Here is a 72,089-nt window from a genome sequence, read left to right as displayed (position 1 = left end):
TTTATATCCAAAAATATCTCAATTTTGGATTACCTCCCTCTAGACATTTTCTCTCTCTAGGTCAAAACAGGGTAAAATTGAATCTTTCTTTTATTTCAGAGAGGGGAATAATTACAAGATCAGAGGAGGAGGTTCTTACACCTATACACTTCAAAAGCTGGAGGGAGGAATCTTACATCCTACCCCACTTAAAAAACACGAGATGTCCTCATCTCGTATAAGTAGGTGGAGGATGATCTCTTTCATCTTCTTCTTCTTCTTCTTCAATCACTTCCAGCATTACTGCCTTGGAAATGGACGGCCGATTTGGGAACATCTCTCTTTGACTTCCCCTATTCTGAGGTGGAGGTCTTGCATTACTTTGGATTCAAACTGCAGGTTGGTTAGAGGCTCTACCTCTGGGATTTCTCTGATTTTGGCAGAAAGAAACCTGATTATTTTGGAAGGAAGGAGCTGGAGTCTGGAATGTTGATCCCTGACTTCCCCACCTTGAAAATCTTGATCCAAAGGGAGTTGGGCAATCCATACTGCAATGTCCAAATCCTTAACAGTTATAGCATTTCACTCCCTTGTTCGAGGGCGGAACTTCTGAAGTTGAATTCCAAGGGATTGAGTTCCGAGAAAAGGACATTTCTTCCATTCTCAAACTTCGCATATCCTGGGCTTGACCCTTATATCTCTTAGATGGTGGAAGGTTGGAATCACCTTCTGGAGCTAAAAACCTTTTAAAAGTGATGGTGCTGGCTTCGGCGGGACCTTGATATCAAAGGCCTTGGCGAAATCCTTTGCCATCCGCACTGCTTCGGCCATGGAAACCAGCTTGGTATTCTTCACTAGGATATTCAAAGGTTCGTTCCGTCCCCGAATGAACCTGGCCATCAGCTGATCTTCATCCAGCGGTGGCGAGTATTTGAGGAGGAGAGCAAACGCTCGGTGATATACTTCAATAGTTCTGCTCCCCTGGGTTAACTCTAAGAATTCGTTCATCTTTGTTTCCAAAAAGCCGGGAGGATAGAACCTCTTCCTTAGGTAAATTTTGAGATTATTCCATGTCTGAGTGTTTCGATCCACACGGTTTGCCTCGTAGTGGTTTCTCCATGCTACTCTGGCTGTTTCTACTATCTTCAGTCTTGCAAGAGCCATTTTTCTCTTCTCGTTATACCCGGTGACATCGAAGTACTCTTCCATTGCTTCAATCCACTTCTCCATAGTCTCGCCCAAGTTTTCCCCTTCACCCTTGAAAGGTCCAGCAGGCTGCGATCTATGAAGAGTTTTACGAACATCCAAGTCGAGCTCTTCCTCATTGACTTGGGGGTTATCATTCCTACCACGACGACCTCGATCCATGATCCTATCAATACAAAAATTCTTGTTAAGTCCTTTTATTTACAATTCAAATCTGACTTTAGATCCAACTGATTATGGGGTTCTTTAGATTGGTCAGCTCTCCACAAAATCATGGGATAAAGATCCCTTATATAGAACTCATTATTATCAGATAACAATTCATTCAAAACATATCATTCATATTCTTAACACAATAATGGTCTATCAGACCGAATTCCATCTGAACATTCCTCCATGGAAGTTTCAGTTATGCAGGTTTTTAATTTGTCATCCCTTAACTGGATCCACTAGGTTCAGTGTTAACAGTAGCAATCTATCAGCACAATCCACTAATCTTGTAGTGATTTGCTGAAGTCCTTATTGTCATTACATTTACGAACATCGTCAGAGGGACTCGTCCCATTCATCCTCATTGTGGCTTTGTTCAACCGATTGCATCTCAATCAAAATTCAGGATTCATCTCAATCAGAATCCAAATCAACTCATCAATTCTCAACTAGAATCTTAAAATCATATCAACCACATTATTCGAATTCATCATCTGGATAGCATTTTTACTTATAATTTCAAGGTCTTAGATTTACTCGTATATACTACCAGTAAAGAGCTACAGTTATACCCTATTAAGAGACTAAGGTTATGTAGAAGGGGAAGAGAAGGGTGTGAGTGTGACTGCTCTACAGGCAAAAGACGCGACTGCTACAGGTAAAAGACTAGTCACCTCTTCTTCTTTTCCTTCAAGCTCTCCATTAAAGCTTCAAGGGTGAATGTTTTCTTGCTCAAATCATCTCCTCCCTTGCTCTAATCACTCAAGTGGTGTAGTGAATGTTTGTTCCTGAGTTTTCTCTTGATTTTGAAGAGTTTCCATTCACATGAGGTATCCACCATAAGCCTCATGCTCATCAAGCTTCAACATCAACATCAACTTTCAAGCTTTCAAAGTGTTTCAAAGTGTGCTTTTTTAGCACTAATTGTGTTTTCTATACACCAATGGTGATATTAATCATCAACCAAAGTGTTGCTTAGCACTAAGGTGGTCTTAACCATCAAAGGAGGAGTTCATTTACATTAAGGAGGCTCTTCTTCATCAATATTGGAGGCCGAGCACACACCATAAGTGCCACATTACAAGTCTTCATCGTCAACCCGTTTCTTCCAAGGAGAAATGGTGTCTTCATCACATAAGCCAAGAGGCTGAAGATTTCTAGTTTTTTATCATAAAACTCATTATTATAAGTGTTTTTAAAGTTGGACACATGTACATTGAGTGTTCATCTTCAATGTTTATGTGTATTACCCTTAAGGCTCTTATTTGTAAGAGGCATAGGCATGTCATAAGCCATATGCTCTCACCTTCCAAGCCCAAGGCATGTTATTCCGCTGCATATTCAACTCTTTCATTGTCTAAGATGAGTTGTAAGGTTGAGAATAGCAACCCTAAGTGCTCTACCTTGTTGTTTGTCATGATTTTAAGCATCTTTTGGCATTACTTTTGTAAGAGGCATTGGCAACATTATGAGCCATGCCCTCTCCTTCTTGAGCCAAGGATGATGAACCTTATTGGTTTGAGAATTTACCTCAACCAATTACTCATTTTTATTAAGCTTGAACCTTCAAACCCTAATGGGTATCATTTAACCAACATGCACAAAAGTTGTTGTAATTGTGGAGTAGACACTGCCCTTGACCAATTCATAAGGCAAGTGGTAAGACCCTCCCTTTCCCTTTCCCATTTAAATGTACCTCATTGCCCATGGAGGAGATATGGTATTCAAGGAAGCATCAAGCATGTTGTAGGAACATCTATAAGCAAACCACTTAAGCAATGGTGGCAACCTGCTTTTGATCATTGTGTAAGAATGGTCAAGGTGGAAAGCATGTGGTGGAAGGATGGCATGTATGTCTAAAGCATGTCATCTACAAGAAGTCAAGCAAACACAAAGAGTGGGGTGCACCATCATTGAGGTGTACATCTTCATCGACAACAAAGAAAGACTTAGATGGCAACATTGTATTAGCCTCTAAGGCTCTAGGAACACAGTTGTGTAAATCCTAGATAACCACACCTATATTCCAAGCCTTGTATGCCTAATGTTATAAAGGCATCCTATGTCCAATATCACCTATTCCATTCTTTCATAGTTGGTATTGAGGGGGGGTATTAAGAGACTAAGGTTATGTAGAAGGGGAACAGAAGGGTGTGAGTGTGAATGGACTTAAGGTCCACTAGCTCATCTATTTAAAGATGAGGCCATGAGGGACTTTGTATTGAGCAAGGCCTAGTTGTATTCATAAACAACTTAATAAGCAAGATATTGTTCTTGTATTTTGTGAGCTCTTTTCCTCCACACACTTGATCTAGCATGAGCACCACGTTTTCTCAACATACCCTTGGTATATACGGGTAGTCACGGTCCTTGGAATTATAAGGTAGACACGGTCCTTGGAATTATAAGGTAAATACCATCATGTCTAGGCCTCAAGCAAGTCAAGGATTCCATACATTTGTGGTATTGAGTCCATCTGAAGACCCAATTATCAATGTACGAATTTGAGTATAAATATTAATTTGTATGAATTTCATCACACAATTCCATCCTTTTACTGTTGCTTCATAAATTTTTAACATTTTTAGCTTCTCGGTTGATCCACTTTAGTCAATGCGCTCTGATAGCAGCTGAAAGGTCCCTGCTCCCTCCACGCATGGGAATTGGGGGTGCTAGCAGCAGAAGTAGCACTCCTTGCGCGGGGTAGGATCCCTCACTCCTCGGGCCTTGGATATCCGGACAAGAGACTAATCCCTCGGTTCTTCAAAAACGGAACCCAAAAAAACTTCCCTCTCTGAGAAAGCACGGGCAATTCGTCCAGGATATTTGTACTCTAACATAGTCAGGGTCATTACTGACCAAATTGATCAGACCGAACCTGTGTGAGTAACTTGGTCAGATCAAGGAAGATACTTGCACTTGGATCATAGAAACCAACGCTTTTTTCCCCATCGAGAGGCACAACCGTTGATTCTTTTTCCATAGAATAATTACTATCCGGGATTTACTTCATCTATCGTACTATAACAGAATTGAGTCTCATTGTACGGATCCATCAGTCCAGCCTAACCCCATCCAGTCCCATGGGTTAGCCAACCGCCCAACCACTGTAGTGATGGGATCCAATTAGGGATTTGGTTAGGTTTTGTCCCGGGTACCAGGGAAAAGAGTTCCCAGGCCCCCTAGCCGGATATTCATGCAAATTTAATGCAGTCACACCACTTACACGCGAGTGCTGCAATGTTTGCAAATGGTTCAAGAATTGTTGTAGACATAGACATTTGGCATAAAAGAATTGGATATGTGAATGTGTAGAGAATGAAGTCTATGCAGACTAAAGGAATTGTGACAGGACTGCCAAAGTTTAAAGTTGAAGGTATGCAAAAAATATGTGAAGCATGCACTTGTGTGGCAGACTAAACCAGATTGTGGGGCTTTCTTCTCACCAAACCTTCGAACAACATGATGTATCGAGTTCTTGCTTAGTATAGTAGCCACATGTTGTCTAATCCACAATATATGCATTACCTTTCTTGTTGAGAACTTGCACTCATCCATGGACACACAAGCAATGATTACACAATATGTTAGAGTGCTTATAATAATGAGTTTTCTTTATGCTCATTATATAGTTGTTATATTACATGGAACAAATGTAAACATTCTGCCCACTCTGTTGGCCTTTTGCAACCAACTTGCACTTGTCTTTAAAGTCTTCAACATAACAACCATCAGGATTAAACCAAACCTGTAAACCCTGCTCAATCATCTGGCCAACTGAAACCAGATTCTTTGTTATGTTCAAAACTTGAAGTACATCTGCAAGGTACTTCACTTTGCCATCCTGCAGCATAGACAATGGCACATCTCCAACATGGGCCATTGGATGAGCAGTGTCATTCCCTGTTTTTATAAAACCTAGTCTTTCAAGGTTTTTCATCTCCTTGAACCACTTCCCATGACTTGTCATGTGGTTCGAAGCACCTGAATCAACGTACCATACATCATCTTTATGTTAGGAACCATTGTGACACCAACCATCTAGACAGAAATACTCAGTCTTGGAACGACCTTAAAACCTATTTGAGGAAGAGATTTTGTCTCCCTGGGTTTTTAGAAACCAAAATGAATGAATTTTTAGAGCTGAATCAGGGGAGCAAAACTATCAAAGAATATCACCAGACATTCGCTCTTCTACTCAAATATTCACCACCTCTAGATGAGGAGCAACTCATGGCCAGGTTCATTCGGGGAATGAACGAACCCTTGGACACACTGGTCAAGAATGCCAAGCTAGTATCCATGGCAGAAGCTGTCAGAATGGTGAAGGACTTTGCCAAAGCTTTCATCGTGAAAGTCTCGCAAAATCCAGCTCCCTCATCCTTCAAGAGATTTCAGACACCGGGAAGTTCTTCCAATCTTCTGCCTCCAAAGAGACACCAAGGTCCCAACCAAAATCTGAAGATGGGAAGCTTCAGGAATGAAGGAAGACATTTCCCTCGAAGTACTTTCTCAAGAAATTCGGCTCTCTCCAGAATGCAAAGGGAAGAGCTTCGAAGCGAGAACAGATGCTTCAGATGTGAGGGATTTGGGCACCACCTCAAGGATTGCCCATCTCCTTCTGTGGGTCAAGGAAGTCAGGGTCCCCGAATTCAAAGACAAACTCCTTCGTATCAGTCCAATCAAGGTCCCCCGTGCCAAAATCAGGGTAACCCCAAAAGAGTGCCAGCTCAGAGCCTGCAGCCTCCATGCAAAGCAGTCTCCGAACTCCCTCCCAGAATTGGAACAATCAAAGAGAGAGAGTTCCACCTCAGACTGCAGCAACTAGAGCTGTCACTATAGCTGATGAAGTGGAGGATGAGAAAGGACAGATCTATCAGCAATAGAGCATCAGGGGAATAACCGTCAATTCTCAGTCCTCCAGACTCCAGTAGAGTACTAGGGTAAGCAATTTAAGCTTTTGATTGATTCAGGCAGTACTCATTCTTTTATTTCCCCAGGATGTCTGCGTAAATTAGTCCTAAATAAAAAATCAAGGAAACCTATGCAGATACTCTGGGCCATATGCTGTCATAAAGAAAGTGGGCGATCTAGCCTACAAACTTCTTCTGCCTCCCCATCTCAAGGTACATAATGTATTCCATGTCAGTTTGCTTAAGAAATATGTACCCAGCCCGAGTCACATGCTTGATGATGACGAACAATTGATCTCTCCGACTCAAGGCTAGATGGTACTCCAACTTGAGGAAATCCTTGATGTTTGGGAGAAGATTCTCAGGAGCAGAGTCCTCAGAGAATTCCTAGTAAAGTGGAAGTTCTTCCCTCTAGAAGACGCCACCTGGGAGAAAGAAGAAGAGTTCGTGAAGGATTACCCCCACTTTGCGAGATGAGGACATCTCGCGTTTTTCAAGTGGGAGAGGATGTAAGATTTCTCCTCAGCCTAAATAATGAATAAGCCTTTACCTCAATACCCTGTAATCATTCCCTGTTTTTAAATACAATAAAATATTATTTTTCCTTATTTTTCAAGTACGAGAGGATGTAAGATTCCTCCTCAGCCTAAATAATGAATAAGCCTTTACCTCAATACCCTGTAATCATTTCCTATTTTTAAATACAATAAAATATTATTTTTCCTTGTTTTGCCTAGTGAGATAAAAATTTCTAGAGAGTGGTAAATCAATATTGAGATATTTTTGGATATATAAATTCTACAAATATCAAAAATATGTTTCCCTAAAACAAAAAATCAAAATAAAATGTTCAAGGTGCAATTGAAATTAATTAAAAATGATTCAAAAGACCTTAGCCTAAGGGTCAAGACTTTCTGAAAATTTTGGATTATGGTCCAATTAAGGTTCATATGGACCAATAAGATTAATCCAAGTGTTGGGATGAGATAAATCTAATGAATAAAAGAAAATACCCTAAAATGAGTAAATGCCCACATAAGATGAAGAGTTGACTGAGTACAAGATTTATTAGTTAAAAATTATGAAATATTACTAAAAAAAATGAGATATTTTAGAGTAATCATTCATTTTTGACACCTTGGTAAGGAAAGGGGGAGCCATCAAGGAGGCACCTATTTCACATGTGTGGAGGAGTTTTAAACTAAAAAATAATAAGATATTTTTATCTCTCCTCTCTCCTGGATTAAACCAAATAAAAAAGGGAGCCAAACTGGTCCAAATCTTGTCCAAATTCAGCCAAACTGAAGCTGGAAAATTCTAGAACTTAGTTGGACTCAATTAGTGGCCTCCCTCACCTATAAATAGACCTTCATTCTTTTGTATTCTCATCTGTGAACTAGACCATGCCAATATTACTCTAAAAAAATAAGCATATTTTTTATTATCCTCTACAAATTGGAGAGATTGGACCTTCTCTCTCTCTCTTCAACCTTCTTTGGAGTCTTCATCAACATACTAAACCAATTGATTGGTTGGGGGCCTCTCCTTAGACTAAAGAATCAAGCAAAATAAGAGGTAAAGTGTGACTTATGGTCTTTTTCTTAATCTCTAAATGTTTCTCACTTCTCAACCCCTCTCAAGCTTGAGAAGTATTCAATTGAATGGCTCTTTAATGCAATTGAAGCTCTCTAATGAATTTTAGTGATTAAACACATAAAGTTTCCATTTATGCCTAAATTAAAATGTTTTTAAGCATATCTCTCTCTCCCCCAAAGAATGGTCATTCCTATGACCAATTCTATATTCAAATGATGCTTCTCATGAAGCAATTCTCAAATCTAAAAGTAATTTCTATGCTTGTCAAATTAGAGGCCAAAGAAGTGGCTTTTTAATGCTTTTATGCTACTTAATTTATCAAAAACTTAGGAATCAAGTCCATAATTGGATATTGATCCAAATGATAGTTATTCTATCATATTGTATTACTAAAACTTTATGCTTTCAAAATTATTAAAATTATCAGTAATAGCAGCGGAGCTATGGTAAATTTTTTAAAAAATTAACACATAAATCATTTTCATACATTATATGAAAAGAGGACTTCCTACCATATTCTAGGATTAATCATCCTAGGTTAATTGAATAATTCTCATCATAACCATGGAAAATTTGATTTTTATGTTTATACATAAATAGTTAATTAGAAAAAAGGAAAATTTCTAGTAATTCATTTTTATGATAAAAGAGAAATTCCCATGACAATAGAAATCCATGTATTCCAATAAGAAAGAGAAAATTTGCAATACTAAAATAATGGATATTTTATTTAAAAATTAAAGAAGAATTTTAGTTAAATTTATCTTTTTGCATAGATAAATTTAAATTATGAAAGAGGAATTCAACCATTTAAATGAGAAAAATGGAATTTTAAGTTTATTCAAAAAAATAGGTATTGGTTAAAAGAAAAAATTTTATGATAATTAAGAAAAGATGGATTTGAATTAAATCTTAGTGTCAAAAGATGAATTTCCACCATAATTCTACCTAATGAATTAAGGTCAAGAAATTATGTGGCATAAGAAATATCTTTGGATATTTTAATTGAAAAAATCACTAAATTGATATTTACCCAAAATTAGACGTTTATCTGATGGGAATCCTTGTTAAAACTAAACCGAATGAATTTGGTTAGACTACGAGAGGGACGGACAGTAACCTACTTGTCGATCTCTCGATCTGAAACTTAGTGACCAATTCCAGTTCCTAAATACAAATAATAGACTACCGCTGAACTGAACTAGTTTTCCTTGACCGAATTCACCAAGAATCTAGTTGGACAATCAAACAAAATGATGGGGAGATTACCCTGATGAGAGATCAAGGATCCTCATTATGAATCTAGGAATTATGGAAAAAGGGGTTTTGTGGAACCAATCTCAAACTAGGAATTTTACTTGCATTGGAACCTCTGTTTTTCATTCAAAGGACTGTTTTACGCCAGAATGTTGGAGGAAGCATTTGGCATATGTTTTACTAAGAGGAGGTTCGTTGGAACAGCTAGCAGGGAGTCGTCAAGGGACGTCGCTCGTCGCGGCAAAGCCTACCGAGGTCTTGAATGACCAGCCTCGGTACAGTTAAAATGGTACACTTCCGGTATGATGGGCGAGGACCGACGAAGCGGTCCCTGAGTGAAGTGTTAGGACACCTAAGGAGGATCCTAAAGGATTCTAACCAAGCGATGCACGGGCTCGCGGTTGCTAGGACACCCATGCGTACGTCAAGGAAGATTCGGATGGACTAAAAGGAAAGCTTTTTGGGAATCAAATTTGATATTGGATCTCGTTGGTTGGCCAGCTGGTCTTCAACGGAGAGTCCAGAGGACACATTTTGTAACACAATGGACTCAGAAAATTGGAGAATGATGATCAGTAAAATTATGATTTCTACTGAAGGATTGTTTTAAAGTCAGTCGAATCTGTTATAAATGGCATTTTCATATTGGGTGTGTATGTGGAATGCCTACCTTAATTTTTGCAGCTAGGGGGCCTGGGAACTCTTTTCCTCAGTACTCGGGTAAAACACAACTAAATCTTTATAAAGGAATCCCACCAATACAGTGGTCGGCGGGTGGTTGGCTAACCAGTTAGGCTGGATCGGAGGATTCCTGCGAAACAACTACATGCGATTAGTTACGATAGTTAGATTAAGTCATGAGAAGACCTTGTTCTGTGGGAGGGGATCAGCAGGCTGTGCCTCGTTAAAGGAGGAAAAAAGCGGTGATTCCATGGACCAAGTGCAAGTCTCTTCTTGATCTGACCATGTGACTTCAAGTTCGGTCAGATCAATTTAAGTAGTTAAGATTTGGACTCGTTAGAATAATTCCCCGTTGAAGATTTTCCCATGGCCGTGCCTTCGGAAGCGAGGGGAGTTTTTCTAGCTGGTTTTGGAAGAACCGGTCGGGCTAGCCTCTCATCCGGACATCTGCGGGTGAGGCCCCGAGTGTGGATGCAAGCCCTGCGTGGGAGGCCAATGCCGCTTTCTCCGTTGGAACTGCAGAGGGGGGATCTCATAAGATTTCATGTGAATCCACGGCCTCAAGATAGTGAAGTGCTAGTGAAGATCCATCTCCATGGGGGGGAGAAGAAACTTCTTAGGCTTTTTTTATGTGGATTCCTCTTTCTTGGCCAGGTGGTGGCTATGGACAACGCAGAGGTTAATCTATCTATGAAGGAATCATCACTAGATGATTTGCTAGCTACTCTTGGCTTGAAATTATTATTGTCTCCCAAGAGGGATGCTTTACTAAGCATGAAAAGGGAGATGATTTCCATCCTGTCCACAACCATGTAAACCATGTTCCAAGATTTTGTAGAAGAGTGTTCATGGTTGCCAAGACATGGACCCAATCCTCAAAGTTGTTAGGCTCTATGAGAGTTTCATAATCTTGGTTCTCATCTTCACTATCCAATAACTTGTTGCAGCATTTAAAAGAAGCATTTGTTAGTAAATACATTTTGTTGAAAATGATGCATATGCTTAACATAAATCTTTAAAATTTTAAAGCCATAATAATTAATGAGAAGCACAATTCATAAGATTACAACAATGAGAAGCACTAATCATTCAAGGGAGATTTACAAACCTATATATATGAGGGAGAATTTCAAAAATGAAGGGAAGGTACATGTGATAAGGTAATTCATCCTAAATAATATGCTAAATTATTAAGTCATTTTTGGATCTAAAAGCAGATTACATCTCTCTCTATCCTACAAAACATTGATAGGCCCACCTAATTGTTATAAAGCATTCGAGACCACAAACACATAAATATCTTTGTTTCCATAGCATCTTTATTGAACCACCTTTACAGCTACATCATGACAACTAACACTTGATGAGGAAAGGGTAACACCCACTCTTTTTTGTTGTTGTAACAAAGTGAAAGGAACATTGAAGACTCAAGCAAAGGCATAGGGGACAAGGGGAGGGTCAATTTATTGAAAACCCCTTTCCTTCATGTGATTGGATCCCCATCAATAAAGGAGGTGGTTAGGGCTCAATGTGGTAGAGGTACTGGAGTAGACAATATCCAAAGAGGTGGTTAGGGCTCAATATGGTAGGTATTAGAGTAGACAATATCCAAGCATTTTCAGTTTTTATTCTTTGCTAATTGGAAGAAAGAGTTTGTTATAGATGGTCTAGTTGTTAAACCTACTCAAAAACAAAGGGAGCTTGATAGTGTAGTTCAAGGTTGAAGATGGTGCAAGAAACAAAGTGGGATGTGTGGATCAATTTATTCATCATTACTTCATGTAAAAGTTTTAATCATATAGTTTATGTATATATATATATATATATATATAAAACCAAAGGTGCATAGAGCTACACATGAGCATTACCTATTGATTAACTAGCCTCTCTTTATCATGGCATGATGTTAAACTTTAATTGTAGTAACACTCACTAGAGAACCCCATGGAAATGATGCAAAAGAACTCTAATGTTGGAGAAAGAATGAGGACAAAGATGGAGGGATGAATGTATTTAACAATGGTACTGGTACATCCCCATCCCATGGAGAAGGTAAACCTGCACCATTATGCAAAGATGCACTGCTTACGGCTCAAACCCTAGACTTTCACGCTTATTGGTGGCAATCATAGAAATCAGGTTTATTTTCATCTCTCCAGAAGCATATGCTAAGGAGACACCCTCTTGAAATGCAAGGAGAAGGCTTCCCCATAAATCATTTTTACAGAGCATTAGATTAATCCTTCTCACTATGGGGTGAAGAGGAAATTATAATTTTGAACAAGCATTTTCTTAACACTTTAATCTAATTATAACTAAGTCTTGTTTTTAAAGGAGGTTTTTTTCAAACACCCATCAATTTGAGAAGGCTTTTTTTAAATTCGCTTATATTTTTCAAACGCTTTTTTCCATCATTTTATATTTTTCAAACACATTTTTTTCCATCAATTTGAGGCTTTTTTGAAAATTGAACGGCCTTTTGAGTTTGGCGGGTAATTTGGCGGTGCGGTGCGCTATAGATGGCGGCCCACTAAACTGGCGCCATCTCTACTGATAGGTTGATAGCTACGAGTCACGAGATACAAACCGAGCTCTGTGGCGGTCGCGGATTTGCACCGAGCTCTGGCCATGGCGTCCGCATCCCAGCTTTCTTGTGAACTCTCCAGTCGTCTCTGCACGTGGGATTTTCGCTTCTAGAAAAGCCCTTGCTTCTGGATCTCGCAATCTCTCGCTTTTTGCTACGCAATGCCAGAGCTTTAGCAGTACCCGCAAAGAACCTTTCTAGGGTTTTCCCTGCCATTTTGGGGTTTTTCCTGCCATTTAGGGTTTCCTATCAGTTTTGCAGCGGGGTGGGGTGTCCGTCTCATGGATTTGCGGGCATTAGTGTTTGATCTATGAGGAAGTTAGGGTTTCTTTTGGGGAAATAGGCTCCTTGTGAAGACATCAGGTTAGCCTTAAACCATGCCAGATGTGCTACCCTCCTGCTTTGGAGATTATCATGGATCCCATGTTTCAGAGATGGCCAGAGGCATCCCATCAGCGCAGAACCTGGTCACTTGCTTGTACAAAACCACGCTTGGAGGAGAGGAGAGTACAGGCTCATCTCCATTACCTATGGGCCAGGGTCTCTCAGTGCATGTTGATGACCCCGCCTGTTAGCTCACATGTAATGTAGCCATGAAACTGTGGCTCTTCTGGAAGAAGCAGGGCTGCAAGAGTTTTGAAATGGGGGAGCTCATAGTGCAGGTCATATGGGACCTCTCCTCTGCAAAGTACGGCTCTAGTCCGGAGCCGCAAAAGGGTTATTTTATTGCCATTGTATGCAACCAAATTGTGGTCCTCTTATTGGGGGATATGCAGAAAAAAGCTCTGAAGAAGCTGAGTCCAGGCAACATTGTTGTCCAGAAGGGAGCATGTTAGTGGAAAGCAACTCTACACCACCAGGGCACAGTTCTTCGAGAGTGGCGGTACACATGACATTGTTATAGATTGCCATACAGGGACCCAAAAGGAGCCACAACTGTCGGTACGCATTGACAAACAGGTCGTACTACAGGTAAAGCAGTTGATGTGGAAGTTCTGAGGGAACCAAACTATACACATAGATGGCATCCCCATAGAGGTTTTCTGGGATGTCCATAACTGACTATTCAACTCTGGTCACGGCAGTGGACATGCTGTGTTCATGTTCCAGACATTCAAGGCCAATGAGAAGCCATGGTTGAGAGAAGTTGGGGTATTGTCAACGACCCTTCTGCAAGGCTGTGACAATTCCTTTCTAAAAAATGCAGATAGTAAGAAATATTTGTACAAAGAAGGTTAATGTGCCTCTGTGCTGCACTGGCCCTACAGTAATAGCAACAAAAACATAGAGCTACATCAAGGACCTGTAGGTTTTTCACTGCTACTGTATGCATGGAAGAATGAGTAAAGGTTTTGCTTCAAATCTTTCAAAGATCTTGCCTGGAAGAGTCTTACTCTGTGAGTTGTACATACATGGGGATGCCTCGTTTGTCCTTGCTTTTGTCTGCTTACATAGTGTCACTATTGGGGCATTCTCTATGCTTCTAGTCCTATGGACGGGCTCCATAGTGTGGACATGACACCTCATGGTAGGGGACTTACATTTACACCAAGGGTCATGTGGAGATTTGATATCTACACTAGGGGCTTGTAGGTTGGATATGAGAGGTTGGGGACTTTAGTCCTTGCCCATATTTAGATTATGGTATTCCCATTGGCTTGGGGACATGATGTCTATGTTCAGGATGTAAGCTATATGAAAGAGAGATTGTCCAATATATTCTTATGCATGGCATATTTGCATGCTTGGAACCGTATGTTTTATTGCTTGCAATATTTATGTCTAGTTTATGGATAGGGTATGTCCTCTTCTGAAATTTAATTCTGAACACACTTGTGGGTTGTAGATGGGTGGTAGGTGTGACTTTAAACTCTTTGTTTATGCTTGCTTTACTAGAGTTGTAGCGTAATTCTATGATCTTGTAGGTCGGATAACTTATAAGTGAGTTTGGGTATTCACACTTATGGTTTCTTGCTTCTCCAACCCTTGGATCAGTCAGCAATTGAGTACTACATTGAAGTCCAGTCCTTCGGAGTCCTTTTCAATTGCAATCCCTTGGATATGTACATGCTGAAAATTCTTTTATGCATTTTTATCGATCAAAAGCTGATTTTTACCTACAAATTTCAATAAATTCATTGGTAAGAGCTTCTTCGAGTTCTTTTAACCTAGTCTACATTTGTGTTTTTGACCATTAATGTCTCCTATGTCTCGGCATGGCGAACACATGCATGTGTATGGATGTCAATGGAGTGTAGCTACTTGTGGCAAGTCATTGGGGATTCGAAAGTGAGGTTCTTTATGATAAAAGTTGTGGAATCAATCCCAAACTTTGATAAATCATGTTTGCGAAGTGTTTTCATTGCATGAATGTCATTGGAAATTTGGCATGTAAGTCCCATGAAGCTTATATAATGACGAATCCATATTACAATATTTGTATGTGGAAAACAATATTCACATGGTCAGTTCCTTTAGGTCTCATTACCATGGCCAATTACTTTAGATCTCAAAAGGACGACCAATACTTTAGGCCTCTCAAGGATATGGACCTATCCAGTTTCGAATTTATAATGGAAAGATCATTGAGGAATCATCATCACCATTATCATATTTCCCTCATAACACATATATGGGTTCACAAGGTTACATGGGAGCCGGGAGCAAACCCTTATATGCTCTTCTCGAGGGGGGTCACAACCTTGGTTAAGCATGCCAGGAGCACATCCTTATGCGCTCTTCTCGAGGAGGATCACAACCTCGAAAGACGGTGTGTGGCTAAAAATAGAGGCTGATAATGAGTGCAAACGTGTGCATGGCGTGTGTGAAGGTTTTACTTTTGAGGGTGTTGCCAGGTGTACAGGGTGGACGGCATTTGATTTGGGCTGGTTGCAGGCCTGTCCGGTGAGCGGTTTGCTGGGTTGATTTAGGCTGCTCGGTCGTCTTGAAGTTTGTGCGCGTCCAAAGGATGAGTGGGCACCAGCCGGTTTGTGTTGGAAGGTATGTGGAGATTGGGGGAGCAATTGATGATGGGGCCATGTGCCATGGTCATTGGTATGAAAGGGAGTATGGTGGCCATTTTTGAAATTCTAAAATATATATATATATGGTATAATACAAACATGGCTACAAAAGGAATGGCCACGTAGCAGCCAATGGAGCCGCCAGCATGAAGTTCTCGAAGGTGGTCGCCAAAGCGAGTGGAAGAGTGGCCAGCAGCACTTCGAGAGACTGGCGAAGGTGTGAGTCGCCAGGGAGGGAAGCCGAAGAGAGAAGTCGCCAGAGGGAGCCGACGGGGAGGAGAGCCCCGTGTGTTCTGGGGGGTGAGGCGCTGCAGATACGAGACTCTCTGGGGGAGAGTACGAGGCGAAGGGGCCGCGTGTGTTTTTGGCTAGCTGCAGCCAAAAGAGGTGAATCGTGTAGAGAGGTGGGGAACTCTCTGGGGTTCGCTGGCTGCAGCCACAGGTGCATGGAGAGAAGCGTAGGCGAAGGGAGTTCGCCGTGTACTGAGCTGAGAGACTCTCTGGGGGTCCAGTAGCGGGTAGGCTTGCTGGCGCAACAGGGAGGGAGAAGCTGAGGAGCACAGCTGCAAGTAAGAACGAGGGGGGGGCCTTTGTGTGTTTTTTGTGGGGTAGCTGCAGCCATATGCGCAGAAGGGCAAGAGACGGGATGATTGGCGACTGAGAAAAAGCCGCCTCTGGAGAGTGAGAGAGGAAGGGATGGCCGCCTCTGGATGCAAAAACAGGCGGTGCTGTGGCTAGTGACTGGAGCGATTAAAAGGAGCTGCTGGAGTGGGCTGACGGGCTGCAACAGGGTAGGTGATGAAGTGTAAGAAGGCAATGGGCTGGTGGACAGCGTGAAAGGAGGATCGTCCTTGTGAAGAGTAAGGGTTTGAAGCAGGTTCTTTTTGCTTGGGCTGGATAGTGGGCCGGTTGTCAGATTGGCGACAAAGAAAGAGGTTGCTGTGGTTTTGCTTTGGGAACTGGCAGGGTGCTGGAGGTGTAGCAGAGAACAAGAGGTCATCTGGTGAGGTGCAGAGCAGAGAGCGAGAAGGGCTGCTGCAGAAAAGCAAGAGAACGAGGGAATTTGGAGCGACCTGGAGCTGGAGCAGGCAGATTGCGAGCAGGTGCTGATAAAGCTGGTGTCTGGGATATTTGGGATATCCACCTCTGTAAAGGTCAAGGTCCTTTCTGAAATACGAGTCTTGTTCATGCTCTTTGGTCTGGTGTTCTGGTGTGTTTGCATGCGTGTGTGGAAGTGTGGCATGCTATAAGGGTGTAGACAGCTCTACCGCTTCCGTGCCATCAACGGTCCCATGTGGACACCACTCAAATGGCACCACATGGCGACTTTCTAGTGGCATCACCAATCAGTACACTCTACACTGATTCTCATCTTATCATATGCATCACATTAACATGGGCAACGGTACTTGGGGCCAAAAATTAAACAATGCTTTTCAAGCAACTGTGTTAATCAATTCTTTATCAAACATTAGAAAACCAGACTTCATTTTCCATTTCTTTTGCTAGACATGAGTCTCGTATAATGAAAAGAGTCTTGGATCTTTCCCACATTCCACAATCATGATAAGTAAGCCATACTCAAAAAATATATTCTCAAGGACAATTGAAAACTTTCTTAAGAACATCTCCAAATCACAATTGGATTTTACTTCATCTAGTTCACATGATTCCACTTCCTTTGTTCCTTTTCTCTTTTTGAGTGGGTCAAGATTAGGTCTGAGATTAGAGATGAAGGTTCTATCTCAGCCAATAACTTCAAAAAGCCTCATTGCATTAGTCCTTCGAGTTATAAATGGTTCCCATTTCTAGTCTCTCCTCGAAAAAATGTTTTTTTTCAACCCTTAAAATTAAACGTAATGCTTAAGCTTAATGGGGATTTACACCTCTTAATATTAAAGGCAATGCTTAGGCTTAACTAGGGTTTACACTTGAAAATCACTTGGAATCATACAAATGCTGAGCTTCATGACTAAAATATACAGATTTGATCCCTTAAAATTAAAAGATTCTAATTGATTTCTGAATTGAAAATTACACTACAAACGGGGTTATGTGAGAACTGCTCCCATCAACGCTTATTCAATTAAATTGGCTAAGATAACTAAGACCATCAATATCTATGTGGAGGAATATGATTGTGCAAAGTTTTCTAATTTGGGCAACGTCTTTTATCCTCATCTTGATCTCTATCAAGGAGAATGATTGTACAAAAGTTCCTAATTTGGGCAACGTGTTTTATCCTCATCACAGGAGCTTGTTAGCAAGGGCTTAGGACTTTGTGCAGTCTTGATTATGGAACACAAGTCTGAATGGTCGCTACTGTGGATGTTTCAAGCTTGAATTTTTCACCTGATAGATGCCTTCTTTTAGTGCGTAGATCCAAAGCTTTTTAACACTGGAATCTCAACAAGCTTGAAACTTGGTTAATAAACAAACAAGATTTTCCTAACATTTACTTTTGATCATGCTTTCACAAAAGAAGATCTTATTAGTAGATTATGTTAATCATCACGATTTGCCTTAAGCTTTTAAATAATTATCAGAATACTTCTTTGTCAAGCATCTAATCCAGAGATCTTTTTCTTCAACTCATCAAGTTGAAGTCATAAACATGATTAAAGAAGATTATGAAGGTTACTCCTTTTATCTTTTGTTTCTAATCTTAAGGTTGTGGCTTCTTAGCCAACCCATATAACATGGTTACACTCGTAATGTTTTAAGCTTAATTACTTTTGCCATACTTTTGTAATGAAGCTACATCGATTCCTAGCATATCATAACTTGGTTATGTTGTGATCACTTAAGCTTTAACAAGCTTAACACTAAACGTGAAAGAAGAAACATATAAAGTTATGCTAAATCCTTGATTCACAAGAAGAGACTTTTGACTTCAAACCAATGCTAGAAGCTTAAAATTAATCTCTAGTTGACCATACTTAGATACACCATATGGGACTAGTTAAACATACTTAGATACACCATATGGGATGCAAAAGAACCTAGACAAGAGATCTTGAACTTCAACAAGAGTGAAGGGATCTCATTAAGACAAGATTACCTATTAAAAAAAGATTATGTGAACTTGAGAGAGAGAGAGCTCTCAAGATTACCTATAAGAAAAAGATTATGTGAACTTGAGAGAGAGAGAGCTCTCTTTTTATAGGCAAAAAAAGATTACTGTAAGAAAAAGATTACGTGAACTTGATAGAGAGAGCTCTCTTTTTATAGGCAAAAATTTAATGCTTTAGTTTTCCTCACCCTCTTAATTTCTTCACATGGGCTCACTCACTTTCTTCATACATGCCGTTTCTTGAGCCCTGAGATTCATTTAAGGCCTTTCAAATCAAGGCTTATTTTATCTAAGATTTTCCAATGCTCTTATTTTCCTTCAAGTTTTAATATTCCTAGGGGATACTAAACCAAAACTTGTTCCCACAAAGTTCCTTCTTTTTAGGGCCTTTCATTCTTGATAATTACATACGAAGCATAACTTGGGACTCTCTTATTTAAAGTAGATGCATTTTAGAGGTGATGATGACGTTTCATAGGCCATTCTCTTATCGATTGTTGAGGTCTAGCCTCAGCACTATATGGCATGGTGTCTTTGAGACCCCATATAGTGCCAGGGGAGGTCTGGCTGGTCTTATGTACCTTTCTCTCACAGTCCAAGGTGACTTGGGATAGATATTCATCGGATGCTTTTTATGACTTATAAAACGGAGGCTACTAGCATCATGTTAGGGTCCTAGGGTTATAATTTGTCAACAACTAAGCATCCTTTATGTTTTTTTACGAAGGTAGTCCTTTATACGATAACCATGCTTCATTTCACTATTTTTTCCTAAAAATATCTAATATTGCTTCAATTCTATTCGGAGACTCGGTTTCACATTTTGTCTTCTTCTCCAATATTGTTAAAATATTTAGACGATAAAATTTGATAGGATCCCAAATGACCATTTTCAAAGATTTCTTAAATGATAAGTATTCTAATCCCAAATGACCTTTTTCAAAGATTTCCACTAACTAGGCTAACTTTATGGTTTCCATCACAACTTGTACTTTAAAAATTTGTCACGTTTAAGGTTGAAACTGAGTTTTGTTTTAAAAAATTTCTATTGACTAGGCTAACTTTATGGTTTTTAACTTGTACTTTAAAAATATGTCTTGTTCAAGGTCTAAATTGAGTTTTTTTTTCACACACGAGTGCCTGAGACTAAAATAAAATTTTCATTCGAATGGATTTTCAAAATTGAAACTTTATTTCTCAAGGATAATTTTCTCTCTAGCTTTTTACTTGGTAAATGCAGTAATTTTTACATACTGGTTGTGGGCTTAGGGAAGGATCTTACATACTGGTTGTGGGCTTAGGGAAGGATCTTACAATGATGCATCAGAATTTGTTGTATCAAAAATTGGTGTCAAACCAAGAGAGATGTCCCCGTCTTTTCTCATTAATCAAGGTGATGTGGTGGAGGGAAGAGAGGGTGAGCTTATGTTCAAAAAGCCATCTCGTCCAAATCCTCTTATTAGAGTTGCAAGATGAAATCTGTAATCCATTAAGAAAGGGAAGAGGTGTCACTAACCTCTTGCCATGCCTCTGCTACCTATGGAACCCCATCTCATAGGCATGCCTCTTCACTTCTAGGTACACATCGGAATTGACTCATGGATCTTGCAACAACTATCCAAGCCATAAAGGATTGGCCAGAGCTCAAATCCATACTTGAAGTTTGCAATTTTCTTGGTTTATGCTCATATTACAGGAGGTTCATATTTCATTTTGCAATGATTTACCATGAAAATCGACTCATGGATCTTGTAACTATCCGAGCCATAAAGGACTGTCTAGAGCTCAAATCCATAAATGAAATTTGCAATTTCCTTGGTTTATGCCCATATTATAGGAGGTTCATATTTCATTTTACAATGATTTACCTCATCATTGCATGAACTTACCAAGAAACAGGCTATGTTTTAATGGTCAAAACCTAAAATTGATGCTTTCTTAAAGCTCAAGAATGCCATTACATCAAGACGAGTTTTGGTGATTCTTGATTTACAAAAGCCATTTAGTGTTGAATGTGATGCATGTGGTTAGCAGTTGCATAGGAGCTATCATAAAAAAAGAAGGGCATGCCACCGCTCAGTGTTAAATGTGATGCATGTGGCAGTTCCATAGGAGTTTTCCTAAATCGAGAAGGACATGTCATTGCATATATGAGAGAAGAAAGTTGCATGATGCCTAGCTTCGACTCCTCACACAACGTGCCATTGAGGAGCATACATATATACATGATGCGATATTATTAAACATGTTACTTGTATGGTAAAGGTTTATTACATGGAGAAAGAAGAACCCAAAAGAGGTAAGAGGAGGCTGCTAAAAGTAGATTTTTTAAAAATAATGAAGTGGTACCTGTAGAGCTTCTTGATGAGCAGTGCCAAGGTACCTGAGGATGGATCTTACTTAATTCCCAGTTAAGCAGAGGTAGAATTGGAAGGAATTTGATGTATTGAAATCTTTTTAAAAGTTTTTGGCAATTGAACATATTCAAGATGAAGTTGTTCTTGTAGGATTGATGTTAACCAACATATGAGTCAATATGCACATATGAATTTTCCCAACATATGAATCAACATGTACATATATCAATAAAATAGTCCAACATATGCATGTCCTTTTAGATATAGTTTTTAGATGTATCAGTGGATTTGTGCATATACAAATTGAACTTGTCCTTTTTAGAAATGTTCACTTATCTAATTAGAAGATGAAATTTCATGTGGATAAATGAAAACTTATGCATATGAATATAGCAAGAAAATGGAAATATCCATGTTTAGATATCTATGATGTATTTTTCAAGCTGTCTATATGTTAATATAATAGTTTGCATACAACTAACGTAAATAGACAACTGTAAGTTTTTTAATTCAAAAAGTGAGTTTTGTGTTTTTAAGGTTTCTTTTAATACAAACAACACATACACAACCAATTTTTCTTTCAATTTAGAGGAATAAACACAATAATTTTAGATTTTTTAAAAGACCATGTTCAAATGAACATGGGAGGAAAAAGCACTTCTCAAGCATGCAAAGCTAGCCAAGTAAAGTAGGAAATGGAAGGCAATTGGTTGTCATTTTGAGGCTACATCCCTTTTGACATGGATTCCTGTAATGAGGTCCACCTACTCTTGACTACTTCAACATCCATGACTAGGTGTTCTTATTCCGAGGTTGCATCCTTTTTAACATGGATGCCTTTAATGATGTCTTACATACTCTTGGCTACTTCAATATCCTTATCTTGAAAGTTGTATCCCTTTTGACATAGATGCCTTTAATGAGGTCTACCTACACTTGCTACTTCCATATCCTTGTCTTGTAGGTTATTTGCTATATTGTTGGGATGGATTCTTATCTTGTAGGTTGTCTATTAGGTTAGTAAATAAATCTTGTGACTCCCTTGGTGTTATTTATTTACCTCCTTTTGTGAGTAACAGGTTCTTGTGTCTACTCTCCTTGTTGAGAGAGTAGGTTCTTATGTCTACTTTCATTTTTGAGAGAGTAGGTTCTTATGTATACTTTTGTAAAGATTTTCTATAAGCTATGGTGTTGAATCCCAAAGGGCTTAATGAATGTTTTAAGTCATGCCATTATGCTAAGTTCTTTGGAACCCACAATGTTTGAGGTTTCTATTAGGGTTATGTTGGTTTTTGTGGAAGAGGTGGTAGGTTACCCCTATTTCTAGACTTCTAAGTTTTGTGTTATTGAGTGAAACTTGGGTTGGCAAGGTTGAAATTGAATTTCCACCCTCACAGTAGCCTTGAGCTACCATTAACTAATTTTCTACCCATCTTTTGATACTTTTTTTTAGATATTTGGAAAATGATTTCCATGGTGGATTTACCTTCTTTGTGGTGTGGTTGAAGGTTTGGGACCCTTGTTGGCATTATTTTACAAGGAAGCATTAGATTTTGTGGATTGATGAGGCTTGGGTATTTAGTAGAGGGGCTACCAATGTCATGGTCATTTCAATGTGACGTTTGGTGTTATTTGTCGACCATGTAGGGATGCTTTCAAGAGTGGCTATTGATCAGATGAGGTTTTTATGATGGAATCCTTTGTCTCTTTTGGTGAGGTTGGTTAAGAGGGGCTCTCAAAGCACAAGCTTTATTATGGAATACTACCGACATAGAGGGTCTTCATTATTATTGACATTTGTTGGAAAGGTTAGAGAGGCTATACCCTTTTAAAGAGGGTTTAATGTTAGTGTCATGGAAATACTCATATCAGTTTAGGAGTGGTTGTTGTCTATGAGATTGTAGAATCAAAGATAGAAGCATGTTTCTTAAATAAAGAAAATGGAGTGGAAGGAGTCGAGGCTTTGTTCGAGAGGGTTCTTTTATGGAAAAGGCAAGCCGAGGATCCATTAAAGAGGGTTTTTAATATGGAAAAGGAAAATCTTTAAGAAGAGGGGCTTTTGATGGAAGCTACTAGACTTTTTCATTGGAGCATCATAGAGATCACTCAATGTAGGATCTTTTTTATTGCAAAATGGTACTACCATCATAAAGATTACTCAATGTAGGATACTACTTATTACAAGATGGTACTGTCAAGAATCAACCTGCGGAAGTGTTACACACACGCACACGTAGAGAGAGAGAGATGGAGCCGAATAAGCTTGACTTTATTAGCAATGAATAGGTGATGAGATACAATAGTGGGCATGGGTATTTATACCCTTATGTTGGAAATGGCCGACCCAAAAGCATTAAATAAATAAATAGATAAGTGCCTTTCTTAGACCCTGTTCCCACATGAGGTACTACTTTTAACACCCTCTCTGTAGCTCATAGTGGGCATAGATGAACAAGCCAAGCCGATGTAGATGCAACCATGGACACTCCAGCACTGCAGTTACTGGATACACCTCGGAGAATGCACCAATCAACCTGTCTTCACAAAAAATGCCATCTTGAGCTTCAGCTGCCACATAGAATAATGAATTACAGACAACTCCACATCCATGATCCCCCATTCGTTGAACTGCGAACACACACGTTCAAGAGATCTCCTGAACATTGAACTGTCAACACATGACCTCCAAAGTCCTCTGACAATGAACTAGGAACTCATCCCGTCCATAATGTTACCACAATGAACTGCAAACAAAAGCACGTCCATAGTGTTGTCAAGCCGTTCGTCTCGCCAGATGCATGTGCTTTGAACTCCGTCACACGGTTCCAATACACCTGATGGAAGCTTTGATTAGCCCCCTCTCCCCCACACGTGCCTCTCTCTGGCTGAAACATGTGAGGGGATTTCCCTTTATCAGTATGCTAGAATCGACACCTCCCAATCCCCCTCTGCTTCAATGGCCCGAAGGAGATATGGAGTGTTACTGCTCCACAAAGAAGAAGATCTAGATCCATATGGTCTGACATATATCCAAAGCATAGACTTCATCCATGTCCTTGATGACGACCAGCTGAATAACTTGTATTCAATCCTCCGTGAACTGGAAAGTGCCCAAGTACAGCGGTCAAGGTACTTCGAGTCATATCTGGGACCCAAATTACCGATACCAAAGTCACTTTGTCCTTTTGTCCACTGGTGCGGATAATCATGCCTTCTCATAGCCAATACCAAAAGATTTTGCCACAGTATATTGTCCGGACCGTGTCGATCAATGCTGTTTGGACACTCCATTGGGTTCCACTCTGCAATGTCAACATGGCGAAGAAAGAAAAACACATGGCTATCAATCAATCGAGATGTAAAGCTCGCAATCATCAGCTCTGCGATATGAGCACCGGGGCTTTGAGCACGGGAACTAATCTCAAGGGAGGCCATCTCCAAGCTTGGCCATAGAACTCGCGGAAATATGTCGTGTGGGAACTAATGCTTGCACACAAGCTTTTAATAAGATTAAAAAATGCTTAGCCAGCTCACGAGCCACGTGTCGACCTCCTGCTGTCCACAGCCACCTGTGTGCGCCTCCACGTGGCCACCTTCTACTGCAGCTGCTTGTACGTTCTTGCTTTGCCAAGCAGGCATGGTCACCCTTTGCGTGCTCCCTTCTTGGCTACACACCAACAACCTCCAGTCGCCTTTTGCCTTGCTCTTGCTGCTGTGCAGCTTTTCTGCTATCGTGCACCCTCTGTCGGCTTGCAGAAAATGCAAAGCCAGCCCTTCTCACGGCTGCACTTCACTTTGCCTTTCTCACGGCTGCTCTCCTCCGGTGCCTTTGCTCACTGTAGCTACTTATGGTGTGCAAGCTTGCGCCACCAAGCACTTACTGGAGCAGAAACGCAGCCGGTTGCTCACGCTGCCCTTGCCGCCGCTTGCCAGAAAAAACGCAGCCCTTCGTCTTCTCCTTCGTGCGCAATGTGTAGCCAAGAATCATGAGCTCTGCTCTGATACCATGTCAAGAATCAACCTGCGGAAGCGTTACACACACGCACACGTAGAGAGAGAGAGATGGAGCCGAATAAGCTTGACTTTATTAGCAATGAATAGGTGATGAGATACAATAGTGGGCATGGGTATTTATACCCTTATGTTGGAAATGGCTGACCCAAAAGCATTAAATAAATAAATAGATAAGTGCCTTTCTTAGACCCTGTTCCCACATGAGGTACTACTTTTAACAGGTACTACCATCTTCACCTTGCAAAATGATCCTCTATATGGGTCACTTACTCAATTGACTATAATTCATTTAAAGTACATGACCCATCTAGAGGACCCATCCATACACCACCAAAAAGATTTCACGCTCAAGTGTTTCTAGAATTCGCATTTCATTGTATCACCTACTATAAATATGGTTTGTTTTAAATGTCCCAAAATTTCAATAGGTTCCCCTCTAGCATTTAGCACATCAAAAATTTCATGGGATGTCCCAAATCTTTCCAAGATTCCCAAGACATGATATTGTGACGCATCCCATATTACTATTGCTCTTTTCCATTCAACAGTCTTTACCCACATTGGAAATTCTAGCCATACACTGAGAGGTGTCTCAAGAGGAAATATTGTGCCTATAGTTTCTTGTTCATTTTTTGGGAATCGGTGCACTCTGTGTAATACTATAGGTCCACTGATCATACTTATTTAAGACTTCTTTGTATGATATACACATAAACCATATTTTGTGGGTCCTAAAAACATATATTGTACACACTACGTTGGCTCCATAGAGAAATCTTCCTTTTGGGTTTGGATTTATCATAAATGTGGTTCAATTTTGATAGGTGACCGAGAAGTTTGATAATCCTAACGACATTTTGATAGGTTAGGATTGTCAACTTATGGGTCACCTATCAAAATTGAGCCACAAAAGTGCTTCCTTACTATGTTCTTGAGGGGTTTCAACAAAAATCTTGTACCCCTCAACAAAAATCTTGTTCACAGCCTTGGGTGGTGCATTGGGTTTAGTTCTTGCATCTAATTTTAAGATGCACTACATGGGGTGTTGGACATTGTTTCAACACATGATCCTCCTTGGACCACCTATTCCCCTTGTTCTTTCCCATGTAACAAGAACAAACTTTATTTTGGACACTTGTAAAACAAGTGCCTTATAGGTGGGTTTCTTGTGTTCCAAGACAGCATGAGAGGTTGATGCCTCAACATCATGTGCAGTAGCCCTTACCGCTTTTGAAGTTAGGTATTTCAATGGTTTCTTTCCTTTTCCTTAGGTCTTTCCTTAACCCATGCAATTTGTTTCTACTTTGTCCCCTTGGGTTTAGGAGCTTGTGAGTCATGTTTCGGTTTCTATTTTAAGACATTTTCCTCCACCCATTGTTGTGAATTGTTATCTATTACAAGATTTTTGGCTTCTTTTTCTTACACCTAGAGTGATTTGTGCATAGGGTCCCTTGGATTTGACATTCAATATGCTACATAGGGTCCCTTGTATTTGAGGTGACATTTGTGAATATGCTACACATGATTAGGGACATTGAGATATGTCATAACCCAAAGTTTTACAATGAGTTGGGGTGGTAGAGTGATGGCACTTTACACAACACATTTAGTCCATAATATAAGTTGGGGTGGTAGTGTTAGCACTGTACACAACATGTTTGGTCCACAATTTGAAGGGGTTTCATGGATTATTTTTTATTGATCTCATCCCCTTCTTGGAAATTTTTTTGGTAAATGTTTTGAAGCATATTGAGTTTGGGCGGCAACAATCCATTCAGATCCCAAAATTAAATATGCTTCCAACACGTACTCAAGCACAAATAACTTCCAATTGAAGTGGTTAGTTTGCATATAGATTTTTTATGCAAAGTACCCCAAGCATGGCATTTTTTAAAAAGGGAATCCACTCAAGATGAGCTTATAGTGCAACTTGTAGTACATGTCGACCTATCAAATCCCACATTTCCAAGGTTATGAGATTATGTTTACACCACATGTAAAGTTGATCTTGTAGTGTTTTTATTGCTATGGATACTTCTATTCCAACCTCTATTGGAGGAAGTCTATTTAAATCAGGGTCAAGTTCAAGTATTAGAGATCTAACTTCCTTGTGTTCAGGTTGGGAAGTAGCACATCGGGAGCTTATCTCGATGTGCGTAGTAAAGGCAAGTTCATAACAATAGCCCCACATGCTAACTAAAATATGTCCATGGTTTCTTTGAAGTTCTACTTAACGGTGTCATGTTGTCTCACCACACACATGGTCCACTATCTTGTTCACTTATTACACATAGCATTGGATAAATGCAAGAAAGTTAATGCAACCTAGGTTGAGAACTTTTGGAATATCTTCAAGTAAGGATCTGTCAATCTATGCTTTAGAGAATATGGTAATGTGACCCACATACTACATGTGGTTTACATCAAAGAAGTAGTGTCCTTGTGCCACAAAATACTCCACATGGTCGTTTTCCTTTTTTATCTACTTGTACCATGCCATTGCATTTTTGACCTTGTAGTTTATTTTCTTCCACATTCTATGTCCCTAATCCATTTGGCACTGATGACCATGTAGCTTGCATATTAGATGTTGTAATACCTATTGTTTTATTTTTAGGGTGGGGGGAGTAGGGGGTTGTGGTAGAGAAACCTCTACCACCACTAGAGATGGATAATTTCCCTCTTTAGATCCCAAGTGGTCAATGGGATAATTATGCTCTTTAGATCAATGGGATCTAGAATTTCTATAAGAAACTTTGTTCCCTAGGACTAAATACCACTTGTTGTAGTGAAGTGGCTCATATACACCTCTAGACTCAAGCATTAACTTTTAAACAACCCATTATCAAAATCTCACAAGGTAAAATTTGGACTCAAAATGGGCCCTTTTCTGAGGAGAGCCATGTCATCATGCAAGAAAAGGAGGCCATGGTGAACCTTATGTATCTTATGTCAAAACCCCCACTTGTGACATAAGCCATTGAAAAGAAGATTCTAAATCTACCACCTTTAACAAATTTAGAGTTGATATGATCAAGTTATGTACTCCCAAGTAAAAGATAGATTTTAATGATTATGACATAACATGGATGTCACATTTAAGTGGGGAAGATAAAACTTGATCATATAAACTCCAAATTTGTTGGAGGTGGTAGATTTAAAATCTCCGGTTTTGATGTAAGATACATACGGTTCACCATGGCCCCCCTTTTTTCTAGAAAAGTGATGACATGGCTCTTCTTAGAGAGCCCTTTGAATCTAATTTTTTTTAATAATGGACGAAAAATCTTCTAATATGTTTGTTGGCATGCCATCATTATGGTCATAGTAGTTAATGAGTCTCCATGGACTCTAACCTATCAATTTGTCCTTGCCGGTGTACATGTGGTGGGTTAATATCTTTGTTAGGGATCTTATACATGGAGATTTGATAATCCCAATTTTCCATCACACTAGAGATGTGTTGTCAATGAGTCTCCATGGACTCTAACCTATCAATTAAGCGGTGTACATGTGGTGGGTTAATCTCTTTGTCAGGTCTAAGATTCCTCCTTAGCCCCTAAAAGATGTATAAGTTCTCGTCTCAGTCCCCTGTAATCATCCCCTATTTAAGAATGCAAGAAAACATTGTTTTCCTTTGTTTTTGGCCTACAGATAGATAATACAGTTTTGAGATATTTTTGGATATAAAGTTATCCCTTAAATTTAAGATGAATTCCCCTGAAATAGAAGTTTAAAAAGAGTTTTCTAATATGCATTAGAAATTAATTGAATATGTGCATTAGACACCTTAGCCTAAGGGTACCCATTTTCAAAAAATTATGGATTAAGGTCCAAAGAGTGTTCTAAAGGGCCAATGGGGTTAATCCAAGTGTTGGAATAAGAAAAATGCAAGAATAAAAGAAAATCCACCAAAAATGAGTAAATTCTCACATAAGATGAAAAGTTAACTAGTACTGGGATTTATTAGTTAAAAAATAGATTTTTGACACCTCAGAAGGGTGAGTGGAGCTCATGAAGGAGGCGCCTAGAATATCATCATTTCCCCTAATTGTTTAATAAAAAAAATGAGATATTCATCTCTTCTCTTTCCTCTTTTAGACTAGATCAGAAAAGTGGGCCTAACTGGTCCAAACCTTGTCCAAATTGGGTCAAACTGAAGCTGGAAGCCTCTAGATCCCAGTTGGACTTTCTTGGTGGCCTCCCTCTCCTATAAATAGAACCCTATTCCTTTGTATTTTCATATTATTGTATTTACATGCTAGTGTAATTTTCAATTTAGTGTAATTCCATTATCCCTCTACCTTGCCTCTCCATTGTGAAGCTTTGGAGCTTCACTGATCCTCTTCTTCTCTTGGAGATTACCCTCTTCTTCTTGGTGGCCAAGCTTCTTCTTTGAGGGCTTCACATCTCCTTAAAGAATCAAGCCAAAAACCAAGGGTAAGCCTATAATGGTGTTTTACTCTCTTCTTGAATGGTAATCTTCTTGCCAACCTCTCTACATGCTTGGGAAGCATTCTAATCCATGGTTTCTTCTTAAAACCATGCCCTTATTGATTTATGTTATTTAAATGAATTAATGTTAATCTTTTATGTTTAAATGTAATATTTTTTATTTATAATCTCTCTTTTTGTAAGAATACTAACATTTATGGTTAAACCCTTCGTGGAAGGATAGATCTTAGTTCTAATCTCATTTTCTTACCCAAAGCTCGAGGCCTAACAAGCTAGAGATGGAGATTAAACATTTTTATAATTTTTAATCTACTTAAAATGATGTTAATTCATTTAAGCTTGTTTTTATGTTAAGAAAATTCATATTTATTCATTTTAAAATGAAAGAGAGCTTATGCTAACATTCTTATAATTATTTTCATATGGAAGTTATATTTGGGTTTTTTTTAATAAAACAAGATGCATAGATGTAATTATGCTTATATTTATGCCTTGGTTTATGCATAAAGAATTTTTATATTAAAAGAGGAAGTCTCACCATATTTTTATGTAATTATGTTTATGCATAAAATTGTTAATGCAAAAAGAGAAATTTTCATTATATTCTATGCATAAACATTTTAATGCTAAAAGAAGGATTTTTGTTATATTTTTGAATATCCATTCATAGTATGTGCCTACATAAATATCTAGATGCAAAAAGAGTAATTTTCACGATATTCTATGCATAAATATTTTAAATATTAAAAGAGGAATTTTTATTATATTTTAAATGAGTATATTCATGGTATGTATATACATGGATATTTTTATTTGTCAAAAGAGGAATTTTCATCGTATCTTTAAATAGGAATATGCATAATTAATTTTGGTATCAAAAAGAGAAAGTTTCATCATATTTCTATGAAGATAATTATGGCATGCTGATGCCTAGGTTCAAATGGAGAGCAGAATATTTCTATGTGAATATTTTAATAAACTGATGTATGCATATTTAAGGATAATTTAGAAATGCCCGTGCTTTCTGGGCGAGGAAATTTTTTCCAGCCTCGAAGAACCGTCGGACTAGTCCCTTGCCCAGACGACATCCGTGGGGGCGAGGCCTCGAGTGGGAAGCTCTGCCCCTGTGCGTGAGAGGTTGCTACTTTCGCTGCTAGCACTCCTGAGTTTGACGCGCAGAGGGGGCAGGGGTCTCACAGCTGGTATCAGAGCTTTGTTGAAAGCTCAAGAATCAAAGAACAAAAATTATCATGAATTTATAATTAAATCTTAGAAAGGTGCATTCATATGTTGTATTTTCATTCAAATTAAGCTTCATTGATGAAGACTTATAATTGATAAATTGGATTTTATAGATGGACACCCCATACTTATCTAGTATCACCGACCTTACCCAAAATCAGGATATGACTGCCTTTGCTTTTGAGCATGTCCTCTCCTCCGTCGCCCAAGACTCGAACAAGTAGGGCGAGTCTTGCTAATCATTTCCAGGAGTTATTTTATGGACCCAGTGGAGAGACGACAGCATATGCGGTACTCAGCGCAATATGTCCATGCCTACTGTTATCAGAGGCTAAGTCAGAATGTCTCTTTAGCTATGGTTTTGTTGAGGGATAGGGGTAGTTTGTGGTGTTATACTTTATCACCCCCCTCGCCTTGAGATTTTAGAATCACTTGTCATATTTTCAGGATTCTCAGCCGTTTTATTCCGAGGAGTAGGATTGTAGCACCAATGGCAGTAAGGGCGTGGCATGTCCACAGCGCAGTATCGCCATTTCATGCATATGCAATTTAGGCATTGACTTTTTGGAGCCATGTTGCTCTATGTATATATTACAAACCTTATGTAAATAAAGAATGTTTTGTAAAAATTCCAGCTGTCTAAGTGATTATAAACACCAAATATTGAGTTTAAAGGTATAAGTTCTGTTTTCTCAGGACGTATGTCATGGATCTATAGTAGAACGATCACCTTTTTGAATAAATTAATTTTGAACTTCTTAAGTATTAGAATCTTGGAACGAAGACGAATACAAAATTTAAGGATGTATCGTTTTGGCATAATCATGAGACATGCGAATCGTGGTAGACAGTCAGATCCTCACACACGGATGAGGATGAGCTTGACCCTGACGTTCGCAAAGCTCTACACAGGTCTCAACCACGTCCCTTCAAGGGTGAAGGGGAACACTTAGGTGAGGCTGTAAAAAAGTGGATCGAAGCTATGGAGGAGTACTTCGATGTCATTGGTTATAATGAAAAAAGTAAGGTGGCTCTTGCCAGAGGCTGAAGATCGTAGAAACAGCCAGAGTAGTGTGGAGAAACCATTGTGAGACAAACCGCTTGGATCGGAACACCCAGACATGGGACGATCTTAAAGCATACCTCAGGAAGAGATTCTGTCCTCCAGGCTTCTTGGAAACAAAGATGAACGAGTTTTGGTGCTATCCCAAGGAAGCCGAACCACGAGGAATATCACCAGGCATTTGCCCTCCTCCTCAAATACTCGCCACCGCTGGATGAACAACTGATGGCCAGGTTCATTCGAGGAATGAACGAACCTTTGGATACCCTGGTGAAGAATGTTAAGCCAGTTTCTATGGCCGAAGCAGTGCGGATGGCGAAGGATTTCGCCAAGGCCTTTGTTGGTCAAGGTCCTGCCCACCCACTGAAGCCAGCTCTCTCGTCCTTCAAAAGATTTCAAACCCTAGGAAGTACTTCCAACTTTCCGCCTCCTAAGAAACAACGTCTTAATCAAAACTAGGAGACGGGAAGTTTCAAAATGGAAGGAAGGCCTTTTCCTTGGAGCACATTTTTTGGAACTGCGACTCTTTCCAAGATGCAGAAGGAAGAGCTTCGAAGCGAAAACAGATGTTTTGGCTATCAAGGTTTTGGGCACCAGATCAAGGATTGCCCAACTCCTTCCATGTCAATGGGCCAGGAAAACCAAGGTCCTAGAATGCCGAGACCGACTCCTTTGTATATCAATCTAATCAAGGTCCCTCTCACCAAAATCAGGGCAACCCTAGGAGAATGCCAGCTCAGCCTCCTGCAGCCTCAATGCAGAGTAGTCTCAGATCCCCCTCCCAAAATTGGGGGGGAGCCAAAGAGAGAGTTTCACCCCAGACACAGCAGCCAGAGACGCCACAATAGCTGATGTAGTGGAGGAAGAAAGAGGACAGATTTATGCTACCATTGAACATCAAGGGCAGAATCGTCAGTTCTCAATCCTTCAGACTCTAGTAGAGTACAAGGGTAAGCACTTTAAGCTTTTGATTGATTCAGGCACTACACATTCTTTTATTTCCCCAGGATGTTTGCGTAAGTTAGTCCTAGATTAGAAAATAGGGAAACCTATGCAAGTAGAATTGGCCAGTGGGAAGATTCTTTCACACACCATGAGACAGACCGTATTCAGATAAATCTAGATGGGAATGTAACATACTGCCAGTTTAGAGTCTTACCCTTAGAAATCTATGACGGAATCCTTGGAATGGATTGGCTCCATAAGAATCAGGCTGACATTCACTGTCACAATAATGGAACCATCTCTTTCCTCGACCTTCACGGGAATCAAGCTCAAGGAACTGGAATTTCTGGATCCCTAGTTCTGTAGTTAGTAAAAGCTACTAAATTGCTGAAGGGACTCTGAAAGAAGCAAGCTGTCTATATCATTTTAAAAATGAATCTAGTAGACAGAAAATGTAAGGCTAAGGAACCAGAGTGGCTAAGTGAGTATGTTGATGTATTCCCAAAAGAGCAGACTGAGATGCCTCGTGAAGTAGATCATGAGATAGAGCTAACTCCCGGAGCTCAGCCGATAGCCCAATGTGCATACAAGATGCCAGTCCCAGAAGTCATAGAACTTAAGGAGCAGTTAAGACAACTGCTAGAGCAAGGATTCGTAAGACCCAATGTTTCACCTTGGGGTGCGCTCGTTCTCTTTCAGAAAAAGAAAGATGGAACGTTAAGACTCTGTATTGATTACAAAGGATTAAATCAGTTGACAGTCAAAAATAAATATCCTATCCCTAGGATTGATGAACTTTTGGATCGGAAGTGGAACCCAAATGTTCAGAAAGATAGATCTCAAATCTGGATATTACCACATCAGAATTAAGGATCACGATATCCCCAAGACAACCATCAATACTCGCTATGGGCATTATGAATTTACGGTCATGCCGTTTGGATTAACAAATGCCCCAATGTTTAATCGCCTCATGCAGGATATTCTCAGAGAATACTTGGATGAATTTGTTCTTGTTTTCTTCGCGAATGACATCCTGGTATACTCTAAGAATGCAGCATATCATGAAGATCATGTGCATAAAGTCCTGGAGATCCTAAGGAAGCACCAACTCTTTGCAAAAAAGAGCAAGTGTACTTTCTCCCATGTCGAATACTTGGGATTTATAGTATCTCAGTATGGGATTTCTCCAGACCCGCTAAAATCCAAGCAGTCATAGATTGGCCTGAGCCCAAAACAATGAAAGAAGTCAGAGGATTCTTAGGATTAACCGGGTGGTATAGAATCTTTATACCCAGGTATGCTCAGATAGCATCCTCCTTTGACTAACCTTCTCAAGAAGAAAAGTACCCTATTTCATTGGATTGCTATGTGTCAGAGTACTTTTGATAAGTTGAAGATAGCCTTAGTAACTAACCTAGTTCTAAAATTGCTAGTTTTTTCCATACCCTTTGAAGTAGTGAGGACAGATGATGCCAGTGGTTTTGCCCTAGGAGGTGCACTTATGCTGCGAAGGTCATGAAGTAGCCTATGAATCCAGAAACTCAGAACGCATAAGAGAAATTATGTTGTCCATGACTTGGAGTTACTCTTAGTAGTTTATGCTCTAAAGCTGTGGAGACATTAGAGATTCACCTTGATGAGGACAGATCATCAAAGTCTAAAGTGGATCTTCACCCAAAAGGATCTCAACATGCGTCAAAGAAGGTGGATGCAGACCCTACAGGAATTTGATTTTGAGATTAAGTACCGCGACCAGGGAAAGAAAATGTGGTAGTAGATGCGCTCAGTAGGAAAGCTTCCTTGCTTGCAATAACATTGGTGTCAAATCCGTTGATCTCAGCAGTGAAGCAAGAGAGAAGATCATGTAGGACAAATTCTTTGCCCCTATTGCTACCCTATTGATGCAGGAAAGCAAGACTCCTCAAGAAATGAGTCGAGTTCTTGGGTACAAATTGGACAAAGGATGCATGTATTACAATAATCGGCTATGCATTCCCAATGATGAAGGAACAAGAGAAGCCCATGATAGCCTGATAGCTGGACATCCAGGGTTCATAAAGACCTACATGTCTATAAAGAAGAGCTTCTTCTGGCTAGGACTCAAAAAGGATGTACTCAATCATGTGCGTCAGTGTTTAATATGTCAAAGAGTCAAGGCAGAAAAGAAAGCTGCATCCCTTAGACATTCCATAGATGAAGTGGAAATGTGTCACTATGGATTTTGTCATTGGACTACTATCAATGCAATTAGGTTACAACTCCATTTTTGTGGTAGTTGACAGATTAACCAAGGTTTCCCATCTGATTTGAGTAAAAGAAACCTACACTGCAGTGGATGTTGCCAGAGTTTTCCTCAAGGAGATTTTCACGTTGCATGGCTTACCCAGAAGGATAGTAAGTGATAGGGTCACATCAAGGTTCTAGACTGCATTCTTCGAAGCAATGGGAACTTCCTTAGATCTCAGTACTGCTTATCATCCTGAGACAGATGGCAGGACTGAAAGAGTGAATCAAGTAATAGAAGATATTCTTTGGTCATGCTGTTGGTAGAGAACCCAAGAAGTGGTTAAGCTACTTACATCTACTTGAGTTTGATTATAATGCCTCTTATCACCGAAGTATCGGGATGAGCCCTTTTAAAGCTCTGTATGGACAAGATTGCCTCACACCATTAACTTGGTCCGACCCATTGATCAGGGTGGTCGAGATGTCCAAACAGATGCTTGATGATATGGAGCAGCAAATGCAGGCAATCCACAAAGATATTAAGGCTGCCTAGGATAGACAAAAGCAGTATGCTGATAAGAAGAGAATGGAGAGAGTGTTTAAAGAATTAGATATGGTCTTCATTCGTGTACGACCCAAGAGAAGTTCTTTATCTCTAGGGAAGTACAAAAAGCTGTCTCCTAGATACTGTGGATCATACGTCATTACAAAGAAAATAGGAGATCTAGCTTATGAACTTCTTCTACCTCCCCATCTCAAGGTACATAATGTGTTCCATGTCAGTTTACTTAAAGCGTATGTACCTAGCCAGAGTCATGTGCTATATGATGAACAGTTGACTTCTCTGACTTAAGGCCAGATGGAACTCCAACCTGAATAAATCCAAGATGTTTGGGAGAAGGCTCTCAGGAACAGAGTCCTTAGAGAATTTTTGGTCAAGTGGAAGTTCTACCCTTTAGAGGACGCCAATTGGGAAAAAGAAGATCAACTGTGCTGTGATAAAGGACTACCGCACTTTGCGAGATGAGGACATCTCACGTTTTTCAAGTGGGAGAGGATGTAAGGTTCCTCTTTAGCCCCTAAAAGATGTATAAGTTCTCCTCTTAGTCCCCTGTAATCATACCCTATTTCAGAATGCAAGAAGACATTGTTTTCCTTTGTTTTTGGCTTAGAGAGAGAAAATATTCTAGAGAGAGATAATACAGTTTTGAGATATTTTTGGATATAAAGTTATCCCTTAAATTTAAGATGAATTCCCCTAAAATAGAAGTTTAAAAAGAGTTTTCTAATATGCATTAGAAATTAATTGAATATGTGCATTAGACACCTTAGCCTAGGGATACCCATTTTTAGAAAATTATGGATTAAGGTCCAAAGAGTGTTCTAAAGGGCCAATGGGGTCAATCCAAGTGTTGGAATAAGAAAATTTCAAGAATAAAAGAAATGAGTAAATTCTCACATAAGATGAAGAGTTGACTAGTACTGGGAGACTACATCAGAAAAGTGGACCTAATTGGTCCAAACCCTGTCCAAATTGGATCAAACTGAAGCTGGAAGCCTCTAGATCCCAGTTGGACTTGGTTGGTGGCCTCCCTCTCCTATAAATAGAACCCCATTCCTTTGTATTTTCATCTTAGTGTATTTACATGCTAGTGTAATTTTCAATTTAGTGTAATTCCATTATCCCTCTACCTTGCCTCTCCTTTGTGAAGCTTTGGAGCTTCAATAATCCTCTTCTTCTCTTGGAGACTATCCTCTTCTTCTTGGTGGCCTCTCTACATGCTTGGGAAGCATTCTAATCCATGGTTTCTTCTTAAAACCATGCCCTTATTGATTTATGTTGTTTAAATGAATTAATGTTAATCTCTTATGCTGAAATGTAATGTTTTTGATTTGTAATCTCTCTTTTTGTAAGAATAATCACCTTTATGGTTAAACCCTTCTTGGAAGGATAGATCTTAGTTCTAATCTCATTTTCTTACCCAAAGCTCTAGGCCTAACAAGCTAGAGATGGAGATTAAACATTTTTATGATTTTTAATCTACTTAAAATGAGGTTAATTCATTTAAGCTTGTTTTTATGTTAGTAAAATTCATATTTATTCATTTTAAAATGAAAGAGAGCTTATGCTAACATTATTATAATTATTTTCATATGAAAGTTATATTTGGGTATTTTTTTTAATAAACAAGATGCATAGATGTAATTATGCTTATATTTATGCCTTGGTTTATGTATAAAGAATTTTTATGGAAGTTATATTTGGGTATTTTTTTTAAATAAACAAGATGCATAGATGTAATTATGCTTATATTTATGCCTTGGTTTATGTATAAAGAATTTTTATATTAAAAGAGGAAGTCTCACCATATTATTATGTAATTATGTTTATGCATTAAATTGTTAATGCAAAAAGAGGAATTTTCATCATATTCAATTCTTCATCATGTGCATACAGCTTTTCATTTCGCATACGAGCATTATGCTAAACAAGAAAACATAAAGACGTATCCTTTAAAGAAGGTAACTATGTACTTTTTAGAATTGAAAAGAGACAGAGAAACATCCGGTTGTGAAACTGGTCACACAAGGTTTTATGGACCATTCAAAGTATTTAAAAAGATTAATAACCCCACTTATTGATTAGATTTGCCAGCACATCTCTAGTGTGATGGCAAATTGGAATTATCAAATCTCCATGTATAAGATCCCTGATGTGAGACCCCTACCCCTCTGCGCGTCGAACTCAGGAGTGCTAGCAGCGGAAGTAGCAACCTCTCGCGCAGGTCAGAGCTTCCCACTTGGGGCCTCGCCCACAGATGTCCGGGAAAGGGACTAGTCCAGCGGTTCTTCCGAAAACCGAGACCGAAAAAAATTCCTCGCATAGAAAGCACGAGTGATTCCTCCAAGAAAATCATTTATCTAATGGGGTCAAGGGCCTTAACTATCCTCTCTATTCCGACCGAACTCATAGGTCACATGGCCGAATCAAGGAAGGGACTTGCACTTTGTTCATAGAGATCATCGCTTTTCTCCCCTCAAACGAGGCACAACCGTTGATTCTTTCCCATAGAACAAGAATTACCCTATGACCTACTTTAACTATCGTAAATTAAACATAATTGAACTTTATTGTAGGAATCCACCGATCCAGCCTACCCCAATCGGCCCATGGGTTAGCCAACCACCCAACCATGTATTGGTGGGATCCCTCTTTATAAAAATTTGGTTGTGTTTTGTCCCGAGTACTAGAGAAAAGAGTTCCCAGGCCCCCTAGCCAGCACTCACGCAAAATTACAAAATAGACACACCACTTACGCACCCAATATGAAATTGCATTTTCTCAAATTCAACTATTTGCAAGACAGAATTAGAATAAAACCACAGTGTTTCCATCATAATCCTCAATATTCCAGTTCCATTGTTTTTACGAACAAGTGCCATCTGGACTCTCCGTTTTTTGAAGACCAGCTAGTCAACCAACGAGATCCAATTTCATAGTTTCCAGTTCTCTTAAATAAATTTCTCACCAATCCATGAATATCTCCCTCAACATACACGGGGGTCCTAGCGATTGCTGTGCGAGCCCGTGCATCGCCTGGTCAAAGACCTCTAGGATCCTCCTTAGGTGTCCTAGCACTTCACTCAGGGACCACTTCGACGGCCCTCGCCCATCGTACCGGAAGCGCACCATTTTTAACCGTACCAAGGCTGGTCAAGACCTTGGCAAGCTTTGCCGCACAGCGAGAAGTCCTTCGATGACTCCCCGCCAGCTATTGCAACGTAAGCTCTCCTTAGATTAAACAATAAGCCAAATGCTTCCTCCAGCATTCTGACGTAAGACAATCCTTTACAAAAACAGAGTTTCTATGCAAGTAAGATTTTCCCATTGAGTTTGATTTCCTCTCACAAAAAAGCCATTTCATGAGAAAACATCTCTAGTTTTGATTTCACAAGACCCTTTTTTCAAAAACCAGACTTTCTCAATGAAAATCACGAATCTCCTATCTCGTATCTCGGTGATCCATCCATCAATTTTACAAACGAATTTCTAACTTATTTCTAGACGATTTCGGGTCTTAGGGAAAACTTCTCTAAATCAGCTCGCGGTTATCCATTCTTCGTACTGAAGAAATGGGAATGGTCACAAGTCTTAGCTTAATTTACGATTCAAGAGATGGGCTTGCATCTTACTGACCCACCTTTCTCACATGGTCATGTTCTAGCACAGAATTACTTGAATTTATTCCTAGATTTATTTCCTAAAGATATTTCTCCATTTATCTGATAAAATAACTATGATTTCTAATTGTACGGGTAAATATCCAAAATTATGAAAATTCATTCTTCTTGGGTATAATTGAACTATAAATAATTATATTCATGGAATAATGGAATTTAACAAGGATATTTCATTTTCTAAATTATCCTTAAACATGCATACATCAGTTTATTAAAATATTCACATAGAAATATTCTCTTCTCCATTTGAACCTAGGCATCAGCATGCCATAATTATCTTCATAGAAATATGATGAAACTTTCTCTTTTTGATACCAAAATTAATTATGCATATTCCTATTTAAAGATACGATGAAAATTCCTCTTTTGACAAATAAAAATATCCATGTATATACATACCATAAATATACTTATTAAAATATAACAAAAATTCCTCTTTTAATATTTAAAATGTTTATGCATAGAATATCGTGAAAATTTCCCTTTTTGCATCTAGATATTTATGCAAGCACATACTATGAATGGATATTCAAAAATATAACAAAAATCCTTCTTTTAGCATCGGAATGGTACTATTGGTCATTCCAGTTTGACCATTAGCTTCCGAATAGAAAGCAGTATCATGAAATTTAATTTAGTGCCCAAATTATCAAATAATGTTCCCCAAAGTGACTACAAAATTTAGAACCCACGTTAGATACAAGCATTTGTGGCAAGCCATGATGTACAAAAATGTGTTTAACATATTTGAGGCTTGTTGGGATGTTAAAGTCTTCTTGCATAGAATAAAATAAGCTTGTTCATGTAGGCGGTCCACTATAGTCCAAATCATATCATTTTAACTAGTTGTGGGTAGGTAAGCTTGTAATAAAATCCATAGAGATTTTCTCCCAAGACTCTGTAGATATGGGTAAAGACATTAAAAGAACTTGTAGCTCTTAATCTTTTGGCATACCATGCATTAAACTATAAACTAAGCAATATCTTTCTTTATAGAAGGCTAATAGAATTCTTTGTCAACAGCTTAAAGAGTGGAGAGGTTGATGCATCTCTTCCATGACTATACATCTAAATGGTTGCGTTACACACAATTTCTTTTCATAAAAAAGATAACCTTCATGTTGTGAATAGCTACCTTTAGGATTCTAACCATTATCACGCACACTCATCCAAACTTTGGAGAGATATGGATTACTCGCGTATGTCTCTTTCATAAGTTTAAATGGTTCACTTTCAATGGTACAAATATAGTTAATACTAGGCCTCCTACTAAGAGCATCAACTACTACATTTTTCTGGGTTGATATACAGTATCATGGGCTGAAAAGTTTGAATACATGATGCCCATTTGATATGTCTATTTGAGATTAGGGGCCAAGAGAGCAAAATTGTGATCCCATCAAATAATGTTTCCAAATCTTTAAAGTGTGCACTACAGTAGCTAATTCCTTTTCCTAATGCCATGATCACTAGCATCGAACTATATAACTATAAACAAAGGTCTATTAAAGTCAAGTAATGCAACACTAGCGCATTTTTGAGAGCTTCCTATAGTAACTATAGTAACTAGAGTTTCTGACCCAAGTACTCAACTTGATATTAAAAGAAAATAGTCTTCACAGGGTTAAGGAAGAGTTGGTTTTCCTTCAAAAAAGAGAATACTAACTCTAACTATTTCTCGTGCTCTTCGACAGCTTTGTTGAAAACGAATATATCATACAACGAAAAAAACTATAAAATTTTGATTCTTGAGGAAAATTAACAAGTGTTCACAAAGTGAATGCATCATTTGAAATTTAGGTGTTGTGGCCAAGCCTCCAAAGCTAACCCAGTCCAACCATTCCAACATTGGTGTCAAAGACCCAACTTAAATTCTACATTATTTTTTAATCTCACATCTAAGAACAGATGTGTTGTGCTCCACCTATAGTCATCATGTTTAAGAGGGCACGTGGGGACTTGTCTTTTGGTAGTGTCCTATAATCCTCATGGGGTCATTCCTAATAAACCTAATGTGTGTACTCAGCTCTCAAAAGATAATGTAAATCAAGCAAGACTCACACTTGTGCTAAATTCACTTTATATTGAAACACTAAACCCCAAACTAATCACTTAAGAAATAAAACTCAAAGACAAGACAAAGCTAGAGACAGATGACTCTCAAACTTATAAACAATTAAAGCTTCCACAAAGCTATCATTTTTATTAATATTAACAAGAAGAGAATACATGCTTATAAATATATATAAAGGCACTCAAAGTGACACCTATGTGCCACCTATACCACCATCTCTTGTGACACCTTCATATTGTCTACCTAAAGTAGTTCTATAACCCCTAGAAACTCTCACTTTACAAGGAATTGAAACCTTTAAATAAACACAATACTCCTCTTAGGTCACCAAAAGACTAAACCACACACTAATAGCTCAAGAAATTAAACTCTAAGAATACACAAAGCTAGAAAAATAGATTACTATGATATTTATAAACAATTAGAGCTTCCATAAAGCTATCATAACTCAAGATATTAAACTCTAAGAATAGACAAGTCTAGAAAATAGATTACTATGAAACTTGTAAATAGTTAGAACTTCCATAGAAAAAGCTAGAAAAATAGATTACTATGAAATTTGTAAATAATTAGAGCTTCCATAAAGCTATCATAACTCAAGAAATTAAACTCTAAGAATAGACAAAGCTAGAAAAATAGATTACTATGAAACTTGTAAAACAATTAGAGCTTCCATAGAGCTATCATAAAGTTTCCATAAAGCTATGAAACTTGTAAACAATTAGAGCTTCCTTAAAGCTATCACTCAATTATATTAACACAACATGGCTACATGCTTATAAATCTATAGTGAGGCAGCTCAAAGTGACACCTTTGTGCCACTTATACCATAGTTTAGGTGTCAATCTCTTGTGTCCATCCCGGAAGTAAACTTGTATGGTATATCATGGTACATTTACCTAACATATTGAAGGGCAAGGACAAGGCTAAGGCCTCGGATAGAGGGGGGCATTGCATACCTTGCAGAAAAGAGCGTGAAAATAGCCAAAAGAGGAATCAAAAGACTGAAAATCTGATCCCATTTTGAGGGTAAGCCAAGTTGGGGAGAGAGAGATGCCTCGAGGAGAAGTATGAGTCAGAACATGGTGTGTGGGATGGCATGGAATGGGCAAGCAAGTGCAGGAGGGCCTTGTGTTAACAACTTTATATGTGCACTATGTACCTTGCAGAACTATTAATACCCAATGCAAACAAGCACTCTGCACATTTCAAAACACACAAAACAAGCATGTACACCTTGGAAGGGCTAAAACCATTGGGATCACCTTGGAAGGGCTAAAACCATGTACACACAAAACAAGCATGTACACCTTGGAAGGGCTAAAACCATTGGGATCACTCTGGCAACTCCAACTTAAATGCCCATGCCCTACATCAAATTAGTTGACCTAAATGAACACTTTTGAAGCACCTTCATGATATATCATACCAGTTAACCACTATGCTAAACCAATTTAAATACCTATACACTATATCAAGCCAAGTCAACACTGTATTGAATCAATAAAACGCATGTTTGATTGCTCAAACAATGAATTATGATGGCACCTTACTATTAATCAACAACAAAACGAAGAGGAAAATACACAGATATCAAAGGAAGATCCTGCATTGAGGTTTTTTCACTTAATTAAGCCAATTCAACCTGTGTAATAAGACCCATATATGCAGAATAGTGTTAAGACATAAAATTTTCCTCTTGAGGTGGATTTAAGGCAACATGAACTACTTCAAAGCATTTCCCAAACTTTGGAATCAGAACCATAATAACATGTAATTTTTAAATATTTCTCAATGATCTTTTGACGAAGGCGATGAGTTCACTTGCTCATTGTGCAGAATAGAAATGAGCAACAGCTAAGAAGCAATGTTAGGGGTTTTGTTTGAAAATGATTTTGATTTATTACCTTATATAAATATGCAGTATGTCTTTCAATGAATGCCATCATCGATGGATTCATGAGTACACTGTAGGTCCTTTGGCATGGCATTCCATCAAAGTGAACTTCCTCATTAAAGTTGTTCTTTTTTGCTATTCAAACTAAACACGTGCCTGAAATTTGCCAATCAAGCAGGGGTGTGTACTTGCATTGGAACATTGTTTGCAAAGTTGGCCTTGTTTTTTATGTTCCACATATATTAACTATTTGTTAAACCATTTGAAAACTGAATTGACTGCCTCCTTCAAGCTCAATAATAATCATTTCACTACCATGCTTAGCTGCCATGTGTGGCACCTATTCCCCACTTGACTTGTATGTGAAATAGATCTTGGCTGCTTGCTTAGACCCTTGTGTGAGGTATGTTTGACTGTGGAGTACCTGGGGGTGGAGTGGCTGAAAATGGGGTGCCCTCCGGTGACATTTCGATGATGGGCGACATGGGCTTCCAGGTTTGTCTGTATCGAAAAGGCTGGATTCGGACCCTGTCCAGAGAAGGCCTCGAGGTAAATGGACATAATCGTTGTGTTTTGGATAGTGGTGAAGTTGGTGATTGTGTTTGCAGTTTTTCTTTTGATTGTGGTCCTCTCTGATGTTGTGGGCGTTGCTTCAATCTTGATGACCTATTAGTGTCATCCAATATCGAAACCTTTACCTCATCATGGTGTAGCAGTGCTGTTGCCAATCCTTGTGCTCGCTTGTGTAATCTCAGCTGGTCTATCAGACTAGGACTATCTGTCCTTAATGCATGGAACCCTAGTATGGAAAGGTTAGGTTGTGTCCTGGCATGACAATTCACATGCTGAACCAAGATATTTTGATCTGGCAGCCTAGTGTGAGATGATCCTATTTTGAGAAACGATGATGATGGTGCTAGGTTTCTACTAAAGCTTTGATTCATCCCAACATTATTACCTGTAGGCTCTTTCATACATGGGTTAGGTGGGGAAGGATGTAAGAAGTGATCACCAAGGGTCACCCGTCGTGGTAAGATGTCTTCATAGAGTCTTGGTTTGATTAAATGCTCCATTTTACCTTTATTTTTGTGGCCACAAAGCATCAAACCCGCTGGACACCCTTTCTTTGGATGCACCGGAATACGTACTGGGTCCAAGCATAGCCACTCTGGAAATTGCTTCCCTAGGTTGTCAGCTCGATTCACATGTTGGAGCTTCCCTGTCTCCATGTCAAGCTGCAACCGTCAACAAAATTGTAAAGTGATTATTTGATGCTCACAATCATCTCATAATATGCTTACTAACAAGTTCATTGTAGTTCACAAGGAGCAAACCCTCGTCGCTATATGTAACAAGGTATTGTGCAAGATATACTTACCAACGCACGGGCTGCAGATCCGCCGATGCGCATGCTTTCTAGAGCATCCAACCCATCAAAAGCCATATGATCATGACGAACTTCTATGGATCCACAGACTCGCATACTTTCTTGAGCATTCACTTCCATGGTCTGAAGCTCAGCAACCTCCACTTTAGGCTGCAAGATTTTCCAATTAGAGTGAGTAGTGTTTATGCAACAGTAAAAAGAAGCCCACATCAAAGACAGGAAATAAACTGGATACACAACCATCCCCACCATCAGTGGGGGATGGGCCGATTCAGGCCGCCCCCATCAGGGATGGTCGGGCAATCCTGCCAGTTTAACTCATTTCACCTGTCACATGGGCAGGGAATGTTGACTATCCACTTAGCTACCCTTTCTGAGCGCCTCATGGAGGGCTACCCACTAAAGGACAATCCCATCAATCAAGTAGTCAAGTGAGGTGACAAAGATAAGCCATAATGCAATGTCTACAATACTAACCAAAACTGGAAAATCTCGTCCTTGGTCCTCCATGGATACACAATCTTCTTGATCATAATTAGTTTGGGCAATGTTAACCATGCTGTCAGGTTGTAGCTCTTGTTCTTGATTAGTCACCATCAAAGAACATACCTGTAATTCTCTGTGCTGATCATTTACTTCCACATCGTTATGAACTTTTGAATTGGTTTGTAACCCTTGGCCTGGGGGAATATCATTATTCATGGATACATCCGACAAGATATCTTTTATCTGATTTTCTGCTTGATGGTATCGCTCCGGGAGCTCTGACAGGGCTTCGCTCAGTAAGCCAGCCTTTTCCTTTTTGAGGATATCAGTTCGGTGGAGATCAGGAATTTCACCCTTCTCTGACACGGATTCGGTTGGTGAGCCTTCCTTTTCTGCATGAAACACGTCAGTTTGGGGCTGCATCTTGGGCAGATCTAAGCTTGGTTGGTGATCTGCTTGAAGCATATCATCTTGTTGAAGCTCAGGGACCTTGGGTAGCTTGAGTATGTCCAACACGCCTTCATTGAGGGGGTCCTCTTCCATCTCTTGAAACTCATATATGTCAGGGACCTTGAGTAGGTCTGACAAAGCTTTGCTTGAGGGGTCTTGTTTTTGTTCTTGAGGGGGCCTATGAAATTGGTGAAGTGAAGGGCCCTTGCTTGCCAGCCCTTCTTCATCTGCAAGGCGGTCCTTCATAGATGAGACCATGTGTGATTGATTGTATGCCTTATCCTCTTGAGACGAAGGCATGTACAACACAGGAAGAGATGTTTCTGAAACATCATGGATAGACAACCCAAGAGACGCTGATGCCTCTTTAAAGAGTTCTTCAGACTCATCATTGGCTGCAGAGAATGAAGAGGAGAGCTTAAAGAGATGATATCCCAATGTGACCTGGGGGTGTGATGCCTCCTCTAGTTTGCTATTTGTTCTCATAAGCAGAGGCTTGGCCTCTGATTTTTGAATCAAATGCTGGTGACCTTGCATGGACTTGAGCTGATCACAGGATGGTTGATAACCATCCTCAGCTGTCCCATTCGACGCTGGCTTCCCATCCTTCATTGTAGCTTCTTCTGTAAACATGCTCTTTCTTGTGTTTGGTTCCTCTTCAAACCCGGCAAGTCCATCCCGTCCAGGGCAGACCTTGGGACTAGTTCTTTGTGACCTCTGAGTGCCTTCACCATACTTGGCTGACCTTGATGGGGATTTTCGTACACTTGACCTTGATGGAGATTTCCCTGCAAATGCCCTTGACGGCGATTTCCCTGCACCGGTCCTAGATGGGGACTTCCCTGCCCGCCCTTTCCCATTGCGGCCACCTAGGCGCCTCCTGGAGTTCTCCCTTGAACTCCTAACAGGATGGGGTGGCATAATAGTGACCATCCTGCTTGGACTATGCTGTTGGTATGGGCTAGCCATGGCTGGCTTGATGGCATCACTGTCAATGCTGTTGGTATGGGCTAGCCATGGCTGGCTTGATTGCATCACCATCATGCTTGGCCTATGCTTTTGGCATGGGCTAGCCATGGCTGGCTTGACGGCATCACCGCCAATGGGGGTATCTGTGATTTGTTTCTTCAGGCTTTCTTCGTGGCGATCAAGGAGCAGTTTCACTGTGCGATAAGACAACAAGAAGTACCGGTGCCCCGGCCTTAGCACGGCCTCGGGAGGAATCAGGGCCTTCTCAATGTCTGATCTGAAAACCCCAGGTAGGGTTACCACATGCCTTGGATGGGACAACATCACCTCTTGGGCACTCACAGGCCTGTGGTAGGTTTCCACTCTCCCACCAGCAAGCACGATTCTAACAGAAGAAGAGTTCTCTGCTTTCTCTCTAGATACGTTGGCACCCATTTTCTCTCTGTGGTCTCTCCTTAATATGCTTGAAAGCTTACTGAAAAGAAGCAATTTAGTACAAACCTGCAGAGGCTATCTCAACATTATCAATATTAAGATTCCACTTTAGCCATGATTGTAAGAACTAATTTAGCTTCAATTGACTTGAAACCTACCACTGACAGTTCGGAGTGCGCGTCCTCAGTCATGCCTAGCTGCTTTCGAAATCAAGGCCCATTTTCAGATTTGGCATAAACTGAGGTCAGAATCACTACCCATAATCAGCTATGGGTTCAATTCTGCACAAAATCAGAACCCAATACGGCACATGAATGCCCATAACTTCCATTGCAGCATATATAACACCCATACACAAGAAGTGTGTAGCTTGCGCAGCAGAAGCGTGGTGTTAATGGGGCGTTGTGAAAGAAGCTGGGAGGCAAGGAGACAAAAACGACGCCCTTTGGTGACCCCGTCCACCTGAGTCCTCGTAGCTATGCTTTGTCCTCACTGTCGTTCGTCCTATCTACGCACTTATCAATTATGTGAAATGTATCATGAATTTTCATGCAACTATGGAGATAGAACACACACACGTGCGCGCCTTCATGGCATTCAGATGCTCGATATCTTTTCATTATCATCTGATGATAAACTAGCCACATGCGTGTGTGTGTGTGTGGGTGTAGAGAGCGAAAGCGAGAGCGAGAGAGAAGTATTAACGTCGGTAGAATGCAACATGAGAGAGAGAGGTCTATGAAGAGGAAAAGATATCTCTGGGAGAGGTCCCATTATCCACATCTACAGAAAAGCCTGTCACACTTCCTCTCTTTCACCTTTCCTTGTTGAGATAGATAAATTACACATAACAAATTAACAAATAGATATGTTGCTCGGGTAGTAATAAGCATTATGCTACACACTTGGGGACATCTAACAAGGAAAATGTTTACAGACTTGATGAAAGGTTCACAAAAATTAAAGTTCAAAGTCCCTTATTCTATCACGTATTCTATATGTTGCCCATTATCAAAACCTTATTAGCTAGCATGTGTCATAACATAGAGAGATTGTTCTCATGTGCCTCGTGAGATTCAAACAAAACTAAGGACCACTACCTTCAAAGCTAGCCCTTTGAAACTTATTTTGCTTTGACCAATGCTCTACTTTCATGATACTTTCGTGAAAAACAAACAAGTTTGTGTCTTATTTCTTTTGTCGCTTCTCTCATTATTAAGTTTATCTCCATGTGGCTTAGTGATTGTTATGACATTGTCCCACTATCTTTATCCTTTACTTGAGTATTATATTTAAGTATATAAGGTTATCTCCATGTGGCCTTAGTGATTGTGTGATTGTCCATTGAAAGCTTATTTTTATCCTTAGCTTTAGAATTATATTTAAGTGTGTAAGGTTATCTCCATGTGGCCTTAGTGATTGTGTGATTGTCCATTGAAAGCTTATCTTGATCCTTTGCTTTAGTATCTTACACTATTACTCTCACTATTTTGCCCTTGCCACGGGATTCACCCACATTACCACTCTATGGCCATCTCATTTTCCCATGTGGAAGAAGGGAGAGTTAAAGAGTAAAAGACAAGCTTTATTCCTTTGCTTTATTGTCCATCTTGATCCTTTGCTTTAGTATCCTACACTATTACTCTCACTATTTTGCCCTTGCCACGGGATTCACCCACATCACCACTCTATGGCCATCTCATTTTCCCATGTGGAAGAAGGGAGAGTTAAAGAGTAAAAGACAAGCTTTATTCCCAATTCAAATTCAAATTTTAGTGTAAAGAGGGGGTATAGGGAACTCATTTATATGATGAAAACTTGTCTCTCTTTCTCTCTATCATCATTATTTAAAAATAGAACACCCCATCATTATATGTAAGGTGCATCTGTTTGAGGATATAATAAGTGAGCACACGTCACCACACTTCTCCACCAATGAAACAAAAAGTAAAAGCAATAACCATTTCTCTTTTTTTTTCTAATCCTTAACAAAAATTCTACATACATGCACACATACACATGTGTACCCACACACACACACACACACATATGTGCACACACTCTCACACGCATGAACACACATATACACATGTACACACACACGAGTCACTACACATGTACACAAAGCCACACACACTCACATGTGCACACAAAATTGACACACACCCAATCACCCACATGCATGTGCGTGTACACACACCCACACATGTTTACATGATGCACATACACACACTTGCATGTCACACACACACACACACACTTGTATACACATGCACGACATAAATACACGTGCGTGCACACACAAGCGCATGTGTATGTGTATATATACATGTGTGCATCCACACACACATGCACATAGCACACACTCTCTTGCGTACGTGCACACACACACTCTTGCATACGTGCACACAGAGACACATATGTGTGCATATACATAGGCACATGCACATACAAGCATACATACGGTGCATGCACACATGTGATTTTACTAGCACCACATAATTATATGCATGCATACACAGAGTCGATACACATAGTATCAGCATGAGGGTAACGTGGAGCCACCTTTATTTAGGCTTTAATAGATAAGGGTGCACTCACACAGACATGTGCGCGCAGACACTATTGACACATAAAGGCACGCATGATACTATGTGTATTGACTCTATGTATGCACGTGTATGATTATGTGGTGCACTCACACAGACATGTGTGCGCACACACTATTGACACATAAAGGCACGCATGTGTGCACACACAGAGTTGACGTGCATACACTCGACACACACATGCATACATATACACACATATACTTTCACTCATGTGCACACACATAAACACACACACTTGTAGATGCACATAGAATCAACACATACATAATCACATATATGCATGTGTGTGCACACACATGCACATGATGCATATACACATAAAGGCACACATGTATACACACACTCTTGCATGCTTGCATGCACACACTTGCACACATGTATACACACACTCTTGCATGCTTGCACGCACACACTTGCACACCCCGGGGGATTCACTCTTAGAAAACTTATGATATCACGTGAGTGTACAAGAGGGGTTTTTTTTTAAATGAGGCATAGGCTTATAAGGTAGGGGTAAGGCCATGTATTTAGGTGAATACTTCATCTTAAATTTTAGTTAGGGGGAGGAGACCTCGGTGAGAGGGGGCGGGGGGGAGGGGGAGGGGTATAGAAACATTAAGGATATGTCATAAGTATTTTTTATGAATATAGTTGTAAAAAGTTCTTGCAATGTTTTGGTAGCATTCTAGCAATACTTTTAGCAATAAAATTCTTTGGGAACATAAGCATAAAGTACTTATGTTTGCTTAATAAGGTTCAAAGTAACATATGCACTTTAATCTAAGGAGAGGGGGTGTGTAAATGCCAAAGAAAAAACATAGATATAAGGGGGGTGACAGTTATTTTTAAAGGTATCCTTATCATCTTAAATAGGGGGTGTTATCATCTTATGAACATCATATAGAGGGGTTTTTCTTGAGGTTCATGCACGCAGGTGATGCCCCCCTTTATTGTGGTGAATCCATCGGGTTACGCGGACATACACACACACACACGGTTGTATGCTTACATGCATACACACACATACATACACATGTACATACACGTGTATGCATACTTGAGCGTGCACACATACACATGCAAGCACGTATGTGTATGTGTGCATGTATACACATGCATGCATACACACAAGTGCACATACATGTGTACACATGTACACACGTACACACACATGCACGCACATATACATGTACATTCACACACACATGCATGTACATATACATGTACAGTCACACACAGGCACATAGATGCACACACCCACACTCTCTTACACATGTGCATGCAGAGACATACACATGCATACATATAGATGCATGCACACACACTCTCATGTGTGTACACAAAATCGACACACACCTAATCACACACATGTACGTGCGTGTACACACACCCATATATGTACGCGCACACAAACAAGTGCACATGTCGCATATACACACAAACTCGTATGCTTACACACACACTTGCACACACATGCACAACACACACACACACACACACACATGTAAATATGCACAAATGCAAATACACATGCATGAACATAGTTAAATAGCACACACACATACAGATACACGTATGCATGCACACACAAGAACATATATACACGCATACACGTACGCACACATGCACGCATATACACGTGTGCATCCACACACATGCACACAACACTCTCTTTCATATGCACACATAGAGACACATACACATGCATACTTATAAGTGCAGGCACACACAAGTGTAAACATAGTGCTGCACGTACATATGTGATTTTGTCGACACACACAATCATACATGTGCACACATAGAGTTGATACACATAGTCTCAGCGTGAGGGTAACATGAGAGCCGCCTTCATTAAGGCTTTAATACATAAAGGCGTACTCACACAGACGTGTGCGTACACACCATCAACACATGAAGGCAAACACACTCCCACATCCACGTGCGTGTTATGGGCTACCACCTCCAAGAGGGGACTCAATGCATTCACCTAAAGGAAGAGCAATAGAACACAACTGTCATAGGACACTTACCACTGCTTCGAACTTGAGTCCCTTGAGGCCTCCAAGCTCACTTGTTAAGCTCCAAACCTCCAAACTCCACCTCCACCTCCACGTTGTCACCGTAGAGTCGCTCACACCGTTGCATAATGCAATCACTCTTCCACACAAGCATGAATCATACAAGCATAGAAGAGGCACAAATGCTAGAATGCTCTCTCTCTCTCTCTCAATCTCTCTCAAGACACAAGGAAGAGCTCTCAATAGCACAAAGGGGGATTGTGTCTTTTCGTTTATGAGAAAATGCCTGGGCGCCCAAAAGTTACTTAACTAGGCCTTGGGTTGCCAATATCTCACAATGTACAACTTTTATAGTGCCTTTTCATGACACTTATTAATGTCCTGAATTGGAGGATCATAGTTGTTAATCCTAAATGGGATTAACATCCCCCTACCTGATGTACGTTCTATCCTCAAAACCTGTTATCGAGGTCTAAAGACCTGGTCACCGAAGTCATGTTAGTATAAGTTTCGGCGTGACTGAAGCTTTCTGAGGGTTCGTTTGAATGATGAGTGTAAGCGCCAGAGCCCTGTGTCCACCATGTCTTCGAACAACGTGACATGCATGTAAGCCGGAAGACACCGTAGATGATGGTAATACAGCATCATACCCTGATCAGATGGGCCTTGATTCATGTCGAACTGCAGTTCACCACATTAGCCCACAATGTACCCTCTCCAGCCAAGGGGAGTAGTTCTAAATCTGGGTGAGGTGCTCGTAGAGGCTGCTTTGTTGGTGTGACCTCGGAGTAGGCTTCTGGTAGAATCCTTCGAGTTGGCTCAAATGGTGTTACTTGCATTAGTACCTTGAACATCAGCTTAGGCTTTAACAGTGGGGTGCTAGCTCGAATGAATCCTTCATATTCTGCACTAGACAAATTCTCCAAATTGTATCATCAGTTAAAGCTTCAATATTGTCTTGGGGAATAGTATAGTGTACCTCCTGAGGTTGCTGTTGTGGAGATGGGTGAGGTGCCAGTATCTCCTCAGGGGCGAGAGGGTTAGTGGGAAAATCTATGCTGAGGAGTGAAAGTAGAGAATATGCAGTCGGCTTGAGATTTGTTAGTAGGTGGGGCATTAGGATAGGGGTTAAGTAATTTACTAGAGACATTAGAATATACGGGGTAAGTGGAGATGGATGAAGATGATGCCTCTTCCTAACCATGACTTGTGCTGGTTTTGGTGGGGGGTGGATGGCTTGGTTTGTGAGATTTCATAAACCCTTAAAGATCAGGGATATCCTTAGGATCTATGGTAGGATATTCAATATGGGTGGCATCAAAAGTGTAGAGTACGTTAGTTAACATGGATTCTAAGTGTTTGTAGATATTAGAGTATAGTTTTAATGTAGACTCACATAAGTTTAGATGCTGGTGAGTATTGTAGACTTTGAGCCACTCATGGCTTATAATCCACTGATAGCTTTGTGCTACCACCTCGTAGTTGGCCGGCATCTCGAGAATGTCATCTGGAACAAATAGGTCCAGTTTTTTGACACTATTGTCTAGAATTTCAGAGTTTTGTAATACTCGACACCAACTACGAAGGTTTAACACAATAGGGTGTAATGGATAACAGAAGATATCTCTTGGATTAGTTAATACTATATCTCCCCGCAAAATTCCCATTATAATAGTGGGGTCAACATCTCATTCAGTATTTTTCTTAATGAGAGTTAGTTCACCTAAGTCTAGGTCCTCAGATAGATTTATATTATATTGAAGTAAGGAGGTTAGTGTAGACAAAAATAGAGAAAGAGTTTGAGGAGGGGCCCGAGGAGTTACTAGCAACAACTGACCTATCTCCGAGGCTTGCTCAAGGAGTAGGCACATTTCATCCATAGGCTCTTGCCATGCTGACTTCAATACTGTATTGCTAATTGGCATTCCAACTCTTGTAGAGACAGGAGTCGTTGGTGCTGAGGAGGTTTGATATTGTGATTTCGCGGACCATCCTTGCAGCATCCAACTCCTCGAATCGTCGGGTTGCTTTTTCTTGGGCATGTCTGGCTGTAGCTGCTCTTTCTTGAGCTTTTGTTGGCTGTAGCCGCTCTTTCTTGAGCTTTTGTGATTCTATGAGGTCTTTCTACAGCTAGCCTTTGACTGTCTTGTAACTGCTGGTAACTTGTGCCATTGCCTCTTGGTGTGCTAACACCATCCTTTGCATCTCAACTTAACTAGCACTGATGGCATCGTTAAGTGCTCTCACTTTCTCTGCATGTGCCTTGTTTGCTTGTTCTCTTTCTTGTTGTAAGTGAGTGGCCCTGCTTTCCACTTCTTTTAGACTTGAGGATAACTGTTGAATCTAGCTTTGCAGCTCTTCTTCTTTTGCCATGGATTTTTGCTCGAATTCTTGTACTTTCTGGGCATGAATGGCTATAAGATCTTGGCTGTGGGTAACCTCCTTCTGGAGTTGCTCCTTAGCCTGTTCCAACTTTGCCTTAAGGTCTGTATTCTCTTTGATTTTCTGAATAATAGTCTGGCTTAGAACCAAATTATTGCTTTCTAGTGACTTATATCTGGTCTCTTGCTCCTCAGTGGTCTTCAAACTCTTCATGATGACATCCTGATGCGTGGCCTCTACTGCTGCCAAGTGTTCTGTACTTGTGTGTTTGACTCGTTAATCTACTTCCAAAGCATAGCATTACAATCATGCAGCAGTGTGTAGTGAGGAGGTGGCAACGCCATACTCTTTGCTCTAACTCCCATAGTGGTGCATTTGTGCTTGCGGCCCCTTCTAGTCCAGCATGCGGTAGGTTTAATAGTTCATCCAAACCTTTCATAGTTTCCGGCATGAACTGTTCATAATTGACATTCTGTAGGAAGGACGGCTGGGGTAATCTTTCTTCATCCTCCATTCTTCATCCTCTAGATGCCTTCTTTTGCTTGGGCTTAATGGCTCTTCACTCCTTGGCCTTTTACTTGTGTCCATGTGGTTTGCTGGATCTTGCACTGAAGCTATTGCTGTCTCAATTTCTTGTGATTCCTCAACCGGCATTGGAATTGATGTTACTGGTTCTGGTTCTATCTGCTACAGGTGTGTCTGCCAAGGTTGAATCCTTGAGTGGGGACAGGCTCGTAAAGATAAGCTATGCCGGGCTTGGAGGAGGAGTAATCTTTTGCGTTTTCTCTTGAGTGGTTTGACTAACTATGGCTTCTTGCAGTGTAAGTACTTCCTGGTAGGATCTTATTTCCTATGCCAGCTCAACCTCTATTCTTTGTGATTCTCCAGCCACGTCCGGGATGATGCCCCTCATTTTTTTTTCTATCTTCTTCTTCTTCCCTTTCTTTATCTCCTTCATTATGGCTTGTGTTTATACTAGGACAGCTTGGCTCTCTTGCATCTCTTCAGCTGTTGTTAGTGCTGGTTGCTCTGGCAATAATGCTAACTGCATCTGCTCTACTGGTTCGGGCTTTGGGAGAGGCCTTTTTGCCACATGGTTGAGGACTTGGGTCAGCAGAGGTTAGGGTTGAAAATCTTGGATTGATGGGCCTTGAGATAATTGTCCATTTCCCTATGTATGTAATACGCCCAATCCTCTTCCTTGTCTTTATGCACCTTAGCAATCTTGTTCAGTGGGACCCTGGTTGTAGATAAGGGTCCACTGGCTTCACCTACATGATCAGCGACATAGCTCTGCATGCTTTCTCCGTGACCTCATCTCGGATATTCTCATACTTTGCCCCATTGGAGTTATACTAACTCTTCTTTAGCATAGCGTCCAAAGGCATTTTGTCAAATGCATGGGAGTGTACCTTGACTGTTGGTGGGAGCTGCAGAGCTTTGCGTTTGAGGCCCTCTGTGATTAAGACTTGCTCTGTTGTGCCATCCGCCTTTGTGACTGTTCCTCGCTTGGTGGCTTTGTCATAAGTCTTTATGTACTCCGTGCAGAGAGCTCTGTGTCAATGTTCTTTTGGAGAATCTATGTCATTCTCCCTAGGCCCACTTTTTCCAGCCTTTCTTTTACCTCTACCTCTTTCAGGATTTGGAGGCATTCCGGGCTGTGATATTGCAGTGCTACCTTTCCATGGGCCGTATGGATCTCCTCCTTTGCTTATGATGGCCCCATGGAAGGATTGGGCATGTGGGCCCAAGTAGTTCATCTTTGGTCCCTACACTAGATTCTTCTTCTGGCTCACCGGGGAGCCTGGCTTGGGTGATTGCGGGGGTCTCTATGGCTTTGGTTTTTGAGGCCGACATCTGTACATGAAAAGAAAATCAGTCTCCCGATTGGTTGGTGGGGTACTAGGTACCACTATTTATCTTGTCTTTTCTTTTCTTCTTCTTTCCTTTTAAAAAAAAACATTTAATGGTAAAATGGTTAGTTGATATCAGAAGTGTGTTAGTGTAGGAGCAATAAACAAGGTGTGTTACTTGAACAGGTGAATGTTGTGGCATGAAGGTGCAGCAGTTTGGTAGTCTCGTGAAGTTGCAAGTCGTGAGATGGAATCCTGAGAGAAGTTATGGCGTGAGAGGGAGTTCTGTGAGATGGAATCCTAGGAGAAGTTACGACGTCCGTGATGAAAGGGAGTTCCGTGAGACGGAATCCCGTGAGAAGTTATGACGTCTGTGTGACGAAATCCTAGGAGAAGTTATGACGTCCGTGAGACGGAATCCCGTGAGAAGTTATGTCACGAAAGGGAGTTCCATGAGATGGAATCCCGTGAGAAGTTATGTCGCGAAAGGGAGTTCCATGAGATGGAATCCCGTGAGAAGTTATGTCGCGAAAGGGAGTTCCATGAGATGGAATCCCATGAGAAGTTATGTCGCAAAAGGGAGTTCCATGAGATGGAATCCCATGAGAAGTTATGACATGAAAGGGAGTTATGTGAGACGGAATCCCGTGAGAAGTTATGACGTGAAAGGGAGTTCTATGAGATGGAATCCCGTAAGAAGTTATGACGTGAAACGGAGTTCCATGAGACGGAATTCTATGAGATGAAGTTATGACGTGAAAGGGAGTTCCATGAGACGGAACCCTGTGAGAATTTATTACGTGAGATTTTTTGGAAGCATGAAGTTGCAGGTTATTAATGTTCCATGAAACTACAAGTTCGTGGTGGCAGTTCCATGAAACTGCAGGTTTTTGTGATGTTTACGTTTTTATGTTTTTGTTTATCAAAAGATTCAATGAGTGCAAGTGATGATACCACAAGGGGAGTTTTAGAAAAAACACAGAATTCGGGTGATGATAATGCAGATGCTGTCAAAGAGCAAGATATTGATTGATTATAAAAAAAAAAAGGAAAAAAGGATAAGAAAAAAATATAATAAAAGGTCCAAGCTCCCACCTTAATGGGTGAATGTCAATTAGAGGAGCTGGAAGAACCGGGGAAGGCGATGCACGTTCGAATGCGGGAGCTCAAGATGGACGACGACTTATGTTGGATCACACGATGCAAAATGACAAAAAAGGAAAGATTTTTTGAATTTATAGCGCAATCGTCGGGCTGGCCGCTTGCCTTAATGAAGAATGCCACGTGGCATCTTGCGATTGGTCCGTGTGAGAAGTGACCATTTCATGGCGTGAAACATTTTGGACCAGTTCACGGCGTGAACCATTTAGGATTGGCTCATGGCGTGAACCTTTTGGGATCATGAGTGTGCAAGATTGATACCTTCTATTTTGTTTCTTCATGCTCAGTCATTTAAACATGCATTAAATGAGTGAATGATACCCAGTTTACCTTGTATCCATTAGGAAACAATTGGATACCTTCATCTTTTATTGCCATGAAAACCAAGGTGACACCTTGGCACTTCTGGGTAGGTGTTCCTACAGGCATTTTAGCTCTATGTGGGAGTTTTTGATTCTTCCTTCCACCCAACTGAACAATGTTATTACTGTGTCTTGTGGTTGGGGGCTTTTATCCGTGTCCCTTTGCTGAACTTCTTTGTTTCTTCCTTTCGGGCCCTTGTCCATCTCCTTAATCGAAGTGGTTATTAACACTATTTTGGCACCCTTCATCCCATCTTGTTGAGTTGTCTTCTTCCTCCATACCAAGGTTTGTGCAGTTTAAGCATTGGTGTTGGTTGGGAGTTGGTGCTGCATGCTTTTACTACCCTTTCTTTTGTTATCGGGACAGTTTGTGAAGGTGGTTCACTAAGCGGGGTTTGGGCACCCACACTGCCGTATTGCCTTGGTAGTATCCTTGCACTCGTGTAAATCCTTTTGGACCCATTTCTTATACGAATGCGTTGTGGGATGTTGGTGTGTCGTCTGGAGTACTACCGACCTGCTTGTAAAGGCCAATTCTAACTTTTGGCCCCTTTTTGAATCTTTCTTATTGTCTCCATATTATCCTTCTCCTCCTGGTGGGGCTAGTTTTGAAGTTGAACCTTGGGCACCGATTTCTATGTACCCTAGGACTTTGGATATTGTTTGTGTAGGGTTTGTGAAGTGATGCTTTTTTTGTTTTATGAGTTGATATCACCGTGCTCGGTGTTGTTATTTCCTCAATCATGGCCTGTTTTCCTATGTTTGTTAGGCTCCATAAAGGTGTGGACATGACATTGTCGCCCTCATTCTTTAGGAGTGCTGTCTTCTTCTCCCATTGGATATTACATTTGCTGGCGCAAATCGAGGATCATCCTAGGATCATTTCTTCTTCCATGGAACCTGCAAGCATGACAAACACCTTTCCAACCAAGGACTTATTTTCTGATAGAAATGTTAACACTTAAAAATCCCTCAGCTTTCGTAGTTATCAAGTGCACCCTGCGTACTTGTGCATTGGTGGGTTCAAGGTGTGGTCTATCTAAGGCTACCCATGTCTCATATGAGATCAGGTTATGACTTGATCCCGTATCTATTAGTGCAATGCTTGTTGCATGGCATTTATGTTGAAATATACAAGTGAATAAGGTGTTTGCGGGAACAAGCCCTTGGCAAGAGGCTGTAAAAGAGAATCTGTAAATGTGAGAGAAGCTGTGAAAAGGTGAGAAGTATCTACTAGGAGAGAATAAATGGTAGCATGAGGAGATTTAGGAGGTGTGGAGATATTCTGGGAGAGGTGGAGAGAATCAACCAAAAGAGGTGGAGTGAATTAAGGAGAAATCAGTGGGATTAGATGCTTGGATGTAAACTCTATAAATTGAGGCATTGGCCTAATGAGAATTTGCTGGTTTTTTATTACCCATGCCTACATTAAGCTATCAGTGAATTGCTCACTAATCATGTCTTAATTATTATCTAATCTCTTTGTTAATGATCCACCATAGCTCATCACATTGCTGCAAATTTAACATGGTATCAGAGCCTAGCCTAGAATCCATCAAGTTTATGAGCCCATTATCTTGCTGCTAATCACTTGGCTAATTAGGATTAGTAGATAAATAGATTTTTTAACCTCTTTTTCAAGTAGATAAATAGATTTTTTTACCTCTTTTTCACTTGGCTAATTAGGATCAGTAGAGAAATAGATTTTTTTTACCTCTTTTTCAAGTAGCCTCTATACCCCTAGCTGGTGGAGGAGGTCCCTCTCCCTCTCCCTCTAGGCTCAACATTAGCTCAAAAGCTTTCAGCCATAGCTAGCCATACTCCCAAGGCATAAGCCCATTCAAACAAATTGCCAAACCGCCATGTATAACTGTAGATTTTCGTCGCTAATTTTCCAGCGCCTTTTTTCTAAGGAGAATCTGAGATTTCTGCTACTCCAAATGCAATGGCTCTAATTCCTCTTGGCCCTAGGGGTTTTCAAGGGTGCTCTACAAGCTGGTGAAGACAGATTTTGATTTGATCAAGTCTACAGTGAGATCCAAGCTCTTCATCAAATCTGCAGGTGACTTTGGTAAAACAGGGATTAAGCATTCAATGTTTGGTCAAATCTTGTGTTTCTTGGCTTAATCCTCTACTAGACTAATTGCTATTGATGGCCTTGAAAGGATTTGAGCTCATTTGAACTCTAAGGCCTCAGATCTGGACTCCCCGCATACTCTGTTTTTTGCACACAAAATAGAGGATTAATTTGCTAATCAGTGATTAATCATTAATAATCACTATTTTTTGGTGCAATTAAGGGTTCAAATTAACCATTAGGTATCTAATACACATCCCTATAACTTCAAATTGCAATTCGAAGATGGTTTGGCACTCCAACCATTCCGTACAAATTTGTTACCCTTGATTTAATGTAATTTCTGGTGGTAAAATTATGCTGATAAATTTGTGGTAATCATCATCTTGCATTTACCCCTTGGTTAATGCCTACAAATCACACTTAAAATCAAGATTATTCACAGCCAGAGTTGCATTTGGGAATGTGCATAAGAATGAATGCTATATGCATTATGTATTGGGTACACATGAGTGATTACATCATTGTAAAAATGGGATCAGACACTGCCCTTGTCCAAAAAAAGGCAAGAGGTAAGACCTCCCGCATAGATTTGGGTTTGCATTGCATAATGACACAAGATAAACATCAAAAGCCCAAAAGAACTGTCAAAACAATACATTAAAACATGTTGCTCACATGGAGCAAGAACTGACGGACAAGCTCGTGGCCCTAGCCATGAAAGAAGAACATCTCTTTCCAAGAGGAAGATCAACACCGAGAAGAAGAGCTAGAGGAAGCATTGAAGGAAGACATGGATGCGTGAAGAGAAGCTGCCACGACAAGAAGACTAAAGACAAGAGAAGATGTGAGGCTCCAAGAAGTGAGGAGCCATGTGAAAATCTCTGAGAGAGCACCCCAACTTATATTATGGACTAAATGTGTTGTGTAAAGTGCCATCACTCTACCACCCCAACTCATTGTAAAACTTTGGGTTATGACATATCTCAATGTCCCTAATCATGTGTAGCATATTCACAAATGTCACCTCAAATACAAGGGACCTACCCTACGTTCGTAGGCTCTTCACAGAACTCATCCAGGACCCTTCAAAGGTGAAGGGGAGAACTTGGGTAAAGCTGTAGAGAAATGGGTTGAAGCAATGGAGGAGTATTTTGATGTCACTGGCTACAATGAGAGGAGCAAAATTGCTCTTGCCAAGCTGAAAATTGTGGAAATAGCCAGGGTGGCTGCAAGTCACAATATCATGTCTTGGGAAACTTGGAAAGATTTGGACCATCCCATGAAGCTTTTGATGTGCCATTTAAAATAAACCATATTTATAGTAGGTGATACAATGAAATGCAAATTCTAGAAACACTTGAGCGTGAAATCTTTTTGGTGGTGTATGGATGGGTCCTCTAGATGGGTCATGTACTTTGAATGAATTATAATCAATTGAGTAAGTGACCCATATAGAGGATCATTTTGCAAGGTGAAGATGGTAGTACCATCTTGTAATAAGTAGGATCCTACATTGAGCATACCATCTTGTAATAAGTAGGATCCTACATTGAGTACCATCTTGTAATAAGTAGGATCCTACATTGAGTAATCTCTATGATGATAGTACCATTTTGCAATAAAAAAGATCCTAAATTAAGTGATCTCTATGATGCTCCAATGATACCACCTCTTCCATGAAAACCAACATAACCCTAATAGAAACCTCAACCACCTCAAACATTGTGGGTTCCAAAGAACTTAGCATAATGGCATGACTTAAAACGTTCATTAAGCCCTTTGGGATTCAACACCATAGCTTATAGAAAATCTTTACAAAAGTATACATAAGAACCTAGTCTCTCAAAAATGAAAGTAGACATAAGAACCTACTCTCTCAACAAGGAGAGTAGACACAAGAACCTGTTACTCACAAGGAGGTAAATAAATAACACCAAGGGAGTCACAAGATTTATTTACTAACCTAATAGACAACCTACAAGACAAGAATCCATCCCAACAATATAGCAGATAACCTACAAGACAAGGATATGGAAGTAGCAAGTGTAGGTAGACCTCATTAAAGGCATCTATGTCAAAAGGGATGCAACTTTCAAGATAAGGATATTGAAGTAACCAAGAGTAGGTAAGACATCATTAAAGGCATCCATGTCAAAAAGGATGCAACCTCGGAATAAGGTCACCCTAGTCAGTGTGGAAGTAGTCAAGAGTGGGTGGACCTCATTACAGGAATCCATGTCAAAAAGGATGCAACCTCGGAATAAGGTCACCCTAGTCATGGATGTGGAAGTAGTCAAGAGTAGGTGGACCTCATAACAGGAATCCATGTCAAAAGGGATGCAGCCTCAAAATGACAACCAATTGCCTTCCATTTCCTAGTTTACTTGGCTAGCTTTGCATGCTTGAGAAGTGCTTTTTCCTCCCATGTTCATTTGAACATGGTCTTTAAAAAAATCTAAAATTATTGTGTTTATTCCTCTAAATTGAAAGAAAAATTGGTTGTGTATGTGTTGTTTGTATTAAAAGAAACCTTAAAAACTTGCACAAAACTCACTTTTTGAATTAAAAAACTTAAGGTTGTCTATTTACGTTAGTTGTATGCAAACTATTATATTAACATGTAGACAGCTTGAAAAATACATCATAGATATCTAAACATGGATATTTCCATTTTCTTGCTATATTCATATGCATAAGTTTTCATTTATCCACATGAAATTTCATCTTTTAATTAGATAAGTGAACATTTCTAAAAAGGACAAGTTCAATTTGTACATGCACAAATCCACTAATACATCTAAAAACTATATCTAAAAGGACATGCATATGTTGGACTATTTTATTGATATATGTACATATTGATTCATATGTGCATATTGACTCATATGTTGGTTAACATCAATCCTACAAGAACAACTTCATCTTGAATATGAGTCAATATGTTAACCAACATATTGACTCATATGTTGGTTAACATCAATCCTACAAGAACAACTTCATCTTGAATATGTTCAATTGCCAAAAACTTTAAATTTTTTTTACAAAAATTCAATACATCAAATTCCTTCCAATTCTACCTTTGCTTAATTGGGAATTAAGTAAGATCCATCCTCAGGTACCTTGGCACTGCTCATCAAGAAGCTCTACAGGTACCACTTCATTATTTTAAAAAAATCTACTTTTAGCAGCCTCCTCTTACCTCTTTTGAGTTCTTCTTTCTCCATGTAATAAAGCTTTACCATACAAGTAACATGTTTAATAATATCACATCATGTATATATGTATGCTCCTCAGTGGCACGTTGTGTGAGGAGTCGAAGCTAGGCATCATGCAACTTTCTTCTCTCATATATGCAATGACATGTCCTTCTCGATTTAGGAAAACTCCTATGGAACTGCCACATGCATCACATTTGACACTGAGCGGCGGCATGCCCTTCTTGTTTTATGATAGCTCCTATGCAACTGCTGACCACATGCATCACATTCAACACTAAACGGCTTTTGTAAATCAAGAATCACCAAAACTCGTCCTGATGTAATGGCATTCTTGAGCTTTAAGAAAGCATCAATTTTACGTTTTGACCATTAAAACGTAGCCTGTTTCTTGGTAAGTTCATGCAATGATGAGGTAAATCATTGCAAAATGAAATATGAACCTCCTATAATATGGGCATAAACCAAGGAAATTGCAAACTTCATTTATGGATTTGAGCTCTAGACAATCTTTTATGGCTCGGATAGTTACAAGATCCATGAGTCGATTTCGATGGTAAATCATTGCAAAATGAAATATGAACCTCCTGTAATATGAGCATAAACCAAGAAAATTGCAAACTTCAAGTATGGATTTGAGCTCTGGCCAATCCTTTATGGCTTGGATAGTTGCAAGATCCATGAGTCAATTCCGATGTGTACCTAGAAGTGAAGAGGCATGCCTATGAGATGGGGTTCCATAAGTAGCAAAGGCATGGCAAGAGGTTAGTGACACCTCTTCCCTTTCTTAATGGATTACAAATTTCATCTTGCAACTCTAATAAGAGGATTTGGACGAGATGGCTTTTTGAACATAAGCTCACCCTCTCTTCCCTCCACCACATCACCTTGATCAATGAGAAACGATAGGGACATCTCTCTTGGTTTGACACCAATTTTTGATACAACAGATTCTGATGCATCATTATAAGATCCTTCCCTCCAGTATGTAAAAATTATTGCATTTACCAAGTAAAAAGCTAGAGAGAAAATTATCCTTGAAAAATAAAGTTTCAATTTTGAAAATCCATTCGAATGAAAATTTTATTTTAGTCTCAGGCACTCATGTGTGAAAAAAAAACTCAATTTAGACCTTGAACAAGACATATTTTTAAAGTACAAGTTAAAAACCATAAATTTAGCCTAGTCAATAGAAATTTTTCAAAATAAAACTCAGTTTCGACCTTAAACGTGACAGATTTTTAAAGTACAAGTTGTGATGGAAACCATAAAGTTAGCCTAGTTAGTGGAAATCTTTGAAAAAGGTCATTTGGGAGGATTAGAATACTTATCATTTAAGAAATCTTTGAAAATGGTCATTTGGGATCCTATCAAAATTTATTGTCTAAATATTTTAACAATATTGGAGAAGAAGACAAAATGTAAAACCGAGTCTCAAAACTTTCCCGAATAGAATTGAAGCAATATTAGATATTTTTAGGAAAAAATAGTGAAATGAAGCATGGTTATCGTATAAAGGACTACCTTCATAAAAAAACATAAAGGATGCTTAGTTGTTGACAAATTATAACCCTAGGACCCTAACATGATGCTAGTAGCCTCCGTTTTATAAGTCATAAAAAGCATGTGAAGAACCATTTCACCACCTACTAGCATCCGATGAATATCTATCCCCCAAGTCACCTTTTGGACTGTGAGAGAAAGGTACATAAGACCAGCCAGACCTCCCGTGGCACTATATGGGGTCTCAAAGACACCATGCCATATAGTGTTGAGGCTAGACCTCAACAATCGATAAGAGAATGGCCTATGAAAGGTCATTGTCACCTCTAAAATGCATCTACTTTAAATAAGAGAGTCCCAAGTTATGCTTCATATGTAATTATCAAGAATGAAAGGCCCTAAAAAGAAGGAACTTTGTGGGAACAAGTTTTGGTTAGTATCCCCTAGGAATATTAAAACTTGAAGGAAAATAAGAGCATTGGAAAATCTTAGATAAAATAAGCCTTGATTTGAAAGGCCTTAAATGAATCTCAGGGCTCAAGAAACGGCATGTATGAAGAAAGTGAGTGAGCCCATGTGAAGAAATTAAGAGGGTGAGGAAAACTAAAGCATTAAATTTTTGCCTATAAAAAGAGAGCTCTCTCTATCAAGTTCACGTAATCTTTTTCTTACAGTAATCTTTTTTTGCCTATAAAAAGAGAGCTCTCTCTCTCTCTCTCTCTCAAGTTCACATAATCTTTTTCTTATAGGTAATCTTGAGAGCTCTCTCTCTCTCAAGTTCACATAATCTTTTTTTAATAGGTAATCTTGTTTTAATGAGATCCCTTCACTCTTGTTGAAGTTCAAGATCTCTTGTCTAGGTTCTTTTGCATCCCATATGGTGTATCTAAGTATGTTTAACTAGAGATTAATTTTAAGCTTCTAGCATTGGTTTGAAGTCAAAAGTCTCTTCTTGTGAATCAAGGATTTAGCATAACTTTATATGTTTCTTCTTTCACGTTTAGTGTTAAGCTTGTTAAAGCTTAAGTGATCAAAACATAACCAAGTTATGATATGCTAGGAATCGATGTAGCTTCATTACAAAGTATGGCAAAAGTAATTAAGCCTAAAACCTTACGAGTGTAACCATGTTATATGGGTTGGCTAAGAAGCCACAACCTTAAGATTAGAAACAAAAGATAAAAGGAGTTACCTTCATAATCTTCTTTAATCATGTTTATGACTTCAACTTGATGAGTTGAAGAAAAAGATCTCTGGATTAGATGCTTGACAAAGAAGTATTCTGATAATTATTTAAAAGCTTAAGGCAAACCGTGATGATTAACATAATCTACTAATAAGATCTTCTTTTGTTAAAGCATGATCAAAAGTAAATGTTAGGAAAATCTTGTTTGTTTATTAACCAAATTTCAAGCTTGTTGAGATTCCAGTGTTAAAAAGCTTTGGATCTACGCACTAAAAGAAGGCATCTATCAGGTGGAAAATTCAAGCTTGAGACATCCACAGTAGCGACCATTCAGACTTGTGTTCCATAATCAAGACTGCACAAAGTCCTAAGCCCTTGCTAACAAGATCCTGATGAGGATAAAGCACGTTGCCCAAATTAGAAACTTTTGTACAATCATTCTCCTTGATAGAGATCCTGATGAGGATAAAAGACGTTGCCCAAATTAGAAAACTTTGCACAATCATATTCCTCCACATAGATATTGATGGTCTTAGTTATCTTATCCAATTTAATTGAATAAGCGTTGATGGGAGCAGTGCTCACATAACCCCGTTTGTAGTGTAATTTTCAATTCAAAAATCTCAATTAGAATCCTTTAATTTTAAGGTGTATATTTTAGTCATAAAGCTCAGCATTTGTATGATTCCAAGTGATTTTCAAGTGTAAATCCCAGTTAAGCCTAAGCATTGCCTTTAATATTAAGGGGTGTAAATCCCGATTAAGCTTAAACATTGCCTTTAATATTAAGGGGTGTAAATCCCGATTAAGCTTAAGTATTACGTTTAATTTTAAGGGTTGAAAAAAACATTTTTTCGAGGAGGGACTAGAAATGGGAACCATTTATAACTCGAAGGACTGATGCAATGAGGCTTTTTGAAGTTATTGGCTGAGATAGAACCTTCATCTCTAATCTCAGACCTAATCTTGACCCACTCAAAAAGAGAAAAGGAACAAAGGAAGTGGAATCATGTGAACTAGATGAAGTAAAATCCAATTGTGATTTGGAGCTGTTCTTAAGAAAGTTTTCAATTGTCCTTGAGAATATATTTTTTGAGTATGGCTTACTTATCATGATTGTGGAATATGGGAAAGATCCAAGACTCTTTTCATTATACGAGACTCATGTCTAGCAAAAGAAATGGAAAATGAAGTCTGGTTTTCTAATGTTTGATAAAGAATTGATTAACACAGATGCCTGAAAAGCACTCCTTAATTTTTGGCCCCAAGTACCGTGGCCCATGTTAATGTGATGCATATGATAAGATGAGAATCAGTGTAGAGTGTACTGATTGGTGATGCCACTAGAAAGTCGCCATGTGGTGCCATTTGAGTGGTGTCCACATGGGACCGTCTTCCGAGGTTGTGACCCTCCTCGAGAAGAGCACATAAGGGTGTGCTCTTGGCATGCTTAACCAAGGTTGTGACCCCCCCTCGAGAAGAGCATATAAGGGTTTGCTCCCGGCTCCCATGTAACCTTGTGAACCCATATATGTGTTATGAGGAAAATATGATAATGGTGATGATGATTCCTCAATGATCTTTCCATTATAAATTCGAAACTGGATAGGTCCATATCCTTGAGAGGCCTAAAGTATTGGTCGTGCTTTTGAGATCTAAAGTAATTGATTCATGGGCCTTACATGCCAAATTTCCAATGACATTCATGCAATGAAAACACTTCGCAAACATGATCTGTCAAAGTTTGGGATTGATTCCACAACTTTTATCATAAAGAACCTCACTTTCGAATCCCCAATGACTTGCCACAAGTAGCTACACTCCATTGACATCCATACACATGCATGTGTTCGCCATGCCGAGACAAAGGAGACATTAATGGTCAAGAACACAGATGTAGACTAGGTTAAAAGAACTCGAAGAAGCTCTTACCAATGAATTTATTGAAATTTGTAGGTAGAAATCAGCTTTTGATCGACAAAAATGCATAAAAGAATTTTCAGCATGTACATATCCAAGGGATAGCAATTGAAAAGGACTCCGAAAGACTGGACTTCAATGTAGTACTCATTTGCTGACTGATCCAAGGGTTGGAGAAGCAAGAAACCATAGGTGTGGATACCCAAACTCACTTATAACTTATCTGACCTACAAGATCATAGAATTACGCTACAACTCTAGTAAAGCAAGCATAAACAAAGAGTTTAAAGTCACACCTACCACCTATCTACAACCCACAAGCGTGGTCAGAATTCAAATTTCACAAGGACATACCCTATCCATAAACTAGACATAAATATTGCAAGCAATAAAACATACGGTTCCAAGCATGCAAATATGCCATGCATAAGAATATATTGGACAATCTCTCTTTCATATAGCTTACATTCCGAACGTAGACATCATGTCCCCAAGCCAATGGGAATACCATAATCTAAATATGGGCAAGGACTAAAGTCCCCAACCTCTCATATCCAACCTACAAGCCCCTAGTGTAGATATCAAATCTCCACATGACCCTTGGTGTAAATGTAAGTCCCCTACCATGAGGTGTCATGACCACACTATGGAGCCCGTCCATAGGACTAGAAGCATAGAGAATGCCCCAATAGTGACACTATGTAAGCAGATAAAAGCAAGAAGGCAGCAACATGATGGGAAAAAGAGTCCAACTCAAATGGGCCAGCCAAACCACTCTGTCAAGGCTAGAGGTCTAGCTAAGATTAACAATGTGGACCAGATGCCCCTTTTGGACATCCAACATGTTGAAAAGCCTGCCACAAGACAATATTGCAATGCAATTATCAAAAACAAGAAAAGTAAGAAACTTTTTGCAGTTACATGGCACATGATAATCATCATAATTTGATAGCCATATACTCATAAGAAAGAGCTTCATCAAGAATAGCATGATGAGGAGGAGAAGGGCTGCTCATTTGCTTTAGTATTTTGCAAGAAGCTTTTGATACTGCCACAAATAGTATTTTACTCAAGATTGGGGACAAACGAGGCATCCCCATGTATGTACAACTCACAGAGTAAGACTCTTCCAGGCAAGATCTTTGAAAGCTTTGAAGCAAAACCTTTACTCATTCTTCCATGCATACAGTAGCAGTGAAAAACCTACAGGTCCTTGATGTAGCTCTATGTTTTTGTTACTATTACTGTAGGGCCAGTGCAGCACAGAGGCACATGAACCTTCTTTGTACAATATTTCTTACTATCTGCATTTTTTAGAAAGGAATTGTCACAGCCTTGCAGAAGGGTCGTTGACAATACCCCAACTTCTCTCAACCATGGCTTCTCATTGGCTTTGAATGTCTGGAACATGAACACAGCATGTCCACTGCCGTGACCAGAGTTGAATAGTCAGTTATGGACATCCCAGAAAACCTCTATGGGGATGCCATCTATGTGTATAGTTTGGTTCCCACATCAACTGCTTTACCTGTAGTACGACCTGTTTGTCAATGCGTACCGACAGTTGTGGCTCCTTTTGGGTCCCTGTATGGCAATCTATAACAATGTCATGTGTACCGCCACTCTCGAAGAACTGTGCCCTGGTGGTGTAGAGTTGCTTTCCACTAACATGCTCCCTTCTGGACAACAATGTTGCCTGGACTCAGCTTCTTCAGAGCTTTTTTCTGCATATCCCCCAATAAGAGGACCACAATTTGGTTGCATACAATGGCAATAAAATAACCCTTTTGCGGCTCCCGACTAGAGCCGTACTTTGCAGAGGAGAGGTCCCATATGACCTGCACTATGAGCTCCCCCATTTCAAAACTCTTGCAGCCCTGCTTCTTCCAGAGAAGAGCCACAGTTTCATGGCTACATTACATGTGAGCTGACAGGCGGGGTCATCAACATGCACTGAGAGACCCTGGCCCATAGGTGATGGAGATGAGCCTGTACTCTCCTCTCCTCCAAGCGTGGTTTTGTACAAGCAAGTGACCAGGTTCTGCGCTGATGGGATGCCTCTGGCCATCTCTGAAACATGGGATCCATGATAATCTCCAAAGCAGGAGGGTAGCACATCTGGCATGGTTTAAGGCTAACCTGATGTCTTCACAAGGAGCCTATTTCCCCAAAAGAAACCCTAACTTCCTCATAGATCAAACACTAATGCCCGCAAATCCATGAGACGGACACCCCACCCTGCTGCAAAACTGATAGGAAACCCTAAATGGCAGGAAAAACCCCAAAATGGCAGGGAAAACCCTAGAAAGGTTCTTTGCGGGTACTGCTAAAGCTCTGGCATTGCGTAGCAAAAAGCGAGAGATTGCGAGATCCGCTTTTCTAGAAGAGAAAATCCCACGTGCAAGAAGACTGGAGAGTTCACAAGAAGGCTGGGATGCGGACGCCATGGCCAGAGCTCGGTGCAAATTGACCGCCACAGAGCTCCGTCTTTGTATCTCGTGACTATCAACCTATCAGTAGAGACGGCGCCAGTTTAGTGGGCCGCCATCTATAGCACGCCGCACCGCCAAATTACCCGCCAAACTCAAAAGGCCGTTCAATTTTCAAAAAAAGCCTCAAATTGATGGAAAAAAATGTGTTTGAAAAATATAAGCGAATTTTAAAAAAGCCTTCTCAAATTGAAGGGTGTTTGAAAAAAACCTCCTTTAAAAACAAGACTTGGTTATAATTAGATTAAAGTGTGAAGAAAATGCTTGTTCAAAATTACAATTTCCTCTTCACCCCATAGTGAGAAGGATTAATCTAATGCTCTGTAAAAATGATTTCCCAAACATTGATGTGATCTATATATACCTAAATATGCACTAGAACCATAAGCTTAAACCTAGCTCTGTATAAAAAAAAAGTGGAGCGATTTTGCATGTGAGATATATAGTATAGAACGTTTACCACGCTATTATCACTTTGGAGAGTTGCTCTATCCAAAAATTGCCTAACTCTGGTCTCATACTTCAACAATCACTAGTTTTTGCTTGGTACCTTGAAAAATGATACTTCCTATGGGGAAGCCTTCTCCTTGCATTTCAAGAGGGTGTCTCCTTATAGCATATGCTTCTGGAGAGATGAAAATAAACATGATTTCTATGATTGCTACCAATAAGCGTGAAAGCCTAGGGTTTGAGCCATAAGCAGTGCATCTTTGCATAATGGTGCATGTTTACCTTCTCCAACCCCTATGGGATGGGGCTGTACGAGAAGCATTGTTAAATACATTCATCCCTCCTTCTTTGTCCTCATTCTTTCTCCAACATTAGAGTTCTTTTGCATCATTTCCATGGGGTTCTCTAGTGAGTGTTACTGCAATTAAAGCTTAACATCATGCCATGATTGTTTAAAGAACGGTAGAGGGGGAGGAGACACACACACAGGAGCAAACCCTAATGTATATTGCAAACCCTAACCATAGAGGGAAGCCATGTCCACTCTCACACAAAGCATAATGCACTAATCCATAATCCACACAACACACAATAAGTTGTGTCCACACTCTACAAACCCTAGCTAATGTCCACACACTATGACCAGCTGGACACGCGGTCATTTATGTCTCACACATGTTCCTACCTAATCTGCCAGCACATGGCATAGCTGGCTCACACTGACATCGAGCTTGAATCTCAACAGCCCCTCTCAAGCTCATGATGTACTGCCGATGAAGATGTAGATGAGCTTGGGATATCAAGACTCTCAACACTCCCCCTCAAGCTCATCCCATGTACTCCCAACATAGTCCGAAAGTACTCAAACTTCTCCCTGCTAAGTGGCTTCGTGAAGATATCAGCCACCTGCTCATCAGTCTTCACATAGCGAAGATCAACTGTACCATCCAGCACCTTCTCTCTGACAAAGTGATAATGGACCTCTATGTGTTTGGTCCTCGCATGAAACACTGGATTCTTTGCCAGCTGTATACTGCTCATGTTGTCACAATGTATGACAACTTTGCCACCAATAGGCTCACATAAATCTGTCAAGAGACTTTTTAACCATATAGCCTCACAAGTAGCAATGGCTGCTCCTCTGTACTCAGCCTCTGTACTGGACAAAGCAACTGTAGGTTGCTTTTTGCTACTCCAACTCACCACGGCACTTCCAAGTGTAAAAGCATATCCACTAGTAGACCTCCTGTCATATGCGCTACCTGCCCAATCAGCATCTGTGTAGCCATGTATGTCCAAGATTTTACCACTCTCATAAAATAGACCATAATGTGCTGTGGTCTTCACATATCTCATGATGCGTCTCACTGCATCCAAATGTGGTTTCCTGGGGCTCTGCATAAACTGGCTAACTAGCCCCACCGCATAACTCAAATCCGGGCGTGTGATAGTCATGTATATGAGACTACCAACCATCTTCCTGTACATAGAAGGATCATCCAATTCCTCGCCATAATCAGCCCGCAACTTCACATTTTGCTCCAATGGTGTACTCATAGGCTTACACCCTATCATGCCATACTTTGCCAACATATCCAATGCATATTGGCGCTGTACTAACCAAGTACCTGCATGATCTTTCACCACTTCAATTCCAAGGAAATATCTCAACTCACCAAGATCTTTCATGTCAAATTGCCCACTCAAAGCTTTCTTGACATGCATCACATCTGCACCATGATCACCTGTGATAATCAAGTCATCCACATAGATGACTAGTACAACAATCCCATGCTGAGTCTTCTTCACATAGAGTGAAGAATCTGCTGTAGAAATCTGAAAACCAAGTGAGATAAGATATCTGCTCATCTTATCACTCCAAGCACGTGGTGCTTGCTTTAGACCATACAATGCCTTTTTCAACCTGCATACGTGAGTGGGATATCTAGGGTGTACATACCCTTCTGGCTGTGCCATGTATACTTCCTCTTGTAGATCTCCATTCAGAAATGCATTCTTAACATCCATCTGATGCATTTCCCAACCATTAGCTGCAGCCATAGCAATGACTGCTCTCACTGTGCCCATCTT

The 72,089-nt window shown here is 39.9% G+C and overlaps 1 protein-coding gene and 2 pseudogenes across 2 annotated transcripts; 1 reads left to right on the top strand and 2 right to left on the bottom strand.

Annotated features, from left to right (window-relative positions):
• Positions 1–12,433: 12,433 nt before the first annotated feature.
• On the top strand, positions 12,434–14,027 carry LOC147603361 (uncharacterized; annotated as a pseudogene).
• Positions 14,028–43,226: 29,199 nt separating this feature from the next.
• On the bottom strand, positions 43,227–47,479 carry LOC147603360 (uncharacterized). Of its 2 annotated transcripts, none has more exons than XM_086796789.1 (4): positions 46,926–47,479; positions 44,905–46,833; positions 44,419–44,577; positions 43,227–44,275 (listed from the first exon to the last, which is right to left on the bottom strand). In XM_086796789.1, exons 1-4 carry the CDS (start codon positions 46,956–46,958, stop codon positions 43,427–43,429), a joined length of 2,970 nt encoding a protein of 989 aa, XP_086652915.1. In that variant the 5' UTR covers positions 46,959–47,479; the 3' UTR covers positions 43,227–43,426. The 2 variants fall into 2 exon arrangements, with proteins under 2 accessions (XP_086652915.1, XP_086652916.1); XM_086796790.1 differs by having other exon boundaries at positions 44,905–46,807; positions 46,926–47,288.
• Positions 47,480–68,108: 20,629 nt separating this feature from the next.
• Positions 68,109–69,492, bottom strand: LOC147603359 (uncharacterized; annotated as a pseudogene).
• Between the last annotated feature and the right edge of the window lie 2,597 nt (positions 69,493–72,089).

The sequence above is a fragment of the Cibotium barometz genome, chromosome 64, assembly GCF_041138505.1.
Source record: "Cibotium barometz isolate CiBa-2024 chromosome 64, ASM4113850v1, whole genome shotgun sequence".
Taxonomy (NCBI): Eukaryota; Viridiplantae; Streptophyta; class Polypodiopsida; order Cyatheales; family Cibotiaceae; genus Cibotium; species Cibotium barometz.
This window is presented reverse-complemented; position numbering and strand designations above follow the sequence as displayed.

Excerpts from the sequence above, each read along its gene's own strand:
- LOC147603360 (XM_086796789.1), bottom strand. The coding sequence starts at position 46,958 with ATGACTGAGGACGCGCACTCCGAACTGTCAGTG. Across the intron at positions 44,578-44,904 it reads GACGAGATTTTCCAGTTTTG|CCTAAAGTGGAGGTTGCTGA; the intron begins GTTAGTATTGTA and ends AAAATCTTGCAG. Across the intron at positions 44,276-44,418 it reads GATCTGCAGCCCGTGCGTTG|CTTGACATGGAGACAGGGAA; the intron begins GTAAGTATATCT and ends TGACGGTTGCAG.